Genomic DNA, 72,089 nt, shown 5'->3' with positions numbered 1-72,089 from the left:
GTGTTTGTGATTGTGTGTGTGAGTGTATTTGTGTGTGTTGTCTCTTTTTCTGAAGTGGTGGCTCTGCTGTGACGCTACCTCCAGGAGGCTGTAACTCCATCACCTCACTGCCTATCGACTCCTCTAAGGGGGGATCGATACTGGAATGATGGCCCTCCTATGTCTTGGCCATCCATCTGCTTGGCCATTGAGTGTATGTTAATGTTATGAATTATTGAGAGAACAGTTACTATTGATTGTCTGGGGATTATTGGTGGGTTTCATCGAGGAACAGGGAAGGTTGGATCGGGCTTGGGAATGACACACAAGAATGGAAGGACAGGTCAAAATCCTCTAGGAAGGTTGAAGTACATATCTATTAAGATTTCTAACCCTTGAAGGGTTCAGGTCGAAGGTAGACCAGAGGTCAAAGCTGACTGCTTGATGTTTTCAACATACCTTCCCAAACACAACCAAAATTCAGCACTGACCCCATTCTCATTACTCTTTCCTCACTTGACTTCTTGAGTCTACAGTGGCAGACTGTTATTGTTTACAGCAGCATGCATTAGTCGGATAAGACATACAGATATCCAGGCAGATTGTTTAGATTAAGGCCTGAGTTTTGGAAACGGGCTGTCCTCTACTTTTCAGACGTTTATTTTTGCTTTTTTTCCCCCCGTGTCTGCTCCATTTCCATATGACTGAAGCATGAGTTGGAAGGAGAGCTGAGAGAGGGAGATTAAAGCATATCACCTGATACTGTCCAAACATTGGCCTCACCCTTTTTTTGAAGGTCTCTAAATACTCATACATGGATTCATACACACACACCCCATGGGCGGCTAAAGTCACACTCATCGTCTCCAATTTGTATGGTTTGGAATGGCCCCTAGTTCTCACAGGGCAGGGGAGCAAGTTTTTCCTAGGCAACAGCTAATCTCCAGCTTGGGAAAATTTTGTAAGGCGAGCGTATCGTGTCATTAACTCAAGTACATCAGTAAACACAAAGATGCCATTAAAATAAAATAAAAAATGGGGTTAGTCTTAATGTTGATACTTATCATTGAATTTTAAATGATATACTTAGCTAGACAATAGTCCTCTAAAAATTATTTCTATGACGTAAAACCAGGAACTAACCAATTCTCCAAAATTCAAAACTTTTCATTGAAAATAACCATTGACAATTTACCCCAAAACATAAAATATACCCCAAAAGATGTGTCATTCACAATTTACGGTGTTCGAAGCGTCATGCTGTATCAAGTGATGATGTAGGATGAACGTAAGCACTTTAAAAAGGTTAGGGAAAAATGACATAAACAAAATCCTGGGTTTATCTTTGGAGGAAAGAATGCATATCACCAATGGAAAGTCTGAAATGGAAGAAGTGACATTTAATGTGTTTAAATAATCTGTCGTTAAAAAGAATTGAAACCTATCACCAATTTTGAAAATAGTAATTTATTCAAAACTAGCAGAACATCATTGACATTTAGAAAAAAAAGTGAGATATTTTACAGTATAAATGGAAATTAAGTTGCAAATGACCACCACACTGACTGATCAAAATGAATGGGGCAATTCAAAGTAACTTCAAGGCATTTATTCTGAAAGCACTTCGAACTTTAAAGTGTCCTACACTCTGATGGACATTTCCCGGCAATTGATCCCAATGTCTAAGTGTTAGTCATAAATTCCCACTGCTCTGCTCTCAACCTACACTTGACTGTTTTCTCATCTAGATCATGTAGTCACAGGGCTACTACGTACAGTACACTTAGTGGGTAGTTCTCTGGATGTAGGGAGATCATCTTGTATTAGAGGTGTACTGGTTTGACCTCACTTGCTCCAGCCTGTCATGATACTCACTATGTGGTATGTGGCATTACAATGTTAATTTCAGTAGTGTGTGTTTTTTTAGCATACACATGTGGAACGCTTCTAGAAAAGGGCGGTTTAACCTAGCAAACTTCCAAAAAGGACATAGTGACGACACGCTGCCAGACTGTAATGAACTACCCTTACGTCCTCGGTGTAGCAGTACCCAGCTCACTTTTTACTGTCAAGGAATAACTACATTCACACTGATGCTAACCTGTTCGCGTGACCATTTTCAGTTCAGATACACAATTTAAATACACTAAGATGCTGCAATTAAACACTGCAGCATTATGCTTTTGAAATAAGTGTTATGCTGTGTGTGAGTTGGTAGTATATTTTTTTGAAAACACCCATGAAGAAGCACAAATCTACTTATCTAATACACAGTGTGAAGTGAGTTAAGATTGTGCTCCTGGCTGAAATATTTAGATAAAATAAACAAACAAAAAAACAAGTAAAAACGTGTATCAAGGCACCTTCTCAATCCATTTTGAATTTTTCTTTTGCGAAATACATTTATAAGAGGTTTGTAAAAATTGCAACATTTTTGTTTTTAATCATGTATTAACTACTACATTGTCATTATCTCATTGCAAATTAATATAAAAACTGTTCATCGGGATAATGTGTTGGTCAGATTAAGGATTGATGCAATCACACAATAAGGGGAAAACTGACTGTGGCACAGCGAACACTTCTTTTAACGAGAGGGTCCTAAATAAAAATTGCTATACACAAGGGCATATATCAGGATGTGGCTATAAAGCTTGCCCTTTAGGGTGAAGAGTAGTGAGAGTAGTTGACTCCTGTCCTGCTGATATGCAACCCTAAATCACTCAGTCCCCCAGCCTTGCCACTCTCGCACACACAATCCCGTACTCAGTCCGTCGTAAATGTCACCTGTTAATCTGGCCTGAAGTGCTGCTCAGTACACCCTGCCATCAACAACTTCAGCTTCTTGAAAGAAATGTCTCAAGGTATGAAGATCTTTTAGCTCTATGAGAAACAAGTTCTATTTAGCAGACACAGTTTCTTGAATTCTATCGAATGCTATAGAAGTTGGATGAATCTATTGCTCAGATGTGACAGTTTCAGTCAATTTTGTAAAATTGCAACAATCACTGCACATAAACATTTTAATGACCACGTTCGCAAAGTTTACCAGACACGTTTGATGGAAATACCTTTAAAAAAAATTTGAAATCTATAACACGTGCCAGCCAATCTTCTGCATTATTTTCATTGAGGGCTATTGAATGGCAAGTGTGACATTGAAGTCCTTGTGCTGTACATTATCCGTATAGGTATTTATGTATGTGTGCTGTGAAATAGCTCCCAGATCTCGGAAGAAGCTCTTGTCTCATTAGCATGTCAATAGACGCTCTGTACTTTGCACATGAAAGGACCAAGGTGTGTTGAAGAACAGCAGAAAGAAAGAGAAAGAGGTAAAGGGCCCTGCGCATTTATCTCCACCTTGTAATGTGACCTGGAATCTCCCCGGATTGTGGCTTTAAGACACTTGGAAATGGACGAACATTTTAAAGGCTCAGCCACGGTCAGTGTAGAGGTAAATATAGAGGTATCTATTCGGTTTGGCAGCTTTCAAATACGCTGTGCAAGTCGGTCATGTAATCATGCCTGTTGACTTTTTAGATTCCTTTGAAGAGCTAAAGTTAATTTACTGTACAAATCTGAGCCATTCATTTGCAAGGCACCAGACTGAGCAAGAAAAAAATTCCCTCAATCGCAATGTTTATTTAAAAAACAATAATTCTAAGAAAATACACCGTGAACACTTGTGGTGCTTTTGCTTGGCCACAGAGCCACTGTCCCATTTACAATTACCATTGACAGACTCTTTATTTTATTATCACTACTGTAGCTACCTTCTTCTGACCAATTTGTATAATTAAAACAGATTTTAATTTTTTATTTCTTATACTTATTTCCCCCTTCCATTTCAGTTCTTGTCGGACAAATCTCCCAGTGCTTTTCTATAACTCTGTGGCTAAAAGATGGAGTCAGCAGTAGTTCTCACTCTTGCAGATGCGGGTTCTGCTGACCCTGCTGGTCCACCCCTCTCCCAAGAGACCTGCATGACCTAATGGTCATTTGATCCTTCTAACGACCAGCGCCACTGTCTTTCTTTTCTCCCTCTCACACCTTTTATTTGGATTTCACTGTCCATATGATTCACTTTGTCACTCTTGAATTGTCATTATGAAAGTCATCCGCGTGAATCAACACACGGGTGCTGCTGTAACCAGTTGAGTTGGCGGTCTCCTTTGATTGTAGGATAAAACGGTCAATGCTACTGCGTCCCATTTCCATCACTGCCTAGCCGAGATGTGGCAACAGTTTTGAGTTTATGCTTAGTACAAACATTTTGCCTTCATTAAAGCAAATCAGGATTGCTGTATAATTTCTGCTCAGTATTATGGGCTAGTTGTGAACAAAAATGGGTTGTGCGGGTGATTTAAATTGTTCCAATATCACAGATGTTTTTGGAATGATTAAATGTCCTTGATAAATCTAAAACCCTCGGGAGGAGTTTAATACTGGCTAAGATTTGGCTAAGTTTGGATTTTATTTTATTTTTTTACTCTTGAAAAAGGAGAAATGATGACGTATACGAGTCATGACATTCTTCAAATGTAACTCACTCTGAAAACAAATGCATGAAATGAGTAAGAGTGTGGAACATGATAGTAAAGGTGATTCAAGTGTAACATGTGGAGAAGTTCAGTTTCTAAATCTGCTTTTCAACTAAATATTCTTCAGCAATGTGACACATTTTGGTAAACTATAACAATAAAATTTTATTTGGCAAATGGTAAAAAATACATTATTTGAGATTTGATTCATGATGAAACAAGTGCAACATAACTTCACATGTGAGATCAGCAGGTTTGAACAACTTACTTTTATCCTAACCTCTTCTATGCTCAAACACTTCATTCAATGAATCACACTTAAAAAATGCACATTCTGGATGATCCCAGTTTATTCAGAGAGGTCACCCGTTCAATATTTCTATTATAATTTGTATTACTCTGCTGAGATGAGATTTTCTGTCTATTTTTTATGTACATATTTTTGGAATGTTGTATATTCATATTGAAGTAATTCCTCACATACAACATACTTAAGTGAAATTCCCATACAAATTCCAACATCATGTTGGAGTTCAAATGTTTATAGAACGATGGGCAAAGAGCACTATTCTGTGCAACTTTATAGGCCCATTTTACATGTACAATTTATTTAATTGCTTTTTCATCAGTTTCCCATTAACAATTACTACAAGTTCATTATGTTCTCAGAATGGAGCATTTTTGGAACTCTGTGTGCAATATTATATTAAAAATGAACGCCCACTGGACTTGGTGTGCATGCCCTCCCTACTATTTAGACATCATAAAGATGTGTAACTATCTTCAGTCAATGTGGTCCAGTCCTTTCATTGCAGATCATATCAGATCCTCACAGTCGCTTTCACCCTGATGCCTCCTCTAGACCACCCCAATACGCATAACCACACACCCACAAACCAATAACCCCAGGCCACCGGTTATTAGAAAATCACCCAATCCTGTCGCAACCCTGAGTCCAGGAAGAAAGGGAAAGGCTTTCCTGACTATATTATAGGAGAGAGGTAGTAGGGCCTGTTGCAGCTTTCCTTCATCTTTCCCCCTTTATTCTAATCACGCTGCAGCTGTCTCCTCTTGTGGCTTTATTTTTCTGTATTTCTCCATCTCTTTGTTTTGTTTTTCGCTTGACAGTGCCTCTTGTGCCTCAGGGGAACCAAGTTATGAGCTTGATGTCCTTTCATAGGCAATTGTATAATAAGTGTGTGTGTGTGTGTGTGTGTGTGTGTGTGTGTTTGTGTGTTTGTGTGAATATGACAAAGCAGCTCTACCACACTGGATATTTCCATGCCAATGTGGGTGTGTCTTGTTTACAGATCATGTCCCATATAGGGTTTTTAGTCAGGTCTTACCAGTATGACGTTATCATGCTGACCTCCCATGTCCAGTCACAGTTGACTGAAAGTACTGGAATGATATGAACCTCTCCATTGTGACACCCACACTTCCAAGTACACGAACGAAATGTCTTATCAAAGGAACAAAGCTTTTGTACCAACATGTTTTGGGCTTGTGCGTAGAAAGTGTATTTCTCAGGTTGTTTTTGTCAGTCGTTGTTTGAGATAAGAGTGATGTGTCAATGATGTCGAAGAGCTGAATGTTCTTAATATCTTCATATAAACAAAGCCTCCCTAGTTTGTGTTCACTCAGAGTAATGCAAGGGAGGCTGACTTAGACAGATTTGGGACAGTATTTTGTTGCCCCTTCACCTGCTTCTGAGCGGGAAGCCCATGGTCTGTGGGTTTTGCATGCTCCTTGTGTACTAAATTCAGGAAAAATAGATTTGTTTACTTTATGAGGGCAGCACAGGATTTATAACCACTAGGATGAGGACAGCAAGTTAAAAAGGGAAACGGTCAGGAGTCATTATGGCGTGTTTACATTGTGGCAATTTCAATTGACTCATAGCTTCTTTTAGAAATAGGTACTTTCCCAATGTGGCTGCTTTAACATCAGGTAATCTATCCAAAGTGACATGTGCCTGACTTTTGAGCCATTTACAGACATGTTCAAAAATTGTGTTTATTTGAGGGAAGATCAGTCTTATGACAGAAATGTAGTTTCTTCAGATAAATGCCAAATGATGCTGTTCCGAGCATGTATCAGGTTAAATGATGTACAAAAGGCCTAAAAGGTCATCTTAATTCACAAAAGCTAGAGTTGGACTTCATTGCCCATAATGATGATGCGGTTTCCAGCTGTCATTACTGCTCTAGTTGATGAATTTGACACTTTTTTTTTTTATTGCTAAGACACCTCACACTCGCTAATAAGGAAGTGTGGACTTGTGATCTCACCTGTGTTGCTGAGTCACTTAAAGAGGTTTCAACTCTTTACTGCAGATCACTTTCCGATGGCCAATTAGTACTTTTGATAAACTCCTCAGTGTTTATGTGAGAATTTATTTTGAACTCTATCTATGCCTATGAATCAACCAAATTTCCCCCTTTTTAAGCTTTTATTTTCTTTCTTGGCTTTAATTCAATAAAGAGCTCAAACTGCATACCCACACTTTCTCACTCAGGTTCCGTGAACTCCACATTGGTCACTCTTCTGACTGGGCAGAGCCCATCTGGAAAGTCCCTGGCAGAGTACAGGGATAGTGGGCTTGAGGAGCGTGTTGGAGTCTTGCATTTTGCTATGTTTTCCTTAACAAGAAAGCAGGGTCTACTACATAGAAGACAGTTTTCAGCTCACCTTTTAGAAAAAATGATAAAAGAACACCTTAACTACCCAAAACCACCTTTAGAGCCATACACAACCGCTGTTTAGGAAAAAAGTAATATCCTTATCATAACTCTCACTCAGTTTAAACAGCATATGGGGAAAAGTTGGAAGAGGGAAAAAGATGAAATATAACTGTTTTGCATTAGCCAAATGGTTGATGAGCAAAGTAAACTTGTATTTTCATGCCCAAAGACACCATTTTATCGTTGTAGTTGTTCGTGTTTTTGTATGGATTTGTGTTTTATTTTAAAGACAAACAAATGAACATTCCCTACATTATATTTTTAACCATAGTATTTATCACAAGTTGAATCAATTAAGTAAAAGAATTGAGTCAGCCAAAACTCCTCATGCTTCAGCGATACTACAGTTGTCTTGGCTTGCTCTCCTACCTCATTCATACTTTTTATTCCCTCCATGGCGTCATGTGATCTCATTCCTATTTCAAGTAGGGCACTCAGCTGTATAGCCTACTCATGTTTCACAATGGCACCACTGCTCTCACTTTGGCACCACATTCCACACGCTTTTCCTTGCCAATTCCTTCAGTGCCTTGCACACCACCTGTAACATATGCTCACTCCTAACGAGGGTGACTTCATTTTCCGAGACTGCATGCCTCACAAACTATCACCAATCTCCCTTCCCTGATGGTTCTGAGATTTACAGACCATCCCTGTATCCATATTGTTTCAAAGGTTTATGTAGGACTTAAAGAAAAAAGATATATTTTACTCCAAAATCATGCAGTAAAAATGTGGATACAGTCTATTAACTATTATTGTGCATGCTGCAGTTGTTTATAAATCAAACAGAGTTGCGATAAATAATAATATTTCAAACAATAGTAAATGTTCATGACATTTTGGGATTACTTGAATTCTCAAATTAGTTGTCAAAAAATTGTAGGAAGTTATATATTTTTTGTATTACATTACCATACTGTCAATGTAAATAATGTGTTGAGCAAGCATTTAGTGGCTTAAATTGTCATTGTAGCTTTCAACAATAACTGCAGAATAAAAAGAGCAAAACCAAGGTTGAATCCGCATTTGTATTTGCTTTTATATTTGCTACTTTAAAAAAAATATGATACCTAAATTCTGTGATTGACTGTCGTCCAATTTATAGTGCACTTTGCTTATTGCCCATAGTTAACTAGTATAGTCTCCAGTACTCGCAACTGTGTGGCGAGGGTAAGCACCAAGGAAAATGAATGAACGAAAGACTACCTAAAGCCAAAAATGGAAATTCATATATAACTCACCTTCCGGTCAGCAATCTTCCCTTGAACATCAGTCACGGTCCGTCAACACGTATCTCTAAGCACTGTATGAATCGCTTAAAATCTCCCTCTATTCTGATGAGGCCTACATTAGAAGTTCCACTGTCTAATTTTTATATATCAAGGGTAATAATACGTCAGGATATATGAGGGTGCTTTACTGCTCTCTTCCAGTAAGTCAGGTTAACATAAAATGATGAATGGCTTAAGACAGATGGAGGCCCAGTAGTGAAGGTGGCACAGCCTCCTTAAGATTCTCCTTGTGGGGTTACAACCTTGGCCTGCTCTCCTGTCTATCTCCTACCGTTCTCATCACACCCCCGGAGGCAGTGTTGGCATCCAACTGTCCGGCAGCTGTTTGGGGGAGCTGTCCCTTCAGTAACCCCGCTTCTCATCACCCCTCACTTAGGAAAGGGCAACAGGGATCAGTCTTTTAGTTAAGTAAGAAAACTCAACTTGAAGGCCATGGAAGAAAAGGTCATTTTTGACCTTGATTTACATTAACTGCACTACTTACACATTATGAAAAAACAATTTCAATATTTAATAGCACAAACTGAGCCCTGCTACTAATTCATAGGATTCTTTAATGTACATACTATTGAGGCAGTCCAGTGGAGCGAGTGGTTAGCGTGTCGCCTCACAGTTCTGGGGTCGTGGGTTAAAATCCAGGTCACATCCACCTGTGTGTAGTTTGCATGTTATCCTGCATCAGTTGGATGCAGTAATCCAGTTACTCCAGTTTGCCCCCACATTCCAAAAACATGCATGGTAGGCTGATTGGACACTTGCTCGCCATTCCAGGAATCCAACATGACTAGAATAAGTAACTTCAACATAGTTATAGGTCTGGAAGTGTATATATGTTCTGAAATTATACATGTAGCTGAAAAGAGTGGTCATATTAGAACAATGCATGACTTATTATGTAATTCCCTATTGGCCTGTTGAGCTAGTATTTAAAAGAGAGAGCGCATTCTAGAATTCTTGTGCTTGTTTCTGCTGGTCTCAGAATATAGTGAGTGGGAGGTCAGCCACTCTGGCCTCCCGGCATGTACCTAACAGCACACAGCACTCACAGAATAAATAACATTCACAACCAAGTGTAAGAAACCTGAGTCGTCACCCAAACTGTGGCCTCACATATAAAGTTGGTGTAGGCCAAGGCATTGGTGAGTGTTTATCTGTGTGGTGGTTGTGTGTGTGTGCGTGTTTGTGGCTGGGTCTTTTGGACCGAGAACTGAAGAGGCTTCATGGCCTGGTGATTTTAACTGTGTTTTATTATTGTGAAGTTGGCGGTGTGAAATCCCCTGACCCTGAGAGTTGTTTTTATTACTGTAGGTTACGTCCTTGCCGGTACATTGACAACATTCCTCTGTTGCTCATGAGTACAGAATGAGCTTTTATTGACACTTTCATTTAGTTGTTTCTTTCTCAAGTTAAACAGATGGCTTACTCGGATCGCACCATCCAGTAGCTCGAAAAAAAAAGCCTCTCGGGGACATTTCGCCTTCTTAAACCAATGATCACGCCACGCCAGGTCTGTTCATTTGGGTTCATAAAATGACCCACACTATGACTATTCATGCTTGGAAGCTGAACGTGTGCTTTGACAGAGTTTATTAAGTCACTCTACAAATCGATTCAAATTCATAAACACAAATTAACATACTCAATAAGAATTAAGAGGGAGGATGGATCAATATCATGCCCTAAAGTAAACCGCATTCTATTAAAACCTTCCGAGCCAGCAGTCTCTGCCATGTTTCTCAATATTGGGAGCACCAGGCACGAGTCACAAAAGCTGCATTTCCTTCAAGTGCTCTGGTGTGCGTTGGGTTTCTACTGCCAAGTTGTGGATAGTATGCTTGAAATGCGTGACTACTTTCTTAAACAGCACCAGTTGTCTTTTTCTATTGTAGTACAGAAACATTTAACAGACATGCTGACATTGTGCACTTGCTCAAATGTCTCTCTCTCTCTCTCTCTCTCTCTCTCTCTCTCTCTCTCTCTCTCTCTCACTTATATATATATATATATATATATATATATATATATATATATATATATATATATATATATATATATATATATATATATATATATATATATATATATATATATATATATATATATATATATATATATATATATATATATATATATATATATATATATATATATATATATATATATATATATATATATATATATATATGTAAATTGAAAAAGCTAGAAAGGAGGGGATTGAGAACACTGTGCTGCATCCTTTTTACTATGTTCTTGTTGAAGTTTATGTTACACAATTTTATACTGTTGCAACATCCTATGCCTTTAAACGGAACGCTGTCTATCCGAATGTTAGACCTTTGTCGGTGGAAACACTTGACAGTATTACCGAAATGGTATACTACTCTCCTACCCGCACCGGAACTCTTGGTGAAAATGTGGCTTACGAGCATGCAGAAGGGGAATTCAATTTTAAAAGTTTAACACTTTTCACACACAAGTATATATTAAAGTGTGGGAAAAGGGGAGGACAATGAAGTTAATTGAGTTGGAGGGCATACAAATTGAGGAGTGGAACAATGAAAGGAAGGGGGTGGTTAGAATTAATAGATTTAGCAAAAGGAGATAAAATTGGGAAAAGATAAGAATGACAATATTTTAAAGAAAAGAATGCCATAGAAGGCTGTCATGATTGAATGGATTGGACAAGAAAAAGAGAAATCGTAAAGAGAGGGCTCTTTGGGGTACACATTCAGCCAATGGCAGCCAAGCCATTCTTCTATTAACATAATTAACAGATGGTGTTAGTGATTAGGTTACTAGCAATTCAGGAAACACGGGGGTTGTTAGGCTGCGCATTCTGTGTGCAGAAAAAAAAAGATAGCAAAAGACAGATGTCAGGGGAGAGAATTAAATCAACAACACCTACGCATATCTAAACGCAGTAAATGTAGTAAAGATTTACATGCAGTATGATTATAATGTGTATAAAGAAGATGAAGTGGAAAATACACACTATCATTTTAATCCCTTTTAACTGTTATGGTGGTGCCTTGAGATACAAGTTTAGGTTTTTACCTTGTCCACACCTAACAAAACGAAATTATTTAATTAGTCTGTCTATGTTTACATTAATAATAAATGTTAAGTAAGAGTAGCATTAATAAGCTTTAAGCCTTTTTTCGCTTTATTTTTTTTACTCTCTGCCAAGCACTTGTTTGTGCTGAAGTCAATTGAGTTTAGTTTCCTACCACAAGAAAGTGCTCATATCTCAAAAATTTCCAGTGGACAACACGTATCTTAAAAATTATCATCATATAAAACAACGGAGGGCAGTTTTGGATTCTGGGCCCAAAACAAATGTTAGAAGACAGCTGCCATACCTAACTGAACCAAAATGTGTTCCCTAGTAGTAGAATGGTAGTAAAAAAAATCTGTAAGTCTACCAGTAAATGAACGTGCAAAATTCTGTAGGCAAATATGAGTGTTTAGGTGCACTCTGGAGGCCTGCATGTTAGGTTTGTATTTGTCAGCCCCTTTGAGATAAAAAGCACTGCTCCTATCAGATGTTGTTTGGGTTTTCACCTGTTTAACATTATATTCTATTAGTCATTTTGTGATGAGATTGTGTGTCTGTGTTTGCGTCTTTATCTGTCTAGTGCTTTTGCCAATGGGGTTGGTTTTCCCCTTAGTTCAATAACAGCCGTGAATTGTGTTGTCTGATAAGTCTGTGCACCATGTGAATGAACAGTCAGACTATATGCTGGAGACAAAGGTTTGTCTGCAAGCATTAGTTACGTGTCCACATGTGTCTGTCCCTGTGGAAGATCATGTGTGTGTGTTCAAAGCAGTCTGTTTTTAATAAATGTGGGACAGTGTCCAGCATGTTTCAGACAGGCAGGAATGTGTTTGGACCCATTGGTGTGTTTCTGCGTCGGTGTTTGTAGTTGTCAGTTTGTCAGCTGATCTCCATTCAGTCAATATGATTGCCCTTGGCCCATGTTCTAAAATTAACAAGCCCCCTGGTTGTTTGAAAATCAATCACAGGTCCTCAAACTAAGACCAAAAATGTTGACAGTGACTACCAGTTTCCTGGAACAATATTTTCCCCCTAAAAAATCCTCATATGGTTTCAATGACTTCTGCCCTGTCATCAGGCAAGTTGGCGTGTGATGATCTCGCCCACGGCTGCTTGGGACAATAAAAAATGGCTTATTCGATCTTGTGTCTTATCCTTTTGGCTCCATAGTTGGATTAGTTATTCAATATTCATTGGCAGTTGAGCTTCATTAGTGACTGATGCATAAATATCCAATGTTTGAGCAACATCTCACTCTATTTTTGAGTGTGCAACTATCATTTTGCTTCTTTCAATACACTACAATATCTCAAACAATGACTAAAATACTCACACTGTTATTGCCATTCTTTAACGCATTACAATTGTGTAGAAAAAAATGGGAGAAACATGTTTTCCATCCATTGTTTTGTTTGGTTGTGCTTTTTTGTTGTTTTTTTGCGGACTATCTTTTTTTCATAGTGTTCTCAAATCACTCTGACATATTGAACTAACTATCAAACGTGTATTGGTCAGTGTAGTAACAGGGCTGAAAGTTAAAAGGCTAAGTGTAATAGTCATTTTTATCATTCATATCATAATATTTGAATGCCAATGTCTCCATCTAATTCCCCATTTTCTAGCACATCTGTCGGCAATTTCAAGTCTTCCCCTGTGTATTGATGATATGATTGATGATGATGATGTAGGATTGGTTTGTAAAAATAACCACCATAACTGGAGAAAACCATCACAAGCATAGAGAAAGGGCAGACTATTATTTGTGACACAAGCTCCCTGCCCACTTGCAGTGGGCCATTTAAATATCTCAAGTCCATAGTGGAATCAATGCAACCATTAAGAGTGATGGCATTCAGTGTCGTGCTTAGATCATTTTATCGTGTGGATATAGAAATAGAGAATCAATCAGAGCCGTGATGTCTTATTACTAATGTTAATTCACCCAGAGCGCTATGGACCCATACGTCAGGCTGACATCGGCTTGATTTAGAGGAGAGTAGATCTGATTGCATGAAGGACTTTGCGGAAGTGGTAATTGATTGCATTTTATGTGCTATTCAAATATCGTCTCACTTCATTGTGAAATAAATAAACTCTTCTTTTTATATTTAATTAATCAGTGTGAATGAAATTCAACTGCAAACAGTCCAGTCAAACATTTCTACTCTCAAATCTCCTTTGGATTTGGTCATGATTCATGATTGGCTTCTGAAAATATTTCACAGAAAACAATATAGAGGCTCACCAGAGAGGGGTCATCCTAAATGCTTGTCTGATTCATCTTGCCTATCACTCAGGGTGACTTGTTTTGCCTTTCCTTTATTTAAGAGCCGCCATGTGTGTGTGTTTTTTTCTTTGTTGCTATTTTAGTGTCCACATGTGCGTGTACGTTTTGTGCAAGGATTAATTCGTAAATGTGTTTGCGTGGGAGTCGTTTACCACAGAGAGATTAAAAGACACATAAGCAAAGAATCTCAAATTCAAACCCAGACTGGTCTGGTTCCAAGAGCCCTGCATTTGTCAGCACAAAAGTCCACTCTGCTGCCTTTAATCCAACACATAGGGCAAACTACAATAAATTGGAACCTGGAACATGTAGTTCGCCTTTTACCCAAAATCAGCCGTGATAGGCTCCAGTGACTCGGGACTCTGACAAGATTAAGCGGTGTTGAAAATGAATGACCGATGAAAAAAATAGAAAGCAGAATTTACATTTAAAGAGAAAACTAGATCATGACATGACTAATATGCTATTAAAAATAAAATGTAGAATCTTGAAAGCGTTCCTTAGAAATGACATGAAGAGTAAACGGTCATAGCAATGTAACTCATGGAAAAGTATTCTCTGTAAGTTAAAAGTTTAACAACGTATCAACAGCCCCTTTCCTTAATGGCACCATCTTAACCCCAAATGCTGACTTAAATGAAGTGACAGGGTTTGGATTTAAAACTAACAATTTAAAATACATATCTGGTAATGATTTTGAATACATAAATCACAACATGTGTTTTTAAACTCTGGAAATCGTAGACTGACTGGTGCATAAAAAGCCACTAATCCACACACTTTAGATCATCGACACTCACATTTCAACAGCAACAGTGGCTACACAAAATATAAACTTACTCACCATTTTATAGTCACAAATAGTTTTTAGATTAGTGTTTGTACCATATTTGGCAGAAATAATATCAAATATGCAACTGATTTCATTCCAGCAGCTATCATATGATCAAAACCAGCAGTGCGGTATCTTGCCTCTGTAATGAGACCAACTTTCTGCGTAAAGTGAAACTTCTGTTAACATTTGTTTTTGCATATCTACACGTGGCTCAAAATAGTATACACAACTAACATGACAGTAGTTGGGTGTTTCCGAAATTAAAAAAAAAGCTGTTTATAAGGGCTCAAGATGGTTGTTTATTCACACTTGTGATTTATTGTTTTAGAGCTACATTTTCTAGTTATGTATCTGGAGCTTCACATGAAGCCATAATTTTGTGAATACTGGCTGGAAGATGAGATTCAAGCAAGCACCTGTACGCAAACCATGGCTGCATTCTCTCATGTAATAAGAGGGGGCAATCAATACAGTCACATAGAAACATCGTAGCAAAGAAAGTGATGAAAGTGAAATTGACAGACAGGTGGAAGAGTAACAGGTTTAAAGTTAATTTGCGCTCCCTCTTTCATATTGCCCTGCAAAGACTCCCTCTCATCTTGCTGAGCTCTGTACGCCGTCATGCAATCACACCCACACACACACATGCACGTACCCATAGAAATACCAACACACCTCCACTTTAGAGGTCATTTTAAAGGCATGGTTGGGAGCAATCAACCTGAAGTTGTATAGCTATAGTTGTGGCTGCCTGATTGAGAGTGACGTTGACAAGATTACGACAGACAAACCAGATTAAGAACGACGTGCCACTCCCTCCCTTTCTATGTCTGCCTCCTTTGCTCTTCTCTGCTCTTGTACTCTTTGACTAGGAAGCTACATGTCACACACTTTGTTCGCTGATGACATCCAACACCTCAACTTTAACTGTCAAGACTGCTATCAAACACCTAGTCCAAAAGAGCGTCAACCGACTTAGCTGGCTGTTGATGCATATAGGTATCTGGAAAAAAGTCATCTTAACAGCAAAATTCAAAATAGGTTGGCAAAATGGCTTTTACTCTACAGTGGAACCTATATTTTGTAAACTCTAGTTTGTTCAAAGTCTCTGCCAAGCCAAATTGTTCCGTTATAGGAATACCTTTCTATTGCAAATACATTTTCAAGCACTAATTGTACACTTTTCAACGCACTCGAGTCTAAACTGACACTGTAATTTACCAGCACTAACGTTCTGGCAGAACACACACCCATCATTCATTCATTCATTCATTCATTTTCTGAATGGCGTATCCTGAGTAGTGTCGTGGGGGGTGCTGCAGCCTGTTCCAGGCAACTACGGTTACTAGATGGGGGACACCCTGAAATGGTGGCCAGTTAGTCTCAGAGCTCAAGGACCTGCCTACCCTGCATGTTTTGGGATGTGGGAGGAAACCGAAGTACCAAGACAAAAATCCCCGCAAGCACAGGGAGAACATGCAAACCCCATACAGTGAGGATCCACCTGGGATAGAACCCTCGACCCCAGAACTGTGAGGCTGATGCGGTAACCACGCCCGCTGGGCCGTCCATCACATCTGTAATAAGACTTGATATTAAATGTGGCATGCTAGCTAGGGGGTTTAATTCTCTTTCCACTTGCTGCCTTTGGTAGCTGTTAAGATACCTTTCTGGGAGTCTGACACAGGATGTAGCAACATTTGTGCATCTGAAGCTATGCAATTTTGGCGGCGACAGTGCCCTTTCCCATCCTTGTGCCATAATTGCTATGAGTATGAAACATTTTTGGAATCAAACATTTTTGCTTCACACACACTTGCGATGCCCTGTCTCCACAGGCCATGTAGACAGATGGCGAAAGACTGCAAATACCACCTGTTGATGCCTCACCTGAGGGAAGGGGCTTGACTTTATCGCAGATTAAAAAAAAAAAAAAAACTTGTTGTCTCATAGTGCACACAATAAAGTTTGTGTGCAAGGATTTGTCAGTGGGCGTTGCTCTGGCCTTGGTGAATAAGAAAATCTGTGGTTGGTTCTAATGAGGGCAATTTTGGAGTATTAATCTTGTTTTATTACAGTTTGGTTCTTTGGGTTTGTTTGAGTTTATTTGCTTATTTGTGTCAAGCACCATTAATGATGTACAGTCCACATGGGCTCATAATACCCAGGAAATAAACACTAAAAATATTCTTTTCTGTTATATATATATATATCAATAAATATTTGTAATTGCTTTGAAATACATTGCTATATAAGAGAGGTTACTAAATACAAATGTCCTCAAATGACGATTAAGAAGACAATAAAACAAAAAAAATGAATTATTTTCCTGGAATTAAGTATAAAAGCTGTTTTTTCTGATGTTTTTCTTCATTTTCTCAGGTCCTAAAAAAAGCTTTTGTTTTCTTACTATATATAGTTGTGTGCGTATTGTGCTGGCTACTACAACATGAGGTATTTGTTTGTGTTTGAGTATGAATATGACCTAATAGGCAATTGCTTGGTTTAATCTAATAACTTTTCATCTAATTTCAAAGCTTTCTCCCCACCACCCTCCCTAAATTCATTTTGGAACAGTGGCCAGATTGCCTTAATGAAGTCCGCACCTCCTCATCTAACCTGTCAAGGCCTTTATGCGAACATCCTGAACTTTAAAATCTTACTGTTCATTGGAAGGAGGGGACAGATGTAAATATTTTCTCTTATTGTTGGTTTATTACATTAGATCAGAAGTCAGTGCATGTCAGAGAATATGACATTTAAGAGTACCATAGCCCCTTTTTGAGTGACATTGATCCCATGGTGTTTGACCTTTGATCCCTGACTCTTTTAGCTGGCCCTCAGGGACAAAACCAATATGTGCCATCAGCCCAGCCTAATCTAATTCCTGTTGCACATAATACCACTAAGTGCTATTAACTTGCCATGGGGTTATAGACTAGTTTCCGTCAACGCGTCCACTTTTACACGATATTGTACTGACGTGGGATACAAAGATAAATATCAACATGCTCTTAAGCTTGTACTTCAGTAGAATATGTTGTAGTTTTGTTGATGGAGAAGAACACAAGGTAAGGTAGCGAAATGTTGACACCCCACCAATTATACAGCTCCAATTTCCTTGAGGTGAAATATCCCAGTCATACATCACAATCTCTCAGCACAACTCCAAAAGAGCTTTCATTGATTTGTCATAAGGTAAAAGCAAACTGAGTGTTGGCATCGAGGGTGATTTTTGTACTAACCCTAAACATCTAATGTGTGTTTTTATAGCCAAATTCCAAGACTGTAATCTCCCCCCATGTTCTAAAGTGTCTCTATTAGAGCTTACATCAATGGAGTGGTTTTAGTTTCCCTTGAGGGATGGAATGAAAGTACCCCATTTTGTATCTCCACAGTGATCCATCTGCAACTGGTCAATACAGAATGATTGACCATGAATGTATGTTGTTTTACGCCGGGTTCGTTTTGTACACTAGCACGTAACCGCCCCACAAACACAAACGTACGCAGACTCCTATATACACGCGCATCCTAAACAAGTTAGACGCTGAAGAGCGTTGAGTGTTCAGGCAAAATTACAAATGAGTGCGTACGTACTGTAGGTCAATGCGTGTGAGCTCTCTTTCATCCGGCCTCTCCCCAGGGACAGGCGTCATAGTGGGCAAGCACCCGGCCCAGACCTTCTTTGATAGTTTTCCCTAATTGGTCTGAGTCACTGTCTCGGGAGAAAACTAATTAAAACAAGGTGTTGAAGGAGGAAGTAACCAAATGTGTTTGTATGCTTGGGTGTTTGCAATGCCTTGTCAGATTCATGGTAGAAAGCCCATGTTTCACTGAAGTTGTTTGTCTGGTAAAAAAAAAGATAATAAATGATTGTGTTCTTATAAAAGTAAACTAATTTTAGATACTAGTTTAAACTGAGATTTCTTTCTTTGTGCCTAATAATTTGAACTTTTGATAGAAAGATTGTCAGCATAGCTAAAAAATACTCATGCAAAATAAATACATTTCCAACTCCTTGTACTCTTAGTTCTGTTCTCCTTTGTAGAGCAATGCAAAGATAACAATTTTAGTCTCAGAGTCAAGTAGCTCTGAATCAGTCAGATTGAGAGCAACTGAGTCAGGAGTGTTGGTGCTGCACATTTTGTCATGACACCCTGTTCAATTTGTTTTTTTCTTCCACATCTTTCCCTCCCTCATTTCCCTTTTCCATCACAAGCCATCTCCATTTACTTATTGAGCTGTTCTGTCATTGATCTGTCCATCGACTGACCCTCTGATCCATCCTCCATCTGTCTACCACTGACAGACTTTTAATTGATGAGGGAGCAGGTCAAATTAAGCAATTAGGCCAAGTGGCAGAAAAAGAGACAGAGCGGCATGTCTTTTTCAGGTAGACGGGGCATTTGTGAAGGGACGAGCGGGGCGGAGTAAAAGGGAGGGATTGAGGATGCGGTGAAGGATAATGAATGCAGGAGACATAGGCAGATGCGGAGTGTTTACGCTTTTTCATTTTAGAATTTGAATGAATTTTTCATAGCTATTCATAAAAAATCCATCAATATTTCACCTGGGGAGAGTCAAGAAGAAAGAGAGGGAGAGGTGGAACCTTACAGAATGAATTGTCATGAAAGTCTATTGAAGCAAACCAAGTCGCTGAAGAAGGGGAAAGAGGGTGGTGGTGGGGGATGTTTATGCCGAGGAGACAAACACCAAATAGTGCATCGGGGTAACAGTGCGGGAGGCGGCGCGGTGAGAGAGAAGTGGCTGCTGAGGAGGGGTGGGGGGTGTTCAGCCTAAATGTCTGGGTGAGAATGACAGCGACGACTGGTGTTGTATCAGTCAGAAGGTGTGGGTTTGTTTCTGCCTTTGTAACATCGTTTTCATCTACCACCTTACTCAGTTCCAGCAGGCATGGTCTTGTCTTCATTTTCACTTTGTCAGACTCCATTATGAGGGGAGAAAAAAAAAAACTAATAACAGTCTGTTCCTTCTAATTATCATAAAGCATGACCTGCTTCTCATGATGGAATTACTGCTGTATTTTTTTGTTTCTTCCACGAGAGCGGAAATGTGAGCCTGTAATGCTTAATCAACTGGTGGTCAACTTTTCCTCGTTCCTTTGATGTTCATATTTTATAACATGTGGTCCTGATGAAAACGTCTTGCATAGTGACCATTTGAAAAGGATTATGCATTTCTATTAGCATGCCCCCTGCTTCAAGATGAGAGCCAATCTGGTCACTTACCACACCAATGATCAGTGACTATGCTTGACCTCTGTCCACACCAGACTGCACTGCTAAATCCACCCCAGGGAGGTAATGTGTGGTGTCATTTGCATGAATTTATGCCAGCAGGCGGGTCAGTCATCTGTCTACAGGTAGTCAATTAAATTTCTAATTAAGTGGGGTGGAGTTTGAATAATGTAGAAGTATTGACTGCGAGGGTCGACTGGGCGGGTGGGTTGATGCTTGCGTCTAAATCAGCGCCGCGGCAGTCGGGAAGCCGGCGACTAGGTGAATATTTGTCCTACTGAACAAACACAGCCCACAAGGTTACACAGTACATATATTACATTTGAATACATTGTAAATATTCTTCAATGTGTGACCTGTTGAATTAAAGTGAGAACGTAAGCAGAAAAACACTGTATAGACGAAAAAGAAAATATCCGGTTCACAGGTTTGCATGGTGTGAGTTATTGTTTACTGTCCTATGATGATAATGTCAGCACCTGTGTCGAGAACAACACAAACAGGTGTGCTACATCTGTGAGACTAATTCACATTTAGTTTCATGACTCTTTGAAATCTTGATTAAGGCCAAATGGTGCCAAACTATTGCAACACTTTGTGCAAAACATTTTTGTTCTTAATTAATTATAGAATGTGTAAAATAACAATAGAAAGCAACAGACCTAACAATTAAACATTTTGCACAAAACAGGTGCGGTAAAACATGTTTCATATGTGTTCATAAGCAAGTTGGCATTGTCACATGGCCATTGTTAGTGCCAGTGCAGATTCTTAACTCTGTTGTCAAGTAACCGTAACCGCAGATTTGTTCCAGTTTATTTGGGCTCACGGTGGTTTGAGCACAGAAATGCTGTTTTGATGGCAGTGAAACCACAGATGGATACAACAGATAAGAAGATAAAAGATGACAGCAGTTGATTGCCCGCGTGTAGTAACACAGAACAGCAACAGAAATCCTTGTAGGTCTCCCGGCTTAGTAGGGTTTCTTTGAGTGGATGCATGTTCTTGGTACTCTGGTAAATGATGAGATAGAAATCAGCAACGATCAGCATATGTATTGTTTGAGGCAATAAGGAGTAACATTCTCTGACTTGGAGACAACAAGGTCAAGATACAAGTTAAATAATTTACTTACAGACTAATTTAATAATGAGTATTTTTGTTAAAGAATAGACTAAGGTAATTAAATTCAAATTATATATATATATATATATATATATATATATATATATATATATATATATATATATATATATATATATATATATATATATATATATATATATATATATATATATATATATATATATATATATATATATATATATATATATATATATATATATATATATATTTATCATTCTTTTTCTGGCCTTGTATATAAATATACCAACTATCGAAAGAAAAACCAACAAAAAACTAACAAGTAAAAATCTAAGATACAGCATTTTCTATAATGAGCAACATGTTTTTGTGCTGATATTTTAGCCCACTCTTCCTGGCTGAATTGTTTCACTTCAGCAACACTAAAGGATCTCTGAGCATGAGTAGCTGTTATAGGTAACGTTATTGTAGTATTGGTGAACAGAGGTGTGTTAAATCAGGTAAAATCCCATTGAAAGTCCAAGTATCAAATCCAGTCATCCCTTTTATTTATTACCTACACCAAACTTCAAAGTTCATGTTTCAAAAAGAAGCATGCAAAATTGGCTCTCATCAAATATAGGCTTGATAAGAATTCTGTAGCATGTCACGATACTACATTCCTTGTTACACAAAGCCAAAAATAGACTGAGACTGCCTTATAAATGTATGAGGTAGTCTATTTACAGTATACTCTATTACACCGGGAAGAAAAACAATTATGATTAATTTTGACACGGAGCGCAATTAAATGTAACCATCTTGTTAATAAGTAACAAACTTGATTAAACTTTACCGTACATAATCGTAACAATGGATACATGCTCGGATTTTCAGTTCATTCACAGCTGCAGACCATAGAAAATCACTGTTTGAGGTGTTTTCTTAATGTGCTTGTGTTTTGAGGCAGAAAATGAGACTGATGGGCATCTGGGGAGCAGGGTGCTGTGACACAGCTGACTGCCTCTGACATGACACACACACAGAACCTGGCCTGGGGCAAATGAGCAGAGACTCTCTCTTTCCTTCCAGTAAATGTCTGTATACTTGTTGCTTGTTTTGTTTTTTTCTTTTTTAAAATGAAATCAGAGTAGGCCGCATGAATCAGGATTAGCCACACTTCCGAACTTGGACTTGTTTGCCCCTTAAATATTCAATTTGGCTCATCCTGCCCCCACCCTCACCCTCGCATCCCACCGGCTCTCTCCAGATGTGTTAATCGCTGCTCTCTGTTAACACATGATTCACCCCATATGTCTTGTACAGCACAAGGCCTTCACTTGGGAGTTCCGATTGGGAGTATGCAAGTGTTTGTTCACATGAGCAAGTGCAATTATGATGGGGTTTTTCTTTTGTGTTCTCTCTATTCTTGTGTACATGGGTTTGTGTGTGAGTGCGTGTGTGGATGTGCTTGAAAATCCACCAGGTCTCCTCGGGCTTTCTCCAAAGGGCTGCTGCTGTCTGCTCAAATCAACCTCCTCTCCCCATGAGTGAGCACACTAATCCATTTGAGTATCTGAGCACATGTTGTGTGTGTGTATGTGTGTGTGCGCGTGAGTGGGTGCGTCTGCGTGCTTGTGCATGTGTATGTAAGCATGCTAATCCAGGGGAGGACCCTGCCTAACACTCCATGAAAACACTCCATTCAACAGCAATTTCAGACAGGGGCCCTGGGCCCTGCACTACATCTCCACTGGGAGAGGGAGACAAAGGGGGGAGGAGATAAGAATGATATTCAGCTTCCAAAATGACGAGAGGGGGGGATTCGAGACAACAGTGCAATTAGACGCTTAAACTTTGGATGACTCATTCTGCATGGTTGTTTTATTTTTGCCTGTTAACACATCATCCATCATCAATATAAAATGGCTGGTCTTCAAAGAGAGTTGTGCACCAGAATATGTAAGAGAGAGAGTTGTGGCAGTGATTTAACAGTCTAAGAAGTGTCTCTGTGGAACTTGACATCTTTCTTCCATTTGTGTATCACTGCTTCATTGCCCCGCACTTTATTTTGTAAAACATCCTGTATTATCTTTGTTTGAGTTGTTATCCTCGTTGTAATCCTTGGCGAGCATCTATGTATTACATTTTTTGCATACAAGAAAAACTGCAATTTTGGTTTAATATATTGTAAATATATTTTTGTCTTGCTCCTATTTGGTCCCTATTCAAGCATAGGTGAACTGTTAAACACAATTTTAAAGTTGATTTTCGATGATTATTTGGGATTTTCAGCAAATTTAAGAATATTGTATAGTAGGCAGTTAATATTCAAATTGACATCAGCAAATAAATACCAAAACAGGGCATTTGCAACTGAAATGGATGCTGATATTGATGATTTCTGGTATTTAAATTTAACTCTTGCAGATTCATATTGCATCACATTGATTGTTAAAATCACCACAGTTCTAATACGTTAGATTTTTAGTGACAAAAATGGTTGAGGGTATTTTCTGTGGTTATTAAATGTTAGTTCTTCGTTCAAAAGCAAACATTTTCTCTTCAAGTTCATGCCACCTCTTGGAATCAGAACTCATTCCACAAATGCTATGTTAACACGATAACTCACAAACGTTGTCCTTCTAATAGTCGATGGCTAATGATGTGAGGATACATCTCTTTAAGTGTTGGCATCAAAAACAATAAGTCACAGCGACCTTTTCTATGACAGTCTCAATACATTTGCTTGCCAGCAATCTGATTGTTGGAAAGAATCTGTTTCGGCATCTGTTAACAAAAGACATATGTAGATTGAGGACGCAGTCTCGAGTCAGTCGGCAGACTCTTTTTAGTTCCTTCCAATTCTCAAAGGTTTGAAGTTATTCGTCACGCATTATTTAGTGACGCAATTTTTGATGGAGCTATGCAAAGAAAGCGACAGAATCGAATCACCAACAACAGTATTACAAGTTTGCCGTCTAAAAAAAACGACGGAATGCATATGTATTAAAGGTCATGTGTAAAGTGCATTTAAAGAGTTTCAAATGTTCTGAAGCATAAAAGTGCGAACTAGATGAGACAAGCACAAACAGAAAAAGCATGTGCTCCATAGAGGACTGAGCGTGTGTGCACAGTTCAGCGTAAGTGCTAATGCATGAAACAATGCTTCCTGTAAAACACTTGGGTAGTGCTGCACGAATACACACAATCAACTGTTTTCATTAATGTGTGGCGGACAGACACGCAACTCTCCATGCATAACCAATAGTGCAGCGAAGCTGTGGCGCCTTCAAATCACTGCCATGGGCCATAACCTTGAAAACTCCAGTTGAAAACATTTCCCCCACTTCTTTATTGCTATTTATGTTGACAGCACCTTGGCTGCTCAGTGCACTCCATCTATCAAAGCCTTGCTGCCTGTTTCAAAACTGCCTCTGTGGCTCTTAGAGAAACAAAAAAGCGCCTTTAAACATGAATGAAACACCATTGCTTTTGAACTGCTAGGTCCCTTGCAGTACCTTCCTCCTTCTTCTTCTTCTCACGCCGTCATTTCTCTTGCCTTCTGTCTTTTCTTGCCACCTTTAATATTTAATGCTGGATCCTGAATAGGTTTGTAATAAAGAATAGGTACGGACAGTAGCATAAAATATTGATTTTCTACATTTCTTTATAAACTTTCATTCTTTGGAATGATTAAATTTTTCATATTTGCCGCACTTGGGACATGATCAGATGAATCTGTCCTTGTTTGTGTTTAAGCATACAACTGGTGTTCCCAATTTGAGGAAATGAATAATGCAGCAAATGTGTGTATCCACCTTCCTCAGCTCGTTACGACGCAAGTGTCTCTTTTCGTCGTCAGACAGCTTCAGGAGGAGGTCTGTTGACAGCCAAAAAGGATATGATATACAAAATGCATATGAAGAGAGGGGCGTCTACAAGCATTGGATCCTTTGGAAATCTGTGCTTGGAGGAATCTGTGAACCCATAATTAACACGCTGGTACGATTTACTCCGCTCAAGACAAACAGGCAGTTTCATGAGATGGACATTTAAATGAGAAAATACAATTTTCTTTTCTCGTGTGCGCTCCTCTGTTTATAAGAAGTCTCAGTGCAGTCTTTAGTTCATTTTCAAGCACCATCTTACATCTGTCTCACATCCCTTTAGCCCTGCCAGGAGACACATTACCCCCTTCATTGAGACTTTTTGTCATGCTGGGACAAATTGTGCAGCACAGATTTTGGGTTTGTATTACCAGTTTAAACACACAAAGGTTTAGTGTTACACACTACGAATGCTGCCGTACAAACTGTACCACACTTTTCTGAAATTGGACAGTGGCAACATTTTAATAAAAAAATAGAAACGAAAAATACTGCATTATTTTTTTGGATGATCTCAGTTGAAGATCATGGTGCTTTGGAACAACAATGTCTGGAGACATGTCGTGATGGAAAAGTCAAATCCCATCATGTTGGAATGGATCCTCAAGCCACACCGAGTTGGAGCAACCAGCATCTTGTATGGAAAAACACTGTTAGTGTCATAACCACAAATACAAACACCACTTGTCTGTGACTTTCGCACATACGCAACATCTTAACATGGACATCGAGTTGCAGTGCTCAATGAGGCAGCTAAATTCAGGCAACATATTTGAATATTACACACACATGGAATACCAAAAAATATGCAACAGTAAGTTGCAACCAGGCAATCAATTCATCAATGTCTCCATCCAGCACCTGGCATTTTACCTTAACATATTACGGCCCCTCAAAGGTGTCTTAAAGAACTTATTTTTGCTTCCGCCAATGGTGACTGGTTATCTTTTTTCACAACAGTCGGACTTGTGGGATATCACTAAATTTTAAAGGTCCCAATTAAAGAGATACAGCTTCTTCTTTGAACACCCCAGAGTACAAGTATTGCCGATAAGTGACATGAATTATCTCATATAAAATCCTAAATGCTGCTACGAACCTGTTTGAGTGCACTATGTTAAAAAGTCATAAACGTGCTGCCAGGTTTAGCCACCTAGATAGATTCTGTGGTCAGCAATGAGAATGAATTGAGTTTGAAAGAAAGATCGTCACAGAATGTAGTTACTAAAGCTGCTGAAAGGGACTTAATGAATATTACGGAACAGGAGATCGTTCTTTGATTTTTCAGTTTTTTACACTTTAATATTTTCCCTCTTATAAATCAACTCTCAAAATACAAATTGGAATCGCCTCTTACAAGTTCACCCACTTTAGGAAGCTTTGCTTAAAATGTATCTATTCAAGTAACCAAACACACAATGGATTGCCAACACCAAGCCACCGGTCGTGCTCCAGTTTCTTATTTGCTGACAAGCTGAGTAGTGTGATGGGAGTGTAGTAAATAAATGAAGAAGCAGGCAAAGCTTGTTTACAGTGCAATGTAACCTATCTCCTAATACCGCCTAGGTTTTGTGTGCACCCCCTCCTGATGAACTTGAGGCCTTTTCAAGGGTATACTAGTATAATGACAAGCACAGGGTGTTCACATGTGTGTAGACAGTGTGTGCTTTGGAATAATTGACTGAGTGAATATTATTTATGTGCTACTTAGGCAGACATGACAACGTTGTAACAACATACATTGATTGTATCTGTCTTGTCTCTAAGGGTCATTTTGAGACCAAAGATTGGATTCTCCCTTTTGAGAAATCAGCGATGAGTTGAGGAAGTTGGTGTTTTCACTGATCTTTGCTCCTTTGGGCTCAAGTCCCAGAAGCTTTGCATGTAGAGAGCTGACACTCGAGTGTCCTCCCTGTAATTGCGCCTCAATCTCTTACTAAACAGTCTACAGGGCTTCCCGCCAAATGATCTTGGACATTGCAAACCTTTCACCTGAAAGGTTCCTGATTGACTGATTTTCTTTATACCTGAACACTAAAGACAGCTTTTACCAATGTAATTTGACAGGAATCAGAAGCTCCAGATCTCCAGTCCTCCAGCTGTTCACGGGAGTTTCTTCTTTAACCTTGTTTTTGTATTCTATTCTCTGTTTTCTTGCGCTACGAGGCTTTCACTGTCAACAGTTTTGAATACATACAAGCCTCCTAACTAGCTTTTCACCAAATACCAGGAATTTTCATCGTCACAAGTCAATACAAACAGGTATAGGATACTAATAACTTCTCTCCAAATGCCCTTACAAACAGGGGAGACCTGACCACTCCCAGAGCAGTAGTAAAAAAGTACTGATGGAGATATAACAAAAAAAAGTAAAGCGGGATAGAGGAAAGGGGCAACCTCCTGTCTTTGAAAATGAATCCCAAAAGTGATGTGAACCATTTTTATGCTAACATAAGTACTGGAACGTGCCACTGGAGGGTTGGCTTCAAAACAGCAATCCTTCGTTCACATCAATGAGAAAACATTCGATTTCGTCATCCTAACACAAACTTTGAATTTTGAGATCGACACATCGGTTCTTGACAATTGTACGTGTGGTGAACTTTTTTGGGCTGCAATCGTCAAACCTTAATAACGAAAATAAGTTAAAATCAATGCCTTTCTGGGACATGCCCCCCGAGTTCAGTAGTGAATTTGTACATGGTTTGATTCTATAGTTACCAGTTTCTCTGTAACTACATGTACTAGTTGCAATAAGTGCATGGTTCTTTGAGACAGTTTAATCCTATATGGTTTATTTCATTCCAGCTCTGTGTGTATCTGAGAGGTCCAAGGCCGTGTGTGAACGGTGTGTCGATCAATGTAACAGGTACGGCTGAAAGATGGACGGTACTGTCCGACGTGAATTAGATGTTAAATCTTTTGGACAAAAAAAATGTATTTTTTGTCAAGATTTATCATGCGTTGTTCCTGAAAGCTGATGTACAGTGACTATAAAAAGCCCCCCCCCCCCACACACACACACACACACAAGCACACACACAGACACGTCTGCTAAAGCTGCATTTTTTCCCTTATAAAAAAAATGAGAACAAGATACATACACTTTTATTAATATCTATTAATATTTTTAATACGTGTATAACTAAATATATAAAAGAAATGATGGAAAACATAAATGCACAGCTGCCATCATGTGGTTGAATTTTTTACATTAGATGGATTTAAGTTGTTTCATTTTTATCAGTCAGAAAAAAAGTACAGCAGATTTTCCGATCTGTTAAAATTACGATGGGAAACTGAACAGAAAAAAATGGCACAACACTGACATTACCAAGAACTAGACTTCCCTCCCAAAACGAATGAAAAGTCAAACATGAAACTGGTCATGGAGGATACTAAGAAAACGACAAAAACATTGAAGGAGCAGCAAGAATTTGGCAAGTACTGGCTATTTAGTACACGTCACAACAAGTTCCCATCTTGTCTGTTGGGCTGCGGAGTGGGGTGGCAAGACTGAAGCCCTATACTTAAAAAAAAAATACACGCACACACATACCTTCCATTACATGCAAAAATGTGTTGTGCTACTATTAAAAAAAGATTGAAGTTTTGTGGCCAAATGGCCTGACATGACTCCACCCCCCTGTTCATTTTTGTCAGAAAAAGTAATGATGTACTAGATTCAGTTTGGAATGTAACATAATGGGTCATGAGTTAAACACAGCATTGGTCATAACCCCAACCTCACATATTTACTGCAAGGAAAGGGATGGAAGGACTATCTTGCTTTTGGGTGTGTTTTTCTTTAGCTGTAATTCAAAAAAGTCAATAAGTAGAAGGGAATTTTAAATACTTCCATATAGTCAGTCTCACAACACCATCAGGCTGCTAGAAAGAAAAGTAATGACAGGAATAGCCAGCCAACTAAACATATTTAATCCTATTTGTTGCGTATCGGAGGCACTTAAAATGGTGGCATGAAACAGGAGTTTGAAGGCAACAGATCTCTTCTCATTAGGGCATCGGTATACTTGTGCAAGCACACAATATCAGTTGTTATAACCCTGAGGAGGACACTTTTTTCAGACCTTTTACGGACTCTTTTCTTCTACACATTTCCTTCTACCCAGGAAACCACTGAAAGCTCCTGTTTTTCCACAAATCTATCTTCCTATAAACATCATATCTCAGACTAAATGTATAACCATGTCATTTTTCTTTCAGTTGGCCAAGGCTCCTTGCATTCTCCCGCTTAACCCATCTCTTTCACCCCATCACACCCCACTGCTTCTCTGTGTGCACATGCACCAGTAACTCTGTCAGCTGACTGTGAAGCTGTCTGGATATGTGTAATATGTCTACTAGTGACAATAAAATAAATATTAGTATCAAGTCCTTATTTCCCTTATTAATGATATAATTAACCTTCTTATACTTTATTAAAACAAATGAAGAGTATACTTCAATTCACTGTGCAGATGAATGCATTGGAATCTGGAAGTTTTGGAGCTGTTTCTATGAGAATCATCAGTCATCCGTTCATTCAGAAGAGCTCACTAATGTTGGGTGAGAATCCCTGGCTCATTTCCTTCATTCCACTTCACCCCAGTGAAGTTTGATGGGCTCGAGGTTGGGATTCTCAGCTTCTTCCACACCAAACTAATTCAAGCATGATTGATGATATTATTCTTAGCAATAGCATTCCATCTTCCAGAATTTTAGCCAGAATCACCACTATCAGCCATCAATTTCCTATACTGTTCATCTTCATTAGAGTCACAGGTAACTGGAGCAGATCCTTGCTAGCTTGGGGCAAGACGCAAAGTACATCTTGGATTTGCTGGCAATGTTCCACATGTATACATACTAGACCAGTGTATCCCAACCTTTTTTGAGCCGAGGCACACTTTTTGCATTGAAAAAAATCTCAAGGGACACCACCATCTGAAAATCTTTGTCGCCTATATTTATAATAGTTATTCTTATCGAAGTTTTATCAGCAGAAATCGCATCAGAAATTGTTCCAAAATCTAATTTTTCACAATGACCTAATGTCACGAAAATTTGGCCTGGGGACCCTGAACAACTTCCGGTTTGAGTGATGCAAATAACCAAGTAAAGTTATTGATCGCATCATTTTATGATTTTTCTCTAAATATTACTTAAATCTCCTAATATTCCGCAAAAAAAATTGTGCTCACACAGACTTTACGTCGGCAAAAGTTGATGCGCTAGAAACCAGACAACTTCCGTTTCGACTTAGAGAAAGAGCAAAAAATTACCGTTCGACAACTTGAATCAAATAATTGCATAATCTACAATTTAACGTCCATCATATTTTGATTTGAACCTTGTAATAGTTCCTTTTTAATCTCCTTATATTCATATAAATTTTTCTCTCTCAATATCACATTGTATGACTTCTTGCAATTTCCCACGGCACACCTGACCATTGCTCACGGCACACCAGTGTGCCGCGGCACAGTGGTTGGGAAACACTGTACTAGACAATAATTTGCAATAATAATCAGAACATCCCCCAAATAATGTATTTTTTCAATGTGTAGTTAAGAATATATGTAAGTGTTCATATACAATCCAAGATTCCAAAGAAGATGTTCAAATCGCGCACCCACACAGATACACAAGGGCTCCACATGCATTCACTTGTGGCACAATGCAGGGCGAGTGCAGGTTTTCATTGGGCACCGTGGTCCCAGTGAGAATTCGACCACAGCAATTAACAGAGAGATGAAAGACACCAGGATGCCTGCTGAATAATTAAGAGAGGTTTGACAAGCGGGAGGGGGCCTTAGAGGGAGTCTGGCTTTTACTCTTTAAATCTCAAGTATGTCCAGTCTCATAAAATATACTTGGACTTACATTTTGTCGCAGCATTGTCTTATAAAACACATCCTTTTATCGTGGATAAAAAAGATCCTAGAAAAAGACTTTATGGCTTGGCTTATAGTCCCCCAAGATATTAATTGTCAAAGACTAAGAGTGGACTAAAATTATGCATGCGCGTTCCTGGTGAGGTGGAGCATACTGTAAAGGAAAGAACAAAGTGCATGTTTGTGCAAGTTTGATGGGTACATTTGAATGAGAGGGGGAGTAGAAGTAGGGAGAATAAAGCAAGTGAGAGATTGAGGCAGACACAGCAAACACTAACTCTCCCAGGGGGGTTCCAGCTCCATGTATTTAAATATATTCTGCTAATTACAAAACTCTAAACACATACCCACTGTTACAAATGCTCTCTGGCATTTTGTATGAGCTAATTAAATACACGTCTCTCCGCACAGCTGTGGGTACGTATGCGTTTGAGCATTCCATAAGTGCGTTTGTGGAGATGTTGCGAGGGAGAGAGGAGGAGATTAGAAGCAATTTACATGCGGGAAAACTAGATAAGGGGGGCCTTTTCCACAAAGATGAAGTCGTATGGATGAAAGATGAGCATGTAAGTGCTTGGCTATGCTGGCACAGGGGTGGAGATGAATGTATGTTATCTCAAACAAAAACATTTACCTTAGTCATTCACTTCAAAACAACTGCCGTCTGCAGGAAGCTCCTCATTCGCAACTAGTGTAAATGATGCCTTATGAGGGAGTTTGTAGAATTCTCCTGTGGATTCACATTTAGTGTGGAGGACAAACTGTTGCTCAGGTTGTGTGAGGTCTATACTCTGGTCATTACAAGTTCTCAATAGAAATTGTCTCAAATCCTCTTTATTGATTGTGGTCTGTCTGGAAAGTGGCATGACATTGACTGCGCTGCTTTCTTTCCGCTTTCCCCACATTTTTGCTTCATTTAACCAGCGATATGGATCATTTTCATGTCTGATTGGCAACAACTGCCACTTGGTCTAATTGTGTACTGCTGAAAAGCCAGTAAATGCAACATGATTATAGATGAAAAGTGAAATTTATTATGGTGACAGGTGAATATTGCGGCCATTTCTTACTTTTAGTTGATTTTCAATAGCTGCTCCACCATATTGATCTCTCACTACAACTGACTCTCATTCTCATTTGCTGTACTTTCCCTATATCACTTTTATTGTTTCTTTACTTGGACTCTCTCTCTCTCTCTCTTGTTCTGTCCTTGTTTGAACCACCATGTTGCCAAAAGTGTTCGTCAAAGTGTCTTCAGAAACGTGTATTTCAAGTAAACACAATATTTGAATGACTTTGGTCATGTAAAGGTGCTCTAATGTGAACCATAAGCAGGAGCAGAGACTTTTCTACAGTGTAGAGGGATGAAGCTGAGAGGGATGAAGAGAAAGAAAGACATGTCTCCGGGGATGCATTTTAATCCACCCAATTGCCCTATATTCCCTTGCAGTTTTTGTTTTGATGATAGTGACGCTTTGCATATCTTCACCCTCCAAGCAAAGAGGATGTGCAAAAGGGGAGAACCTGTGTGTCTGTGTGTGTGGGCTTGCCTGTGTGTGCTTATGTGCAAAGGAACGCACAATGCCACCTTGCAGCAACAGCGTATTGTGTTGTGTGACACCACACAGGAAGGTTAGGTTTTGGACAATATTAATAAGGGGATGTAAAAAAAAATAATCAACTGATGGCAATTATTCATGAATATTTTTTATTAAACACAAATTTTGTTTTAAAAAAATAAGTAATAAATAACACTATTATCTTTTAATACCAGGCATAAAATGGTGATTTCAACCAAAAATGGTTACAGTTCTGTTCCCTTCTATAGCGACACATTGACATTCACTAGAAATATAACTTTTTTTTTTTCAGTTCTTCAGCCATTCATCTGGGTAAGTGTAATATTAATTTTTTCAATGTGTTTCAGGTGTAGATGAAAGTCATAATCGAGCCAACACCTTTACTGAGGTAATTAATCAAGTGAAAATGATTTTTTACATACATCTGCTCTATGTATGAACAACTTAATTAGGTGCTTAAAAAAAGATTAACACCAAATAATTAAAAAAAATTGTATTAACATTACTAAAAAAGAAGTTGGAGTCTCAACTAAATGTGCTGTTTGTAAGTATAAGCAGTGGAAAATAGGCCTCAAAGTGAAAACCACTTAGGCCTACTAAACGTGTGGCTAAAGAAAATATGTCGTTTTAGTCTTAAAGAAAACACATTGTGACTAAATATATTTGGTTTGGAACACTGACATAATCAATTACAGAAGCTGTCTCTGTGTGGTACATATGCAAATTGAAGACATCAGTCAGACAGTTGAAACGGGATAGACTCCACGAGTATCATATTGCTTGGTTGTTGCCATGCTGTACTATTATCCATGTATTCCAGAATTAATACTACTTATTGAACATTTTTTGGTTTGTTGAGCAGGTGGACTAATCCATCCATATTTACTTTTGGATCCCAGTCAATGGAAGAAACTATTCGTCAAAGATGTCACTTGATTGAGCAAAAGGACAGACACTACTATTATATGTGCACATTTCAAACAGAACCTCTGAAAGACATTATTTTAGTTGTCGGTTCTCCTCTGTTTAGACTACAATACAAGCACAACCACTGACTGTTTCTAACAGAGGTGAGAAATGGTTAATTTGGATTAAATTGCCTGAAATGTGTGTGTGGAGAATTGTGAGCTGAGATTTATTTTTGTTAGTTTTATAGCCACAGTGAAACTCCAGGCCCATCCTGGCTTCTTGCCCACCCACCTTTATTCCAGATGTTACCATGGTGAAAGTTATGGGTGGTATCCCAGCAACCAGACAGCGGTTCGGGGACTGGAGACAACTGTTGTGTCGAAGTGATAGATAGATTACATGAGAGAGACTGAGGATTGAATAGTCTTTCTGTATTGTTCTTCTACCTCAAGAGGCTAGCGTCTGGTGTTGATTTAGGTTTGGTCCGAATGTGATTATCACCGCAATGTTAAGGGCTTTCGTTCATTCCCTTTCATTGATTTCCATTTGAAACTGTAATTGAGAGGAACAAACATTGGTATTAGACAATCTCTCTGTGTGTAGCTCACTTGTTAGTCTTTTTTTTCCAAAGCAAAGACAGTGTCGTACGAGTCTTGTGACTAAACATCCAGCTAGGCTACTGTAGCCATATGGTGGAATGTGCTACAATATCTGAGGGTGACCCAACTATGGCAGTGATTGGTAGACAATGACTACTGGTGTGTCTTTGGAAGCCAATTGACAATTTGAAATGAGCAAGCCATATGGAGAGCTGTGGGTTGGCCTGCCTCCAACGTAATGTGAACTCTCTGAGACTTCTTTGGAGGTAAAGAGAATAAAACTAACCTTGAGGACTAAGAAGCTGCTTACAAGAAGTGAAAACTGATCAGAATTATTGGAAAAGAAAACAATTGTGACATGTTCTGCCATGAACATAACAAACAAGATACAATTATTCTTTTTATTTAATGAACAAAATTGCATTCAGCTGGGAGGTGGGGATTCTTGCTTGGGAATGTACATCCTGTCCATTTCAAAGCTGGACTGAATCTGTTACAGCGGGCTCTCACGAAAGCTTATTGCAGCAAACCAGCTTCCTAAGTGAGTGATAATCACATTACTGTAACAAAGCATCACACAGTGATAATTTCTAAAAAAATCCTGATGATTTTAATGTTTTTAGTGAGCTAGTTTATTTAGTTTCAATCACCTAGAGCAGGACTGGCCAAAACGGTGCTCGAGGGCTGCTATTGGTACAGGTTTTTGTTCCAACCAATCCAGAACAGACTCTTTGACCAATGAGATTTCTGCAGAAAACAAGAAGCACCTGAATGCAATCCACTGATTGCACTTGTAGGACACCTGATTGGTGAAAAGGTGTCTTCTTGGTGGGGGGTTGGAATGAAAACCCACAACCACTGCAACTCTTTGTGGTTAAGTTTTCACACACCAGACCTAGAGTGAGGGTCTTATCAGCACTGATCAACCAGTGAATGACCAATATGTGTCGTTTGGGATACACCAGCTCTGCGGGAAATGCATGGTAGGCACAAGTCTTTTGTGTCACTTCCTATTGTAGGCTGCAGGCATCTGCATCCACAAAATATAAATGCAAGTCATTGAGTTGTCAGTGAAAACTGTACACTGTAAGTGGCTCCTGATGTCATCTATCCTTCATAATAATTTGTTATTTTGATGTCAAAGGCCATTTTTTTGTTTTTTATGTTGTGGTATAGTAGGAAAGCATTGTGGAGATTGCTGAAGTGTCACAAAACTGAAAATGTTGCTGTCAATGTTAAGGCTTCAAGACTTTGCACAAAAAGCTTGGTTTTGGTACTTTGAAGTAATCACTTTAAATTTGTGATGTATTGGGAAACACCAATGAATATTAAACGTAGGCTACTGAACAGACTTTAGGCCAACTCAGACTGTAGCATTTCTACAACCATTGTTTACATGATAATATGTGCTCATCAAAATAATATATTTTATTAAATTGCACATTCAAATCAAATGATTTACAGGCGTATCTTTTTTATTTTTTATTTGTTTTATTTTTTTAATTGTTCTGGAGTTACCTGTTGGCTGGTCCCCGATACTATTCTTATCAACCCTTATTGTCAATATGAATATAAAAACTAAAGAACAAAATCAAAGTTCAATCTTTTTCAGAATAATTGACAATTATTCATGGGGTTGAAGTGAGGATTTTTTTTCCTGGCAAACTGGTCATCAATATCACCTTTCAGGTCACTCTAACACTAAAGAACACATTTACTTTCTTAAAGTCTTTTCAGCATGCCTCTCTCTGTACGCACTTACAGAGGAGGATTCAAGGGCAGAGTTAAGTGATATTCTATGGAGGAGTGAAAGTATGGTGGCAGTTGGGTGGAAGGGGGCACAAAGGGAGCGATGACGAGGAGGCTGGAGCGACAGCAGCGGTAGATTCTGTGACGATAGCTGTATTGTCGGGGACCTTTTTTGTTGCTGTGCTTTTGTTCGTCTCATCATTCCTCATCTCCAGTCAGTACAAAAGGAGACGAGAGTTGACATTCAGCACTGGTGTGGGGATGCCAGTAAAATGACAAAACACAGTGTGTCCCCCAGTGTTTTTTTTTTCAAATGTGCGCACACTTGGGCACCTGCTAACACAGGGCAGATATTTCATGCTCAAGGACATGGTGATTGAAGTTTTGCACATCAATTCCGTCTAAGGGGCTATTCTTGATAAGGTCAACATTGATACTGTATAATGTTCTGAAGCTTGATCAGCAGCCAGTTCCAATCAGCAATAAATCACAGGGCTGAACTAAGAACTTTGCCCTGAGCTACTAATACTGACAATCCCTGACAAAATGTGCATGCTAACATGTTTAATTAAAATAAATAAATATAAAATAAAGGTAATGTGTTGGATGTGGTGCCAAAAGACCCATTGAAATGGCAGCTGTGTGTAAAAAGAGACAAACCAGACTGATCAATTAGGAATATCCTCATTCATTATTCACAATAAGGCCATCCAAACGCTCACAGCCCAGAGCCACCGCACACCGTCATCAATGAGAGCATTGATTAGAAGGCCTCATCAGCGTTTGTTTGCCTTGTCAAATCAATGCCCCTTTAACGGCATGTTGTCCCTGCAGGAATCAAATGAATATTTCATATCCTCTCTAATCCAATCATAATTTGAAGCATACCGTGCTTCCGCCTTTTGCTTGTTGCTTGACGAAATTTAAGTGTTTATTTTTATCCTGCTCATCTTTCTGTAACAAGCATAAACATCTAAACAATTGACAGCAAATTAAAATTCTTGCAACTCTGAACCTCTAATTATCCCCCAGAACAGAATGACTACAAAATGTCAAATGTCTTAAAGTTTTATCATATTTATATGATACATAGATTTTGATAAAAGAAAAAATAATCCCATTGCTCAAGATTAAGGAATCAAATATTATACGTTTGGAAACATAGGGTCAATATTCTTCTCAGTAGGGTCTTTTCGTAGCTGACTTTTAGGCTCTAAAAGTGTTTACATTTGACATCAACGTGAGTTTTGGATTTTAATTCACCACCAAAGGCCACTACCTTGTTGAAGTAACTCCATAATGTAAATCGCAAAGGAATGAACAGCTTTTGTGATCCATCTTTTTGTTAATTACCTGTATGTCTGCAATATTTTATGTTACGCGCAAAGCGGACATGCTGCAGGAAAATCTGCTTGATTTTGTTTTTAAACTCTGTTGCAGTAAGTGTTTTCCCGCATGCCTTGATTTATCACATATGTTAACAAATGATGTGAGGGCTTGTTATTAATCAAGAAGTTGGCGACCGTTTGAGTTAAGGTCCCGGCCTTTTCTTGATGAAAAGCTCAATGAGTGCCAGCTTTTGTTGCATAAGTATCCTCCTCGCTTCCTCGACCCCATCCCTATTTCAGGGTTAAATACTCCTATATATTTCGTTTGACTTCAACTTCACCCCAGCGACACCTGTTTGTGTAGGTCAGTGTAGAAAAACTAGTGCTGACAGGCACGGCTTTGCTGGGAAATGGGGAATGGGGCTCCCCCTCTTCACCACGTGTCTTTATGTGTCGGTCCATGAACCCTCATGACAGGAAGTCAGCAGGAAATGGAGGGACTTCCACACCACTGTTTACTTTTACATTGCAGCCAAAAAAGATGTGGCTTCATCACAGACACGTGACTCTTGACCAATGGATCCATTTCATATGCTACTTACTAAGAAATGGTCAATATCAATATTATGAAGAATGTTAATCTTTCTGTTTGTGGTTTTCTAATCAAAACCACCTTGAAATATGTAAATCTAAACTTTTAGGACGTGCATTTTTTTTTTTTTTGCATTGGGTGTGGGCATCTGTTTTTCAGTGGTTAAAAGTAGTGTAAAGTCACCACACCAAGGAATTGTTATTTGTTTACCAACTGACGGATGCCCTATTTGTAGCCCTCTTGTGTTCTAAATAGGAAACCAAATCCATCAACTGAGAACAATTCAGGGCTTTCTGTCACCTGCCTGGTTTATCTCACGCTAACGATGCTTACAGAAGAGGTGCTTGCTAAACAAAGTGGGTTTGATGTTAAAAGAAAAGCCCTCCAACACACTCACGCTTGTGTCAAGCGCAATCCCTCGCAAGTAGTTGCTGTAATCGCGAAAATCAGGAAAAACACCCATCATCACTTTAACATCATTAACTGCCCTTTCTGTCATTCATCTTCTTTCATCTCTTTATTTTGAAACTCTTCTCCTCCCGTTTATTTGACAGGAGGTGAGAGGATTTTACTTAGATAGGGGAGCGCTAAGTAGGAATTTTGTTTACTGTAAAGCATATTCGTGAGACATCTTTCCCTATTCGAGGGTGAAGAACAGAAACACACCCCTCCCTACCTTTTAAATATTCCGATGCTCACTTGTTTTATCGCCATGTTCCATCTCTTATCTGGTGCCGCTTTCTCACACTCCCTCATTTTATCCTACCCTTATGGAGACTTTTCCTTGTTTCTCAAAGGCATCTGAGTATTACCTCAGGGCATAGCGTTTGTTCTTTCACTCTGCACGCCTCATGTTAACACCCTTAACATAGGTGACTGTGCCCCCGGGTCAGGAAACACAGACAAGACTAAAGCTCTGTTTTGGCCAAAAGCAGCAGGTCTGCTGCAGACTTATAGCTACTGCAGGATAACAGACAGATGCCAGAGAATGTAAACACACCTTTTCTATCCGACTTTGTGTCTTTATATCAATTATACGTACACGGAGTGTGTGCACTCGACTTGCCCCAGGGCCTTGAGTCAATGAGAGCAAAGCTGTAAAGTGTTTGACCTCTGAGCTTTTGTGCGTCAGCAAGTATTTTCACTCATAATATCGCCACAAGGGAGAACACACGTGTGCACACTCTTAAAACGCAATTTTGTATCACATGTTCACCACAGCTGATAACAAAGGAACAGAGCAGGTGTCATGACATTAGACAAAAACAATATTCTTGAATTGCTAAAAATATATTTTGCAAATTGTCATTGAAATAGTTGTGTAGACGCGGATTTGCTGGGAAAAATATAACCTAAAAGGGAATATATTGTGGATTTTGTCCGAATCATGTTTCTTTAGGTCGGTCTATGTTGCTGTAATTTGGTCCTGTGTACCGTAACAATACTGCCTTGCTCCCAGTTGTATAGTGAGTAGGAGGAGGGAAAATACAATAGTCGGCCGCCGTCGGACACTTTCATCTTGGCGATAGCTTGTTGAAAATATGGCTACACAAAAACCTTGAAAGTCTGTTTCTCACATTTCTCCTGTTTTTCATTCTGGATGTGAAGGAGATAAACACTGTGGTCAGCCCAGCTGGAAAATGAAATCAAACAAAGGCAATGGGGGCATAGATAGTAATTTTTTTTTTTTTTTTAAAAAAAGCTTGTTTAAGAATGACACATTTTCAATTTGACCAAATACAAATGTAAAAAAGATAAACCTGAACTGTTGTTATTGTTTTCTTTGCAAATTAATCCGTGGGAAAACCTTTAGTCCCTGTGTGACAGTTATATGCACGACACCTTACAGGCAACCAATTATCTGCAAGGCCTCACTATAACAGCCTCAAGTTGTTTGTTTATGCACAGGTCGTGTTTTGTAATTTTTGCTTTTAGCCGTCTACCAGAGAAAAGGCAGAGCATTTATCTCGTAGTTAAACTGCACTTTTGGATATATTATATCCACCTAATTACCCTGACAGCTCAGAAACCTTATCACATTGTGATCGATGTCTCTCCTATTCACATTTAGTGTGCACAGCTGAACAATACTTAAACAAATAGCTCTAAATAGAAATTGTCACACTCATGCATTCTTGCTAGTGACGGTGGGCCCTTGAAGAGGGCATTGCAGTGGCACAATGACATTGAGGAGAAGTGCATACCATCGCTAATATACAATGAGAGAGGAGCGAAAAGGCTGCACCCTTATTCAATTAGTGGCACTCGCCTGGAGTAATTACTTCTCCTCATCCTAATTCGCATGTAAATTTGCGACGAGCACTGCACTATTTTAATACAATTTAGCACCACTTTGACTGGATGCCAGTGTTGTGTGCCTGAAAGAAGAGCTTTGTGTATTTATGTGTGTGTGCGTGCATAATGAAGAGTTTGTGTCAGGGACATAATTGTAGGAGAAAGATTCCTCCTTTGTGAGATTTGACCGAGGATTGGAATGGTGAGAATCAAGAAAGATAATGGGAAAGAGGGAGGAGAGAAGCTCCACAGTGTTGACATGATGTTCAGATAAGATCTGTAGTGGGACCTGACTCACTCACAGACTCCTGTGGGAACAAATGTTTCCTTTTTTTCCCTCCTACATTTCTCCAGCATTGTTTGCACACTGTCTAATTGCCTGAGAAGCCTTCTTAATTTAGTACAATATGCCTGACTTCTGTGCCAGTCCTTGTTATATGTCGCTGAAAAATACCACAATCATTTTTTTCAGTTTCATGCTTCAAAACATATTCTTCTTCACAGTCAGCTGCAGACAAATTGTCATTCCAATTCAAGTTATTCCGATTAAGAGTTCATCAGATGCAAAAGTGTTATTTGTTTCATCTGAACTGCTTTTATGCTGGTATGGAGGGTAGTTACAATTGTTATTGGATTTTTAATGAATGCAAAGGGTTGTACTCAAGGATTTAGCACCATAGGAGCTGTACTTTGATTTTTGAATGTTAATACTAAAGGTGGGTTACATTCATTGTTTGTACCACTTATCCTCACAAGAATGGCAAGGGGTGCTGGAGCCTATCCCAGCTAACTATGGGGAAAAATGATGCCCAAGCATCTGTTTTCAAGCTTTGGGACGAGTGCTTGGTGGATGGACACAGAGAGAGGTAACCTAAGCACTAGGCTGGAACAAGCACCTGCATCAGCTCGGTAGAAAAGGTGCCTGTGACACTTCTGATGATGGGTGTTGCAGATAATGGGGGATGAACGGATGCAAATCCCACTTCGATGGCTGCTAGCTTCATATATTGCTTCTAGGCCAAACCGTCATTTCAGTTTCAGGCAGTAACTTACAGGAGCTGTGTATAATGCAAGTCAACAGGTAATGATCACAGTCACAACCGTCATGTGCCCCATACATCTATTTTGTCCTGTTAAAGGATTCTTCTCTACATAGATAATTGTCAAATTAGACTGCTAATGAATCTGTATAATTAGCCATTTTAGGATATTGTTCAGGATGAAGAATATCGGTTCTTGTCTAATATCCCCAATGGCCATTTCCAGGATGCAGATCTCTCTGAATGCTGCGGACACATAAATCGATGCATTGTCTTGGTCTCTATTTGCCTAAAGGTAGATGGATAGTTCGAAAGAATTCGAAAAAAGGCCTGCATGGATGGATAATCTCTGATTGCTGGGAAAGGTTCCGGCACCTACTTGACCCCCGTGAGGATAAACGGCACGGATAACAGACAGTTGGATAACCGTTTTGCGAATAATAGGCTTCTTCACAGACAGATGATAGATTTAAACAATATTTTATACCCTTTAAAAGCAACCTTCCTGTTCTTCCATAGAAATTAACAATTCTATATTTTTCCCCATTTGTTAACAAAATGTGTCACTCTTTTTTAGCCATATCATAGAGAATCACATCATTTCTTTAGGTACCAAATTATATCAAACTTTTATGGCTTTGAAGAAATCCTTTTCATATCAAATTGTGACATGAAGGCATTTATCTAATTCACCTGCATTTTAAAAACTAACAACAAAATAACATTTATTTTCCTGAAGGTTCCACATAACTCCCATGCTGTGGGTCCGACATAACCACAAAAAAATACCTCTCTACAACACAGGAGTATATCTCCTGGGGCGGTTTCCCCATGTAAATCAAATGGTCTACTTGACAATGGCTCCCAAAGCACATAGCGATATTCCCACATAAAAATGTGATAACAGTTTGATATATACTTTGAAAAGAAATGTCATGTGTTTTAAAATCCAAGCCTGGACACAGGAGGAGTAAGCCAAACTGTGTTTGGTGCTAAGCCAGGATGGTGTTTATTGATTTGTGTATGGTTTCTATGAACTTTTATTTGCGGTGAAAACAGGCCATGTGTGTCACTCTCCTTTGTGTATATACATAAGCACAAAGCGCAATCTTACAGTGGGGGACTTCTGTATTGTGTTTTAATTACATTATGAGGTGTGTCTCACCTGTTGAGGTAATTGAGTTAGTGGCAGATGCTCTTTGGTTACGTGACTGACCTGTGATTCCTTACCCTGCTTACATTATTAGAGGGTTTTCTACTTGTCTTCTCCTTTATCGTAAATTTTACTGCAACCAGTACAGCTGTACATAACTGCACTCTATGTCGATGCCACCTGTTTTTTTTCCTCGTGGAAATCCCCACCTCGCAGGGCTAGTGCAGTGACTCACTGAAAATGTCAAATGAGGGGTTTGTCAGTGTTCCTCCAGGTCATCCATGTGTTATAATCATTCGTAACTTATGTACAGGTGAACAAATGCGTAGAGTCTTTATTTTTTAAATGGATGAGGGCAGTCTGTAAATCTAATGTGATCCGATAGGCCAACAGGCTCACAAAATATCCAAACCATCTCCTTTAATACTTCATTTTCTCTCTTTCTGGCAGTGTGCTTCTTCCATGTTGTGTCATGTTTTTGTGTTTCCCAAAAAAATGGTTAAAAAAAAAAGTTCCGGATTGAGACCACCTTTTACCATTCGGGCAGTCCTGTGTGCTATACCAATCAATATATCGATCAAGATTAATTTATGCTTACAACCTAGCAGTGTGAAGACCCCCCCTAAGACTCAAGCTTCTCAAGAACCTGTAGGACATGTGGTTTTAAAAGTGAAAAAGTAACAAAAAATCAAATTTAAATCCATTCCCCTCCCATTAATGTGTTAGGTGATAAAGCAAAACCTGCATACTTTCTCAGTAACTTATTCACAATAGGTTTGATAATACAGCAGAGCATATGTGCCAAATGATTTTATTTGGCTATAGTAGGGTCTGCTTTTCAATGAACAGACATGTATACACTATCTTTAAATGTTTTTGTAAAGTATATCTACAGACAGAAACATATGCTTAATCCATCGACACTGGCATGCACAAGTTCACTTTTCTGTCACATGCACCCCCCCAGATGATATACACAAGGTTCTGGCTTTTTGGTATGTTCTCCTGGATTGATCCAACTCTTTTAATCTGCTAAATAACTTACCATCGATTGAGCGGGGTAAAAGAAATAGGTTTGGGGGTTGAGTAGGTTCATATATACAGTAGTTGTGCAGTGACTGTTAGCGCTTACCAATAACAAGGAGCTGTTCTTCTCTCTAAACAATGCCATGTAAAATATAGAAAGGAAATGGGATAACGGCACATGGATCCATATTTCACAAGAAATTTTCAGTGAATTTTTACAGTATCACTGTAGATTTATATTTTATTGGGCCTGCCTTCACAGTCATTATAAGGACTGGCTCGAACAAGTATTTCCCCCACCCCCACCATTTCCACGAGGGAAAAAAGTGTTATAGCGGTCTTTTTTCACCCTCAGGGATCGCACTTTAAACCCATAGAGGGTTCAGAGGCTAATTGGATATATCACTGTGAAAAACATTTAAAATCCCAAATCAATACCTGCCTCTTTAATGCTTTTTCCGAAGAAGTGCTCCTCTCAATTGCTGATGACTCTCCCCCCACTCCCCCCCATCCTCTCTCCCTTCCCACTCGCAAGCCTCGTGCTGTACGATCCTTCACTGCCTATGGGGGCCAAGGGATATACGTGGGGGTCAATGAGCTAAGGGTGTGTGTGGGCCAAAACTTAGTGAGGCCCACGGGGGTCTTACAATTGAATGGCGCCTGGTGATGTACATATGAAATAACATTTAACTGAACATTTCTTTAGAAGACCAGACTCGGTGCAACAGGACATAAAGGGCATAGCAACAGGCTCGGTCCAAGTCGATTCATGGCAAATTTGGTGCATGCTATCAATAAAATACATTCTCTCCTTTTTGAAAAAAACATAGTCACCACTTTGATCACAATGCATTTTTAACCCTATCCATGTGAATCACTGTAATCAAATTTACTGCATGTTTCTGTTCATTTTTTTAATTGGATGGAGTCATTAAGCTTTACAGCGTTTCTTGTACTTGGACTGTCTGTGTAATGCCAGCCTGATTGCCTTTGACATAGTTTCATTTCCAGAAAAACAGGAAGCTGGGATTGGTTGTCTTGCACTTCTGTCCTAGCAACTGATGTTAATGTGACCCTGAATGTGCATTGATGTACTGTACATGTGTGTTAGTCCATGTTTGTTTGAGATCCCATCTTGCTGATGTTGCTGCTATTAGTCATGTAAAAATGACAGTGGCTGACTCTTTGTACAGGAACTGGTTCAAATGTTCATGAACCAGAACATTCATGCTCTCTTGGTCAACAAGTGGAAGTGGATCATAGTAAGCGCTCACCTCTTTTGACAAACATCTTGCATCGGACATAATGTTTTTTTTGGAGACAGTCCGAACTCTTCTTACCGCTTCACCTCCTTGTCCCTTCTCCCGTTACCTTTCCTCTCCTGTCAACTTCCCTTCTATACTTTCTCCCTCCCCATCCCACGCTTTCCTTCCTCTGTTTGCTTTTGCTCCCTTGATTCATTTTCAGTGCCAGCTTTTGCCTTTTTTGTCAGTAACCATGTCTGCCGGTCAGCAGGAGAGACTCGTAGTGAAAACTTATTTTGAATGAGGAGTTGATGGGTATACTTTCCACTGTACCTTCCTCTAGTCTCATTTTTGCAATTTAAGAACACATACTTAGATTCATTGTTTATATTTGGTTACCCACATAATTATATTAATAATAATATACTTGTATTATACTGTACCCCTGACATAGCGCTGACCTAATCAGGAGCTGCCGGCCGTTGGGATATTTGGTCCTGGTCCATACACAAAGTTTGAAAGAAAATCAAATTTTATAAACAAGTCTATAGCCTTCACCTTTGTTCACATCAAACTGCCTTCGTCCGTCATAAAACAAAGCTTGAAAGCTTTTTTTTGTGTCAGGCCAGAAGAGAAGGATACCTTATCAGCAAAATTGATCTGAGGAAGGTAATGGAAGCAAAAAATGGCTGATTGACATGCAGAAATGGGTGAGTTTGTCTTTCATCCTTCTGCAGCTGGTAAAGTCCAATATTGTTACTTTCTTCTTTGCTTGCAAAAATACTCACTAATGTGTGTTTTTTTTTGTGTGTGTGGGGAGGGGTGCACCGTATTTTGTTGAATTTATCTTTGGAGCATTTTCATGTTCCGGATAAATGCTATGAATATTATATATATGAATATATGACAAATACATTGGGTGTTTGATTATAAACCCATATTGTATCTGTAGACATGTTTCTTAATACAACACAAAAATAGCTGTGGGAAACAAGAGACAGAAGGTATGGACATAGGACCTCAGTGTGCACCATATGTCTTCAGTTTTTTTTCAGCTTAGTGTCATCTGAGAGGCAACAAACAAGAATGGAAAAGCTGATTAGAATATAATGAGAATGGATATCAATTTGGTGACGGAAAACTGCCAGCCTTTCTCTGAACGAAGCTTCAAAATAGACATCTCACTTCCTCAAATTCAATTGCTTCAACTTCGTGGAATATTTTCCTTTTTTTGTGTAATAGAAGAGTCATGTACAATAAAAGGTCAGAATGTTAAAAAGGGGTCATGATGATATATATAGCTGTTCCTTTTGTCTTAATACAAGTGATGAAGATTGCTTATTAACTGAAGCACCAATCAAAAGCCTCAAATAAATAAGACGCAACTTAAGATCAAATCATTCAGTACTAATGTTGACGTACAAAATAAACACCCGTATTTCACCCCTGCTATCTTCCAATTTACTTCCTTTGCCAGATGACCCACCCCAACTAGTGCTCATCATATTACATAGAATCCGATGCACGTTAATCCATAAATGCTGTGTGTATTAATCGTGAGGGATCTCGCTAGTCTTATTAATTAAAGCCATCTGCCAAGGATGAGTGACTATCCAGGTTTGAAGGTATTTAAGCTGAAGTTAAGGGAACATGGCAGTTCACCAGTGCCTCTAATTTTCTTCTCATTTTAAAGTTTGTCGCTTGCTGATGATGTCTGACAACTGCAAAATGGCTAAATAAGATCTACATTGTATTCAAGGCCGACACTTGAAACGCGACTTGACAAGCATTTCCTGGTTCGGTGTCATAGCAATCATCCTTAGCTGGTGATCATATATCCATCTGTCTCCGCTGTCAGGATACATTCTTCATTTGTCTCGGGAACAAATGCACGTGTAGGCTTTAACGTTCTGTCGCGTGAAAACGAATACAAGAGTACGTTTTATAGGCGAATTGCAGCAACGGTGGGTGAGAAGACGAGCAAAAGTCTTCAGTTTGCTACGTTTCAATCGCAAGTTCCCACCACACACGAGGCTGTTTGACTGCCCGTAAAGCTATTCGTCTCTCATCATGAAGGAGTTACCCTGCAGCGGCGAGGAGGCGAGCGCTGAGCTCAAGTTCAAAACAAAATAATATTGAACTCAGCATTATTCAGAAAAGGAAACAGCGCTAAGTTTTTATACCTTGCCTTCTTCTGCAGGAAGCTATGGCTTCCAGGCAGACAGAGAGTCAAAGAGGGAGGTGGAGTTATGGCAGTTTGATAAAAGATACAAAAGGCAGGCTCACTGGAAGAAGAAAGGAACAATATGGAGCACTGCATATAGCCTTCTACATCCATCCTTCGCATGGTGCCAGCCCACACCTTCATCTCTCAGACTTCAAGGCAGCGTGGGGGGAAAACATGTCAGAGACCGGGGCGATCATCCTGGGCGGCCAGTGTTTCCGTCTCCAACATGCACAACAAATAGACGCACTCGCGAGGCCGCGCTTGAATGACAGCTGATCAGGATTGCCTGCCAGCGACCGGCTCTTCCCTTGCATGCCCGCCTCTCATCTCAGTGCTCATCTGATTTGATACATTAGCATTCTTTTCTCTGTGTTGTTCATACGACTGTCAGGATCGGCGGCGTAGCCTCAGTCTGACGCGGTTGAACTGTCGCTCGGGGGTGGGGGGTCCATCACCTGAGAGGGCTGACAGCTGCCTGCATAATCAGCCCCTCTGTCTGGATTCTGGTATGGCCAGAGAAGAGTGCAGGTTGGGGCATTGGGACAAATGTGCTTTTTCACAATTTAAAAATTGCCTTGTCATGAGCTTGTCTTCATGACATTTTATTCAGAATAGTCAACAATGGTGCAATAAAAAAATTAAACATTGTTGTCTTTATTAACATTTGCCATTCCGTTATACAAAAAAATCTGCAAAGCTCTGAGTCCGCGGTAGCTGAACCGCAAAGTAAGGAGGGAACACTGTATTGTATATTGAGATATCCATGGCAACATATTAGCTGCCTCCATTGAAAAATTACCAACTGTAGACAAAAAAGCACAATGTTGGCTTCTATTTTAATAAGTGACAGATGAGAGGTGGTGTCACAGATGTGTTTATTTCCTTTCAAAAGTGATTGAAAACAACTCATGAAATTGTGCAATTTTGGGGGAGGTTAATAATAATCAGGAAAAGCACAAACTGGATTGAAAGAAAATGCTGGAACTTTAAAAGAGTGAAGTTGTCAGATCATCTTTAATTCACCTAGTTATGTTTCTCACCTTTTTCCTTGCTTGAGTCAAAAAAAAACATGACTTCATTCTCAGAATATAATAATTCTCAATATGGTCTTGAGATCCCTCATCCCTGCCCTTGCTCTTTGACCCTGACAGCACATTTTGAATAGGGAAGGGCTCCTGCAGCGCATGCCTAAAATAGATCTGTCACATTTCACATCCCCGTGTTGCTGTCCCCTATCCGACGCACCCTGACCCGGACAGCGGCCTCTTTGTTTGCTTCTGTGTGCTCTGGCGTGAACATCGCACGTCAGCTCAGGCCCAACCTTTTCAGTTTTGGACGCTCTGTCTCTGTCAACCCCTCTAACCTCATCCCATACAGTTCATTCAGTTCCATTTCCATTACTTGTCTTCCTATTTTAGTTTTACTTTAGAAACTGTCCCTTGAGATCAGTTTACCTCAGTATGTGGCCAAACCTTTGCGGGCTCGTGCAGGATTGATCTGTACAACACTTTTGTGGAACCATCTCTCCTGTCATTCACTCGTTCTTTATTCCTGGTTCTAAGCTTCCAGAAGGTTCCTCTAAGTTTCTGCTTCCCGGTTCATTTCAAATTCAATTAAGCCTCCAGAGATTCAACTAACTTTTAAAAGGATAGAGGGCATAAATCTGTCGCATTCACTTGTCAGAACTGCATCTGTTCCACCTACACACACTCCCTCTTTTCATCAATTCCTATATCCTTTATCTTTTTTTTTCGCTTTCCCACTGCCACGTTTCGTTTATGGTCCATTTTTGTGTCTGAGCTGTCTTTCCCATTCTTCTTACGATGTTCTCGTTGCAATATTATTTATGACCATACTTAGTTCAAACTCGATATATTACGAGTAAACTATTTGTTCCCTCTGTTTTGGATTGTAGGTCCTTAGTTCCCAGGTGTCAACGCCATGTGTGACTGACTACATGTGTGTATGCCACGGCAAGACTTTTTGGGTCATGCCCCAGCTTGCATCGCCGCGCAGTAAATCACAGCTCTGGTTTTTAACGTCTTCTCCAGTGTGCCTGTGAGAGTCATTAACAGACAAGAATTACAGAACACCCTTCAGCGACTGTACTTACAGTGTGTGTGCACATCCTTGAGTGTGAATTCATATTCTGTGCACAGATATGTCATTTTGATCCAGCTATGATGGATTCAGGTGTTTTAACTTTGATATTTGTATTACAACAAACTCTTACATCCAATTCTGCGATATTAGTGTATATATACAGTGCATGTGTGTAGCATTTAACATGCATTTGACTGCTGTTTAATTTTGTGCTGGACTATCATTTCCATTGAATCACATCCATATCTTATTATTAGCCTGGACCCTCTCGGGATGGTTCTGGAGGTTACGCTCTGGTAAAGGTGGGAGGGCAATAGCCCTGCCTCTAAGATGACATGGTTATTGAGGCAGCTATAGTGCCTTGGGGATCTATTTTGCGAAGAGCAGAGAGCAGGTCCATCATCTTTCACAGTCAAATTCTGCAGATGATGCCGATAAGGTCAAAGCATCCGTCACTGTGCCCATCACACTTAACACACTTTACAACAGCTCTCTGTGGCCTTACATTCCTTAAACGTTTATGCTGTCTGTGTAGTGGTCCAAAGTGCTTTGGTCATTATCTGCTGCTGCCCACCTTTTTAACATTTTTAGTTTTTTTTTTTTAAGGATAAATCATTCTGCGTTCATGAATGTATCTTACGTATTTTATATTTGATACATAATCTGGCTCATAAATGAAAAGCAATTCCGTCATTGTTTTTTATAATGGATACACTATCAATTTTTATGCAATGATTATATGTACATTCACACTATAATTTATAAGCTGCACCTGCCTATAAATTGCACCCACCAAATTTTACAAGAAAACTGTATTTTTTCACAAAGAAACTTCAGTGAACTATAAACTGCTGCCTTTATATTATGGGATATTTAGAGCAAGAGACATACAACCTGGAAAATGCATAAATAAACTACAATGGTCAATAAAACCATAGTGTTCAATGCGGGGGAGAAAAATACTGTTCTTTAGCCCAAATATTACGGGAACACAGACTTAGTAGGTTAATTGAACACTCCCTATATTTGATTGCGGAGGTGAATGTTTGTTAATCTTGTTTGTACCCTATGACCTACATCAGTTAGGATACGCCTTTGTGGTCCTTGTGGCGATAAGCAGTACAGAAAATTAATTGATATAACTACTGTTGTATACGGGTAGAATTTAATTGTCTGACAAAGGTAATATTAATTGAGCCTTGAAAAAAGTGGGAGAGTTCACTCTTGTCAGGATCATGCAAAATTTTACTCTATTGTTGATCAGCTCTCCCAGTGCTCCGAAACAGTTAAACTCTTCTTTCCGTGCTGAAAGTTAAAGGAAAAGCTCGTTTTTATATTATAGGATTTCCAACTTTAATGGTAATAACGTTTGGACATGGTCACGTTCAGACATTGAGTTAACATACTTTTTTTTTGAATAGGTTATATAATAATAAGTTTTGAATACTGAGCTGATGTTCCTTTTTGGCTTTTAGTTATATCTTTGCAAGCTCTTGAAGGGTTAAGTGCCTCAGTGCTGGGGCCATGCAGCCCCAAGGCTCTGGGAATAACGCCAGCTCCACTCATAAACATGGAGAGCTTTAAGCACGCTTTCGTGTGTGTGTACGTGGTTGCGTAGGTGTGTGTGTGTGTATGTGTGTGTGTGTGAGCAAGAGAGTCTGTGCCAGGGACAGCCCAGTGACTTAGAGTACAACCCTGCCCCCATGGTGAAAGGAGAGCAAAATTTTAAAGAGACACAAGCTATTGAAATGTGAAAGTATGTGTGCGTACAAAATGTACATGCATGTGAGTGTCACTACAGAATGAGGGGCAAAGGGAGGCGCTGTAGAGTTTTGCTCTCCTGTCCAATCTCTGATGGATGATCACACAGGTCTCACATCCTGTGGAAAGATGTCAGTCCTCTGCCATAAGGATTGCTGGAAGAGGAAAGAGCCGCTGTGTGTGTCATATTAACACCCCTGACCCTACCTTTACCCCCCGCCCACGCACTTGAATATCCTCTCAAAACGGATTAATCTGAGCAACCACGCAAACGTAACCAGTGAGTTTGACATCTTATACTGTACCATATGAGAGAAAAAGCACAAATGAGCCTTATTTAAAAGTGATAGTGTCATATTTTTTTTTTTTAGCCTGTCTATACCCTTTTGCGTTCTTTATTTAACACACTCACTCACTCCCACCCTCATATCCCATCTCCCACCCACTCACACACGCACACACACACACACACACACACACACACACACACACACACACACACACACCTACATAGCATCTGGCCAGCTGAGTCACATCTAAATAGAGTGGGTTGTGATCCTAACCCACACTTACATAACTTTTGTCTCCACACCACTGTCATCATAGCGCGCCTCAGCACACCAAAAAATTTAATAGATTGGATTGATAGATAGGACTTGAACTTCCCCTAAAATATTTGAACTTCTTTTTTTGTCAATGTCTCCATGTGTTTTTTCTTGTAACTTTTTTTCCCCTCACCATATTACCAGTATCCCATTTCTGCGTAGGTAATGAGGGAGTTAAGTATCTCAGCTCCTTTCAGACTGAGGGAGTCATTATTCTGGCAAGCTTAACCTTGTGTGATCGCACGCACGTGTGTGTCTGTGTGTGTGTGTGTGTGTGTGTGTATGTCTGTTTGAGCATCCATGCACGGATTCTACATTTTGGCAGTCTCCAGTTTATACAGATGGCGCTGCTTTCGTTGGATAAACCACAAAAAATTCCACCCACTGTCCAAGTTAGCACTTCTTTGGGAAAGAGTATACTCTCCACCCTCATGCCGTCCCTTCATTGTACACCTTGCCATTTTTTTCTTGTGGTGCCCCTACCACCCCTTGATCCATCTCTCTCTTCCCAGAACTAGACCTCCTTTTCCAATACCCGAAGAAGCAAGTGGTGTCTTTTTAACATCCATGTTTCTGTCACAAAATGGTGTTCCTCAGGTTATGACCCTGAAAGGTAAACTCTGGTTGGGAGGGTTTTGAACCCACGTAAATATAATTAAATCATCACTGTCAAACTCGGTAGTAAACTGAGCACAGAAGAAAAGTCATAAGAAGGTATGCTGTAGTCTGTGAGCTGTGCATTCTCTCTCTTTCTCTCTCTCTCTCTCTCTCTCTCTCTCTCTCTCTCTCTCTCTCTCTCTCTCCCTCTTTCTCTCTTTCTCTCGTTCTCTCTTTCCTGTATCTTTGTGTGTGTAGTAAAGATGTTACACCAAACAACAAAATTAATAAAGTAGTCTTTATTTGCTTTTAAAACCCTGAAGTGTAAAGGCTGAAAAAGGTTTATTTGCCTTGAGGTTACATATAATCCATCAAGTGAATTTCCTCTCTGTTGAAAAATATGCAATGTTTGGTGAACTGACTTAGGCTAGTTGGGTATTTGAGAATTACTCTGTAAGTGAGTCTGTGGCCTGCATCGGACTGGCAACAGTGCAGTATGTAGTGTCCAAAGTCAGGCCGGGAATGATGCGGTTTGCTCATAATCCTGTAGAGAATAAGAGAAAGAAAATTGAAGGATGACTAAACATGCAAAAACAAGAAACAGGATTGGTTTTTAATCCTTTTCTAGTTTGGTTTGAATGAGACCAAGATCTAAATTAAGAATTTTCGGTCACAAGACTAAGAAAGAAACCAAAGCTGACAGTTGAGACTGAACTCATATCAGAAGTTTTAAAAGTTTTAAATGAGATTACTAAAAATCTGCACTCATGATCAAGCTCGATCGTGATTACAAAGCCACCAAAAACAGTGACAAAGTTTTTTTTTCTAATTTCAGAATAATAGCACAACCGCTGCTTTTCTCATTAACCTTGCTGCCTCCAAACCCTGCCAGCTCCTTAGCTCATACAACTGTTTTAAAAGCTTATTTTCTGCCTGTGAATGTTACTATGTAATAAATTATATATCCTGATTTCATCTGTAGTTTTAGATTGTATTGAGCGCCACATCTCAAGCATGAGTCACAGGAGAATTTAGTGTTAAAAGTTGTATTTTTTTCCACTAATCTATTAATGAACTAAATTCTTGTCAGCAGGGTTTTCACTGAGTTTTAGCATGTGTTACCAGTGAAAGACTGTCTTCCCAATAAAGCTGCCTTTTCCCCCTTAGGCAGCAGCTCGCGTCATGGCACAGGATATGGACTCTGTTCCGAGCGTCCTATTTCTGCTTGTAGCCACATGGTTCCTACCTGTAAATGTTTCGGTATCCACCCCTTTTGGCAGTCAGTGAGATTGCACGCCAACTCATTTTCTTTGCATGCCCTAAAGCTAATCTAAGGCTCTAAAATATGGTGATCATTGAGCAATTTTTTAAGGACTACCGTTTGTTTGTAAATCAATGAGAATACGTATTCAAAAACTCCTTAAATCGACTAAAAGTTTTATGGGACAAATCTACACTTTTTCAGAATTTGATTTTTATTTTCTAGGTCGTCATAGAACCTTCTACATTTATAAAAATCTATTTTGGTTTAGTTAGTCTAATTTGCCTTTCAGGGTGGCTGTAAATTTGAAACTTTACAAAAAGTAAAAACAGGATTTCAAAGTCAAGTGATTTTCTTGCTCTAAGATGCTTTAAACTATATACTGTAGTTTTTGTCCTATAAGAAGCTTCCCCAACCAACCACCATGCTTTGACCCTCTGTGATTTATAGTGCTGTTCATCTTATTCGTGGATTTTATAGGCTAATGGGCTCCATGTCTTGCATGGTGCAAATATCCTATAGCAAAATGTTGTCTTACGCGGCGGCTTAAATATGAAGTGTTCTTGTAGAATTATGGGGGAGTGATTTTTAGTGGAGATTTGCTGTGACTGCTCATATTTCCGTGCCATTGAGGGCATAAAGTGTTCAATCTATTGCTCTATCACTACCAGTCCCACCGGGTCCAGATTAATTGGTCGTTTAGCAGCATCAATGGCAGCCAATGAGTTGATTTCTCAGTCAACAGTGTGATCCTCTTGATGATATAGTTGAAAGACATGCAACAGTTGTTACTGCAAAGTGCAGTATGATAAGGAACCAAATTGTAGTTGTTGAAAAGTGGTGGAGTTCTATGCTTAACTGAGTTCAAGTTATCAGGTCTAAAAGAAAGGGAAACATTGCATTTCCTAATAAAGCACCGTAGGGATAAAGCATTCAACACCCTGCTGCAATATGCTCCCTAGAAAGTGTATTACGTGGCCAATAAGACTCTGAAGAAGTGTAATGCACCATTAATGAATGCAGTAAAAGAAATCCCCCACCCTTCTGGGATGCATTTTCTGGCTCCCCCACCCGTCACCCTCCTACCCCGAGGCCAGGGCTTCACAGCTCCCCAGAATGGGGTCATTAGCTGGGTGCTAATGGTTTCAGATTTTCTAATTGAATGGGAGCCCATTGATCTGTAGGTAGAGAGAAATGGTTCTTTTCATTGCCTTCAGAATGGGCCTGCACAGCATTTGTCTCCATGCTGCATAAAAGGCCGCTCGGGAGGTAAAGTAGACATCAGTGAGGTGTGCGCACACGTGTCGACTCGAAGCGTGTGCCGGCAAACAGTTTCGTGGGGGAATTGAGAGCTTCTGTGTTTACAGACATGCATGCACAGTTGTTTTGCACTGTGGTGCCTTCGGGGCACCCATCCTGACACAAGCTCACTTTAATCTTCTTCTGCCTCTTAGTTCTGCCCCTGAGTTGTCCTGGTGATCGGATTTGCCCCTCTTGTCTTTTTCAACACTACAAAAACAGGGAGGTGTCTAGGGCCTCAAGGGTCAAGGTGGGTTAGTAAAGATGTGAGCTGTCAAGCAGGGTGTACATGTGTTGGCGATTGAGGTGCATAGTGCTGAAATCTTACATTTTTGCCAGTAAATTGAAAATCAACCTCATCTCCCACACTCCAGACAAGTTTTATTTTATTTTATTTTTTTTATCTAAAGTTGCTGATAGCTAATGTTGATTTTTGTGTGTTATCCAGCAACTTTGCTCCTACAGATGACTCAGTTTGATGCAATTAAGGGAGGGAAATATCACAAGGACAATGTCCATAAAATAGACCACTTAGTCATTACTTACCGATTATTTCATCTATTTTTAACGACACACACCGAACTAGAAAGCCAGTTGAAAGTAGATGAGATAATTTACAGTTGTTTATCTTTCATTTAGTGTATGATTAGGAATTGATTTTTTTATCATTACAGCTAAAGTTACAAACACTCTTGTATTATTTTAGCGTTGTAGTTCTTCATTCGATTTTGTTCTTATGTACTTCTACCTATTTTATTTGACTGTTTCAGTGTAGGAAAAAAAGGCACCAGGTTCTGTTTATCAAGTTGGAATTCACTGTAAAAATTGCAACTTTTTTTTCTTCCCTTACTCTTCAACTGTGGCGTACATATAAACACACATACACACAATCTCTCACAAACCCTATAATTACCAGGAACCAGCATGAGGAGACTCTTACTGGAGCTACTTGTTGACCGTATATATTTTACAGCAGTGCTTCTGACGCCAGAGGACAGCAAGCCTCATTTAGAACAAAGTCGAGTGTATAGATTTATTCAGAAAGACAAATTGTAGATAATGACCAGCTTCTACGTCACAAACCTCTCCGTATGTTCAATTTAAAGACACCCTTTTTTGAGCTTGGTGACATCATGTCTAGGACAGATTCTTTAATAACATATTTCGCTCCGCAGATGATCTTTAGATAAGTAGTGTGTGAGAGCACATGTGCATGCAATTGTGTATATAATAGTCCCTCCTTTACGGCAAACTTCTGTGTATGTATGTTTTTGCATGTCTTACTGACTTTACTATATATTTATGCATATTGAAGGACGGCCGGGAACTACTGAAGGTCTTGTCTAGACTCTTAATGAAAACTGTGGTTTGAGATTCAGGAGACAGACTATACGTTTCAAATACATGTTTCCAGCAAATCTAAAGTTTGCTAAACTTTAATCGCTCAACCTTCAGCTTTGTCAAAACAACTTTTTACATATTTGACCAAATACTTTCATGATCCTGATTAAACTTGTTGAGATGAGAATCGCTCACTAAGCTTTTAAACAATGATTTTTTGAAATGAAAGAGTGAATTGAACTATTTGTTTTGTGAGTGAATTTAACTACTTGTTTTGTGTAGAGCGATCTCGCCGATTTAGGGAAAACTTATGAGAGGTCAACCAAAAATAGCGCAGATTTGTGGAGTATAGAAGTTTAAACTCTGGGAACAGAGAAAGCTGAAGTATTGACACTGTGGAATAAAAAGCGGTTATAGGTTGGGGTCTTGCCACTGAATATTTTTTTCAGATAAACATAGACCATTGTATTTGTCAGTGTGGATTTATTCCGCTAAAAAGAGCCTTATTGGAATTCAACTTTGAAGAGTAGAGTGTTGTTGCATGATTGCAAGTTAACTCTAAAGTGAGTTGTCCAGGTAATTCTAGCAAGTGATAAATTGAACAGTAGAAGAAGACAAAATACTGCTGGAGTTTTGGATATGTGGTTGGTATCTCCTGAAGATCAGGCATTTATTAGAACTTTTCTGAAGCCAAGCCATGAAGTTTGTTAATGTTTAATATATTATAACTGAATCTGTTGCTGAGATGATTTAGTCAGCTGTCGGCTGAGTTTGAATAATGCTTGCACCTCAAGCGAATAAAAAACAGATGTATTGTTGTCTTTTTAGATATAAAAATGGTCATGTTCTCCATTACACCTTAAAACCAGTTGCATCAAACCAATATGGTGAGTGAACATGGGCCAAGCCGCTCAGGCTTATTCATGCGAGGCATTAGAAGACAAAGATTAAAGCACATTAAATAGCTTTACAAAGATGATTTGTTGCATAATGACACCAAGACCAAAAACAGAAGTTCTGTCTCCAAGATGGTTTAAACATGATTTGATTATATGGAGTGGCACAAAATAGACTCTTTCAAAGAATAACCACAGTATTGGCTTGGCCTGTTCAGGACATTCTTTAGACCCAACAACTCCCCAAGTAAAGAACACAGGCGCGAGGGGAGTACGAGAAAATTCATATAAAACATGAATATATGTCACTGAGGAGTTAAGTGTAAGAGGACAACAAAAGACAGGGCAAAACAAGGATAATGAGTGGATGAAGGTGAATTGTCGCACTGAGTCTGCTGGCTCTGGGCCTCACTTCTTCTGTGGAATCTCTCTTCCATCCACAGTGACATGTGGTTTCACGGCCATTACCACACCACATTATACTGCGACGTGCCATAATGTGAGGCGTCCATATGCACTCCTCTGTCTGCTGGCTCCATAAAAGACGAAAGACCAACTGTTTTTGCTAGTGTCAGTGTACACAATTGAATCAAACATAAACCCTTCCCCCAACTCATTTTACTAAGTGTGAATCGAATAAAACATCAAGTCCAAGTTAGAAAAAGGCATAAAAACTGCAGATGTTAACACTTTCAGTATGTGACAAACTTTAATTTAGCTTTCATTTTTTTGGAATCAATCGCAATCTTTCATTTGATTTTGCACCGACAGTACTTATCTAAATTCACCATCTGTGCATCATGTAGAAAACCAAATTAGAACACATCAAACTAAAAGGACACCATGACACATTTTTTCCTATTTTTAAATCTGGAGTGTTTGTGTGTGCAGTTGTGTATGTATGTGTCCTGGATTGAAGAACAGAAGGTCTCCACAGGGTTACCCTTTGCGGGTGGACTCTGGGATTCACCGTGAAAAAAAATTCCAAGGACATTTCCCTACTAGAGCCAATCACCACACAGAGCAGTGACTGGTCATGTGTGCTCACTTGATTTAGAAAAGTACTATAAGATCTCATTTCATTTTCTGAACCGCTTTATCCTCATTAAGGTCGTGGGGGGTGCTGGGGCCAATCCCAGCTGTTTCCGGGTCTCGGTGGCCGACCGATCGCAGGGAAAAGGAGACGACACAACCATTTACAATCATACCCATAACTAGGGACAATTTAGAGTCTCCAATCAGCCTACCATGCATGTTTTTGGAATGTGGGAGAAAACCGGAATATCCAGAGGAAACCCACACAGGCCCGGGGAGAACATGCAAACTCCGCACAGATAGACATGACCTGGATTTGAAACCAGGACCCCAGAGCTGTGAGGCCGACTCGCTAACCACTCGGTCCAAGATTTGGTCCAATGAATCTCTAAATTTGTGAAATTATTGTACGAGAGGAAATCTTAACTTTGTCAAATCGTGTGTACGTGTAAAGATCTACTCATCTATTTTTTTTCTCTGTAGATTGGTTGATAACAGGGCTCCACACAAAGAACCAGATTGTGTCCTTCGGTCCCAGTCGTTTGACAGTAGATTTTGAAATGCTACTTTGCAGGCTGAGCTGCCGTCAGAAAAGTGGAAGACAAAGCCAGCATTATATTGTAACACGTGGCCCTGAGAAATTACAGTTCCACATAATGTAATTATACTACAGCGGTGGGTGTGAATTATTTCAAGTTACAGACATGAGCATACCCAGAGATTATTCATAAAAGGTCATACTTTTATGATATGGATGGGGACCATTATTAAAACCAGATCAGAAACCCTTAACAATACAAAATTCTATTTATTTCGTACATTTAACACACACAGGAGAAAAGTATTTTTTGACCAGTGTGACCAGCTTAGGTCAGGGTGAGGACAGGAATTCTATTTTGTGAAAATGTATAAAATATTACAGCATCATGGAAATACACAAAATGTGTCATATTGACAATTGACTTTAACTGAAAAACATTTAATGTTATGTCAGTTATTCAAGTTAAGCCATTTTTTTAATTGAAGCGTTGCATTTTCTTTTAAATGCTTGCACAAAAAGATGAAACATGAATTGTTGCTATCTAAAAATAGATTGTAGTCCTATTCTTCAAATGTGTGTCTGCCTCACAGTGGATTGGAGGTGATGAGAAGAAATAGACGGATAATACAGGTCGTGATCGGGACTTGGTAGAGTGGCCCATGATGTAACGCTATAAATAGAAGTCTCTTCTTGGCTCATGCCCCATCCTCTTGCACCTCCCTGTGCTCTGCTGTCCCACACTTCCACCAACCACCACCACCACCCTCACCCTGTCCTTCCCGCATTCCACCCTAAAACCGTATGCCTCCGTCCATCCCTTGTTCCCATACAGCACCTGCTCTGACACCTCCTCTGCCAACTGGCTGATGTCATGCTTTCGTACCGGACAGTCATCCTCACGCTGTCCGGCTAAATTGCAGCCAACTCAGGGAGAGCCGTGCCGACCCTCACATTCAGTTCCACTACAGCAAAGACTCTAACTCTTTAGTGCATCCTCAGCAAGAGCACTTACATACCACACACAGCACTCAAAACTCAGTTTAAGAAAAAAAAACATGTTTAATAGGAAGTTCAACTTTAACGTTCATAATCACAGTTTTTTTGTCCAGAAAAAAAACAGTTGCATTCAAACTTTAATTAACCTTTATTTAACAGTTTTAACTCATGAATAATGTGTGTAAGTGGGTAATTGTTTTTTTTCTTCAAAATTGCCAGTTAGTCAGATACTCACACCACCAGATTATTGGTAGACCTACATAATATACTACTTTGTAACATTATATTTCCAACAACAGTCCTCAAACAAAATGATATAAATTCTCACCAACCTGCTAAATAATAAATAAATGAAGATACAGGTTAATGATCATAAGCACAATCTCTTGATCACAGACATCCCTTTTGACCTCAAATTGGTGGCGTCACTGACCCGTGACTCTGTTATTGCCACACAAAGGTCTGTCTCCTCTAAACACACTTTGCGTCTGTCTGTGTGTTTGTTTCCTGTCTGCATCATCTATGCTTCCTATGCTCTTATAGACTTCCATTGAGGAAGTCAACACGAGAAAGTCCTCTTGCCATCCACTTTAGCCACTCACGGATTAATGTGGAGACTGAAAGACTGGTTTCCCATTGTGTGTTTTACACACTCATTTGTCAAATCTAATATCACTTTTTGCCATAAAAAGTATTTGGATGAAATCCCCACCAATCTCAACGTCTCTTATCTTTCTTTCGAAACCTCTTACCTTGATGAAATTTCATGTAGGCTACATATGTACCTTTCATCTTTGTATGTCATTGTTTGCTTATGCTCCACTTTACGCCAACTAGATTAATGTCCTGCAGATATAAAAGTAATGCTCTCTAAACAAAAGGTTCAGAAAATGTAGTATTTTTAAAGTTGATGTGAAAAATATAACTTATCCTATCTCTTATACATTTGTCACGTAAACACTACATTTTGATTCAGTATGTAGTCTTTTGGCAGATTTTCCAATTAATGTGGATTATGGTATTTAAACAAAACCCACTTTTTTCCCAATCACTAGGGATCAAATACAGTAAGTATTCCCAACATGTTATATTGCATTGCACAAACTTGGAGAAGACGTTTGCCCTTTTGTTTGATGGATTCGGACATGTTTGTTATTGGTAGATTATTATTACTAGTAATTATTTTTGTTGGTAGAGTGTGGTTGTTAGTTTTACCCCCCATAGCTGTGACAAAACCAATTAAACATCCTCAAATGTAATGAATGTAATCACCAGTCAAAACAACAGGACCTGACAGAGCAAGGGTCCCAAGAATATGGAGCCACTGAAGCGTTTTGTGCCTGAAGCCTCTCGGTCTTCTAGGCCCTCGAGTCGTCATTATGGCCAGTTAAGAGGATCAGGGGTCTCTAAAATAACATGTCTACTTTTTTCTGACCTAACTTTTGCACAGAGTCATAAGGTCACAGCGCAGAATCAACCAGGTCTGTCTGGTTGGATCTGGAGTTACTTCCATTCTCTGTCATCCTCATACGGCCCTCACGATAGCTTGCAACATCAAGTGTGGCCGACTGCATCGGTTTGAGGAGGAGGAACTGTGAATCACAGAACATCACTCAGCGTTTGTCTCAAGCGTTGCCTTGTAGAAACGTTCACACATGCACATAAAACTTCATTTGAGCACAGGCACGATCTGAAATTCTTTTGGAAACCACAGTCTTCACCATTTTTCACTCCACCCTAATAGACCATCGCAGACTGCCTTATCCTCACACTCGGCCGCAAACACGCAGATTGTAAAGACGCTGTTATTTGAGGGAACTGAAAGAAGGCCTTCCTCATTAGCTCCTTCTTTCAGTAAAGGGAAACTGGAATGGAAATGAGTTTGTGAGCTCCATGCAATCCTTTTATTTCGTTATGTTAGAGTTGGCTTATTTTGTCTAAAGACTCTTAATTGCTCTGCTTATTTATTTCCATTTTTGCCACCACTCCTATTACGTAAAAGACAGTCATTTTACAGACCGTTGAATGTGCGCCATGGTGAGACTAACATGCTACAAATGTGACCCCACGCCTGCCGATGTGTCTTGAGAATTTAAGACTACCATCACAGCAATCTGGTAAACATGCCGGTAATGCTCTGTGAGGGTCAACAAGTAATGCTTAAACTTCATAGCAATATTTATTTTTTTAATTTTGTTAAACGCCCCCTTTTTGCCAGCTTGAGGTGCTTGTGAGCCTGGAGGACGGTGTGATGATAGTTATGTTGGTGATCATGATGTTTTAAAAATGAAAACAATGTTGTGTCTCTGACAACTGATTCCTAGCTTCACAATGGGTAGTGTACCACTTGAAAATTGATGCATCTCAGAACTAATGCTGCGTTTTGTATTAAATGAGGAGCCTGCTTTGGTTTGCATCTCCTTTCTTTATGAAAATACATCCATTCGAATTCTTTTTACGAAAAAAGGAGACATTCAATGCTAATTGGCGATATTATCATTTTGGAATACCGAATTCCTGATAAATAGCTACACTTTAAGTTGAATATGTATGTGGTTTTAGGGGCATAAAAATGTAGGATATAAGATACAATTCACAAAAAAATCGTATTAACATCATAATTTAATATCGTACTCGTTTAGTGGTTTTTATGATTCTACTGAAGACTCAAACGTCTTTTTCTAATACATTTCTGGTGAACATTTATACCTTTTTTAATCCTACCCTGTATTCAACTCTTATACGCATGAAGCTAATACTGCATGTGTTCAGTCTCATTAATCACAGTCCAGGGATAAACCCAGATTTGAATAAAATAATTGGTTTATTACTCACCTATTTTGCTCTTTTAGGATTTTCTAAATTATGGGCATTTGTCTCCTTTTACTATTTTAACATTTGTATCGGCACTGTTCTTTAAATAATTTACAATAGGTAAGGACTGTGAGTGCATTCATCCTTTCCAAAGAGAAGTTCTTACGGATTTTTCAAACTGGTTAATGCCAGATTGTGCTAAGCTTCCCTGCCATGTATTTTAAATCGTTTTTTACCTTTCCCCTGGCTCGCCTCTCCTTTGCTCATCATAAGCTTTGTCACTATTTCCATTTGTTCACTCACTACTTTCCTGTCCTGGTTCTGACTGGCGAGTGCCGGTTGCAACAAAAGTGCTGAGTGAAATCTGAACATTTCCACTGAAACTATCGTGTGAGGGCCACCAACATCAAGTTTGGATGGCGTAAGATTTGTTAACTGACAGTCTGAAAGTGACTCAGGGTCAGAATGAGGAAGAGGTCAGTTAAAGGCTTGAAAAGGAAGATGAGGAGAGACTGGTGACGGAGTGTTCTTTCTCTTGCTTGAAGTCACTCTACAAACCGTTATTTGAAAACCTAACGATTTTAAATCTATGTAAAATATAATTTTCTGAAATTGGCCGAATAAACAAGTAGACGCTGTTGAGATCAGACTTTGAGTCTCAAATCACATCTGTTTCCCTAAGCAATTCCAGATTTTTATATTTACATGTGACATTAAAACTATTTCTCTTTATTCTTGTCTATTGAAGTTATTACCGTTTAAAAATAAATCATCACTGGATCCTAACTTCAAATATATTCTCAATATCAAAAGAAGAAAAATATTTACTCTCTTTAAATACATTTCAAAAAGACCAAGTTCATGTAAGGGTTTTTTATGGGGTCCATCGGCCAGCATCTGCCGTTTTAAAAAGAATTGTTCACAGCAAATGATGTCCAAGCAATTTCACTCAGAGTTGTAGTCAATGGTGCCCATGGGATAAATAGATATAGCTCTTCATTCTTTGGAACAGGATGATCAGAATGTTTTATCAAACTAAATAATCTGGCAATTAATGAACCACATTGCAAGAAAAAAACATTGTAGTGCATTTTTATTGGTTTCTAAACACAAATTATGCTTATTGTACTGTATTTGGAGGTCAAATAACCCTAGCATTACAATGTGCTGATCCCCAGTACAGCACACTCTCGGATTTTAGCTTAGTCACGATCCGAGCATGTGCACGTGTACAATAGCTTTTCAACTCTGTATCTAGTTAAATGTGCTGAATCCATCTGATGTTAAGAGTTGCACTTCCAGCCTTTCCCTTTTTGGCTCTTTTTTTTTTTAAGAGGTTAACTTAGCTCATGTCACAGTCACGTTGTTTGGGTAGCCTCGTCAACAGGATGCAGCCAATGCAGAAGTCAAAAAGGAGCAGTGTTTCGCAAGCTTCCAGATTGCTTGAGCACTGGGCAACTTCCCATCTCAGTGCAAGACAAATGTTCAGATGGAGTCTCACAAACATAGCGCTGTGGCAGCTTGGCAAATGCTGAATGCAGATCTGTTCAGCACATTCTCCTCCCATTGCTCTCTCTCAGCGTAGGCTTAGCCGAGTCATGTTCATGCATGACGCAAAAGCTCGATGATTTTAATCATTATCGTCTTACCAACTGCTCCAATGTGCAATTTATCTATCTAAGCCAACTTCCAATTTGCCACTGGAATCATCGCTGCTGCTTTGGCTGCGTCGGGGAAGACACACTAATGTTTAAAATAGCTCTATAACAGGCGGATAACTGTTTGCACAATCTCGCCATAAAACTAACTGAATGCAGAACAATAATGGCAACAGACAGAGATTGGGCTGCCTTATTTGCTTCTGTTGGCCACCAACTGGCTGGTTTTGATCTCAGTGACTTATAACAGGCAGTATGGTAACGCAATTTGTGATGGTTTGTTCTTTTATTGAGCTTTGAAAATTGATTTTCCTTTATGTTTGAATGATATTATAGAGTTTTGGAAGGCAAAAATACAAATGGGGAAAGTATAACTCTAAAACGGCAATCTCAATCATGTTTGGTTTAACTTTTTCCAGTTCACTAACAGCACTTTTCTGTTACAATAAATCACAGAAGCACTGTACTTAAAATTTGAAAACGAATTGGCTTTGAAATGTAATTTAAAATGGTTACATCTCAATGAGTGAATGTGTTTTACAGTAAATGGATGTTTGTTCTTATGTCTCAAGTAGCTGCACAGCATGTTCCTCACAGCCTCAATAATTACTTAGTACTGGAGCCCTGAAATAATACACTTGGCCCAATTACATTTTGAACTTCATCATACAGCCTCACATGATGGAGAATGAAATAAAAAAGCAGTGAGGAGGAGGTGGAATAAGTTCATTTTCTTTTTAGCCTTATTTTGCCTTACTCTGTACTTTTATTCCTCTCTTCTGCCCAATATTTATCCTGGAGACATACAGAAACATCACCTTCCTCTTCCCTCTCCACTCAGGTCCTCTGGTGTGGTCTGGTAGACCCGGGACAAGTTGGGTCTTTGCCATCAAGGCTTGTTTAGGTAAGCCTCTTCAAAGCGAGGCAGTGAAAGAGCCTACTGTACACGGGAAGGGATGTGTAAATACCATACGGGTGTTAGCATAACTCGTGTTCGCACCACACACTAGTTACATGCGGGTTGCACAAAACCTTACAAATATAAACGTAGCTCTTTCAAATCTTACCATATAGGCTAACAAAACAAAGATCTGAGTCATTTGTTATTCCACCATCTGTCGGTCACAAAAACGCAGTCATGAGCCCAACATATTTTGCTTTAAATATAGATAGATGTAGATGTGATGTTCATTGACTTGGACCGAGAGGTTGAACACGGAATCCATATTTAGACTTACCCCCCCTGTTTCCTTGCGTAGTACAAACCACAGCTTGCATTCTGTACATACTTATTTTCACAAGGATGCCACTGCATACGTAGGCTTGGTAAAAACCCTGGTTTTATTGCTTGATGCCATTTTAGCAAAGCAGGACACCTGACTCTTACGGGCTAAAGGAAATGTACTTCCAAATGAAAAGTGCTGTAAGAAGAGGGCATTTGTAATGAACAGAGATAATAGGGGTGCCGTATGCCTGTCCGTTGTCTGACACAAGTCGGCCCGCTTGGCCTGCAGGCTTCTCCCTGAGAACTAAGTCTTCTCCCCAGGTGCCTGCCAACTCCCAGTGGGGATGCAGCTACATGTTCAATTATGCTTTGGAGTCGGCATGTCTTTGCCTCTTAGCTTGCTTTTGTGTCAGTATGCTGAAAGATACAGCAAATGAAATTTGTTTGGATTCATTATGTAATTTAGGTTAAAATAACAACTTAATGGATCGTGTGGTTTTGTTTTTGTTCTGACATACTGTGGTCCCGTATGCCTGAGTGGATAGTAGTTTTATTATCCAAAATTCCCGTGAGAAATGAGAGCTAATGAGTGGTTCTTTTCACCACGGACAAATCACTTCATTTTTGTGTTTGTGTATAATATTTCTCATTATTATAGCTACATCCTTCAGTTGTAGATGCGTGTGAAATACAGATATCTGCAACGGAATTGTTGATAATGGCAACTCCAGTTTAAGATGTCTGCAATGTCATTTTAATGAGTCATGATTGAATTATTCATTTCACCTAGTTAAGACTAAGATACAGTAACTGTAAAAGAGCATGCAGATGTCTCTCGTTGCAGCCAATTAAGACACATTTAACTTTTGATCTTACAGAGAAACAAAACAGCTGCACATATTGATTATTTATATTTGTAACTGTATTGTACATTTCTATAATGTATGAATATGTGAAAACGAGTTGTTGCAAATATAACAATATTGTTGTTGACTAGATAAAACTCAAATACAAATTGCTGCACGCATATCTTGTTTAATTTTATAAGTGCTTTTCTCCTGTCTTTTCCAATTGTTTCTTGAATCACTCTAAAATCTATAAACTTTGAGCTCTTACTCTGTCCCCTTCCAACTCTTAGTATTTTGTCTTAGTTGTCTATTGATAACAATAAGCGTTATTTAAATATTACAGTGTATTGTGTATCCACAGTATACACGTGTAGCAAACCCAATTTCATCCAAGCCATATCTGGTAGTTTAACATCTCTGAAAGTGCACACGTTGACTTGTTTAATTGAGGTTTGTGTTAGTGTGAGCATGCGCTTATTTGTGGTTCTTGTAAGTGCGTACATGTGTGTTCACCTACATGAAATTCGAAAGTTATCTTAATAGGAGGGCAAGTATTAACACTGGCAATAAAACAACATGAATGTTTTTTTCTGAGCCTCACCTTGTTGTTCCACACCCGTCCATAAATCCCATTTTCACTAACAACATTAATGTGTAAGGAAAATGTGCTGGGCTGTGCTGCCTAAGCACTCTTTGCTAGTAGTATCATTTAAAAGTTGTCCTGCTGCTCTAATAAGTAATTGAAAATGTGTGTCCCTTTTCAGATATTCGAATCATCTATGCTGCTTTGAATTACAATCTTAAACATGTTTCTCAAGATAAATTTAGAAAAATCTAATTTGAGGAAAAGGTAATGTTTTTCCTTTAGCTAATGGTTGAGTATAAACAATTTGTGTGCCATCAAATTTTCTATTGTCAAGGTACCGTATTTTCACGACTATAAGGCACACCCTTAATGAATGACATTTTCCCCATATATAAGGCGCATTGGATTATAAGGCGCACCCTCAATGAATGGCACATTTCATTTTTTTCCATATATAAGGTGCACTAGATTATAAGGTGCTCTGTCTATTTTGGAGAAAAATCTAAGACTTAAGTGCGCCTTATAGTCGTGAAAATACAGTACTTTTTTTTTAGGATTTTTTGTTTTTATTCTGCGTGGAGGCCACTATTGGTTGAAGTACTATTGTTTATTCAATATATTTTTTTGCATTTATCAGTGTCAGTACATATTTTGTTGTTTTCCAGCTTTATTCTATTTCAAACTTGACTGTAGAAGCTAAATATCGTATTTTCCATATATAAGGCGCACCACATTATAAGGCGCATCGCATTATAAGGCACACCCTCAATGAATGGCACATTTTATTTTTTTCCATATATAAGGCGCACTGGATTATAAGGCGCCCTGTCTATTTTGGGGAAAATGTAAGACTTAAGTGTGCCTTATAGTCGTGAAAATACGGTAATTGGTGAAGTGTCCCTGACATTCATGATTAAAACATTTCCCCCCATACTTCTTATACAGCCACACGTGTATTAATATCTATCTGTATATGTATTTGTGGAATATTCCCATGGAGAGCTGTTTATTAGCCCAGCAAGCTGTGCCACTGGGGAGCAACATTTGTAAACATCATGCCTGGAGAGGCCATGTTTGTGTGTGGGTGCGTGCATGTGCGTGTATTTATCTTTACACATTTTGAGCAAGAAATCTCTACGGGAGCTTTCACTCAGTTTGTTTTTCTGGGTAACATTATCTACAAGTAATGGATGTGCATGTTGCATGACTTCCCTCAAGCTAAAAACCAAGAAAAAATAAATACTGGTATAGGAACGTCGTAAGATATATCTTTTAGGGGTGCCAGAACATTATTCATGTTCTTAAATATCTTTCTTAATACTTCAATGTTCCATGTAATTTACATCTAATTGATGATGAGTCAGCAGCATCGACATCTGTGTTTGTCCTTTTTAGAACTTTGTGTGCACAAAATGTGCATTAAGCCTCCCATCAATTTGTTTAGAGCCACTCAGTCAGGCGTGTGTGATACTGAAAAATATTTTTCGCAAAAAAACTAAAATGCAAACACTGCGAAATGCGAAAAAAGGGAGAATTCTTTATTGGTGCAAATAGACATAAAACATGACACTGCCACCATTCATTCATGGCCTATTCATTCCTCCTACCTTGTCCCTTACTTTCGCTTTCATGCTCAGTCTGAGGCACGTCATTCAATCATCAACAAACAGAAAAAAAAAGCATGCTCAAATATCATCATTATTGACCACCTATGTTGAAACAGGCAAGTAATTTGGTTCCGGTCGTTTGAATTGCTCTATTATGCAGCCAACAAAATAAAAATGGACAGTAAACACAAAAGTACATGATTCATTTAGCAATAAAAAGTCACCAGTAGAAACTGATACAGGTGAGAACATGCCATCAAGCCACTCACCATATGTAGACAACAAAGAAGAACATTTATATTTTAATTAAATGCTGTGGGAGTTTTCTTCAGGTTGAGTGTACTAAAAGTATAATTTCACAGGACACATTGCAATGTGAAACACAAAGGGATGAGGGGAGGAAACAGATAACACTGTGATTCACATTCCTTGTTTTTATTTCACATCGAAACCTCGCACAAAAAAAACCCAGTAAATGGCTTTAGTGGACTATCTCGTCTGCTGTCTCTTCCTTTCTGTCAGACTTCATTCATCAGTCCACGGCAGAGTTACGCAGCTTGCGGCCTGTGACACTGATATGTATAGAGGTGTGTCGCACTACATGGACACAGACACTCACCTTTCGACTCTTTCCACAGAAGATTCAACCCTGGGCTGTTTATTTAATCATTAGTAACACAGTTATTGGTCTATGGTCAATATGACGTGTACGTCCAGCTGCACTTCCTTGTCTAGCTTGACCACTTTTGCGTGTGTAGATGAAAAACTCTAAAAGTGCACTTTTACATCATAGTCTTCAGTAACATTTAAAAAAAAAACCCGACTATTTCTATAGATAATACAAAAGAAAGCGGTTATTTACTACAAAAGAGTGACTGGTGGAGATGTGTCAATAGAGAAATTGCTGTAGGAAAATATTTTACTAACATAAGGTGATTAAGGGGGAATAGTTGATATAGTTTGAGCATTTCTTTTCATTCATTTTTTCCAAGCCCTCAAACATAATTAGATATATTTTGAGTCCAGTTTGCATTCAATGCAATGCTCACTCTCCCATTATCCACAGCACAAAAACCACAAAAGAATTCTGAGCTTAGTGAGTTCGTCCACCCTGTCATCCAAATCAAGTTGGAATACATGTGGAGAGGCATGGCAAGTGTTGTAGATCAGCATGTTCTCAGAATTTCGGGAGCTTGGGTTCCAAAAGTATGAAAATGCTATGTTTCCATCAAAGTAGTAGGAAACTAGCATTTTTTTCTTTTCATAAACATCATAATATAAGAGACACTACTGCTTAAAGAATGTTCTACTACAGTATTCAAAGTCCCCTTGAAATGGTTCCACTTTATTTGAATATTTCCTATAATAGTGTGATAAGACCTAATGCCATTAAGATTATTTCAAATCTATTTCATTTAGAATTTAGGGGTAGGAAACTTAAGAACCTTCTTAAAAATGTTCCTTCACCCTGCACCTTCTCCTACCCTAGTGAGGATAAAACGGTTCAGAAAATGAGATGAGATGAGAGATGTTTCAAATTAAAAAGCTTTCATTTTTGTAAGATTCATTATATTACATTTCAATGAAATTTAATTCCAATTGATGTGAAAAACACACTTGATTGGAATTGTCTACATGTCACAGACAAAAATCATCTTCACTAACCAAGTATTACTGAGCTTGATACATTTTTACAAAAACCTAAAATAACTAAAGCGCCGATAGATGTGGTCGTCAAATTGATTTTTGTCAAACAAGGCAAGACTGTCTTAACTGCTTCTATGTTATAGAAAGTGGAGGAGGGCTGAATATGAGGAGTTTAGACTGTACTCACACACGTGACTGAGAAGTGAAAGACTCTGGCCCTTGCGCACAAACACAGCTGCTTCCCTGAAGCTAATCTACAGGTTGATTCTCTGCCCTTCTCATCCCATCATGCATGCAAGCACCCACATGACACACACACACACACACATCTGCAACTGAAACCCAAACCAAACTGTTTGTCAGATTTGATAATAACACTTGGACTGTCGGAGCAGAGAAAAAGCACTCCAAAAAACTGTCAGCGTCCTACTTACCCTTAAACCAGCAGGACTGTGCTTACGGGATATTTGCCGGCAAGTTTCCGGATAGGCTGACACAATGTTACCGCTCCTGGAGTCACAGTGTTGTTTTTGTACTTCTACAATTTCAATACAGTGTGAATGCAGTTGATGTTATAGTATGTCCTGCTTAGCTTTTAAAACTTTCAAGAAACTTTCAAAACTCTAAATCCACTGTCATAGTTATGGTAAATGTGTGCATAATATTTGCAAAGTACTAAATTAAAGGTGACTTTGTGCTGAAAGCAATTTTAACTCCTAATGTTTCATGCATAAGATGAGTGTGAAAACGTTCAAGCTTGTCATCTGCAATTTGTAATTTGATTGCAACTTTGAAAGTCAAGTGCTTGAAATCAGTAACTAAGTAATCCTTTATTTGTGACTTATTTTATGATTATTTTTTATTATTTATGTGTTTGTTTGTTGTTGCTATTTTTGCACTCTGTGGTCGAGCTTTAAATCTCATTGAAAGCATTCAATTCAATAAATATTAAAATTTAATTTTGTCAGCCCCCTGTTTACGACATGGCAAGAAAAAAAGACCAACTAAAATTGCCATTGTCTAAAGATAAAAGATAAAGAAAAAGATCATGTGTGCTCATTTGGGCGACCTACCATTTCCTGTTACCTCAAAGCAGCATTCACAATAGTATATATTTAATCATGTCTCTGCCTGTTGATGCACTCCACTTGTATCTGTTTTGTCACTTTATGAAATATTCCCACATGGCTTTTTTCCACACACGCTTCGTCACTATCGGCCAAGTCAAGAACTGAAAAAGCAGACTTTGTTATTGTTACAGTAACCTTTACGGTTATCAACGTGTCCTTCGAGTGTTTCAGAAGTCGTAGTAGTCAAAGTTTGTTTTCATTAAAGGTTGTTTACATTTTACAAATAGCTTTCTACTCACCCCCCTAACCTCTTCTGAAGGCATTTTTCCAATTGTGATTAGGTCAACGACGCCCCTTGTCATACTTCCAATTGCTTGACTTAATGTGACCTTTGCCCTAGAAAAGGCATCGTCTCTCCAGTGATGTGGCAGTGTGGTACGCTGGAGTCTTCCTATTTCCTCTATATGTTTATCAATGACATGGTGAACACGCGCTTGCAATTGCTCATGAACTTTGTCGCCCATACAATTTGAAGTGAGAGGAGGATTCTCTTTTAACTTGTTTTTTTTTTATTGTACTGTATGTATATGATTTAGTATCCCACATTCATATCTTAACCAATCCTCCCTCTTCCTCTCAGCCTGTTTTCTTTCCCCGCCAGCCTCCGTCTGACCACAGGCAGTCCCAGATGAAAATATGAACTCAGAGAGAAGTTAATCTCCCATTCAAAGGCGGAGCAGAGGCTGTAACTCAATACAGCCCACACTTAGTGGGAGGCCACCTTTTCCTCATCCTCCAAAATGAAAGTATGTTGGCCACTGATGAGCAATGGGATTAAAACCTGTTTAGTTCCTAATGTAAACCCTGGAATTCACACTTGGGTGTACACGTCTTGAGGAAAAAGTGCAACTGCGTCAGTGTGCGGAAGAAGGGGCGGGCTCGAGATTCCCTAGCAGCATTTATTGGAGATGATTGTTCTCATAAAGCCTCTGCTCTCTAAATTGCCACCCACTCCTTTTTGCCTCCTTTGTCGCCCTTCCTGTCTAAACACACTTAATCAAGCACAGGTGTGCCATGATGAATTTACAGACGCCTCGCTGGCAGAAGAGGCACGAGGCAAGGAGCCTTTCACTTTTTTTCTCCTCTTGACTGATGATGGTTTCATTTCACTCTCAGTCATGTAACAGCTCATTTGAAAATGGATTTTCGGTGACATACATAAGTAGTTCAATGGAGGGGAATTTTGTTGTGTTGTTGATGACACTTTCTGGGAAGGAACTCTACCACGTTTTATTGTGCATTTTTAATTTAGATTTCAACCATTTGTTCACCTAATTTACGATTCATCCATGGGTTATTCATTCATTCGCCTGATTTCAAATTGGGCAGCATAGTATCGAATGTGATTGTGATTGTGTGAGTATGAATAGTTGCACATGTGGAATGATAATTTCCTCACCATATTCAGTCTTCTTTATCTTCTGCAAAGAACGATTACTATTTCTCTGTTGAGTTGGGAGGTTGGAAATTCACACTCATTCTATATATCATTCTGGTTAAAAAAAAAGGAATTAAAAAATGAAAAAACTG

General features: G+C 39.1%; 1 long non-coding RNA gene across 1 annotated transcript; it reads left to right on the top strand.

Annotated features, from left to right (window-relative positions):
* The first annotated feature begins 34,799 nt into the window (after window positions 1–34,799).
* Window positions 34,800–47,050, top strand: LOC144196456 (uncharacterized). Its single transcript, XR_013326329.1, has 3 exons — window positions 34,800–34,938; window positions 45,007–45,092; window positions 46,583–47,050. It is a non-coding gene; the product is annotated as an uncharacterized LOC144196456 (long non-coding RNA).
* The last annotated feature ends 25,039 nt before the right edge of the window (window positions 47,051–72,089 follow it).

The sequence above is a fragment of the Stigmatopora nigra genome, chromosome 1 (assembly GCF_051989575.1).
Source record: "Stigmatopora nigra isolate UIUO_SnigA chromosome 1, RoL_Snig_1.1, whole genome shotgun sequence".
Classification (NCBI taxonomy): domain Eukaryota; kingdom Metazoa; phylum Chordata; class Actinopteri; order Syngnathiformes; family Syngnathidae; genus Stigmatopora; species Stigmatopora nigra.
Note: the sequence above shows the minus strand (reverse complement) of the source record. Positions and strands in the feature narration are given on the sequence as shown.